Source organism: Chenopodium quinoa, unplaced genomic scaffold (genome assembly GCF_001683475.1).
Source record: "Chenopodium quinoa cultivar QQ74 unplaced genomic scaffold, ASM168347v1, whole genome shotgun sequence".
In the NCBI taxonomy this organism is placed as follows: domain Eukaryota; kingdom Viridiplantae; phylum Streptophyta; class Magnoliopsida; order Caryophyllales; family Amaranthaceae; genus Chenopodium; species Chenopodium quinoa.
In genome coordinates this window covers 1,209,130-1,270,313 of record NW_018743175.1, presented here as the reverse complement: position 1 = coordinate 1,270,313, position 61,184 = coordinate 1,209,130, and the positions used below count along the sequence as shown (strand labels likewise).

Here is a 61,184-nt window from a genome sequence, read left to right as displayed (position 1 = left end):
GTTTGGTTAAAAGGCTAGGTAACAATTACCATTACCTAAGGGTAATAGTTACCTCTCATTTGTTACCTCTAAAAAAACTTAGGGTAACAAATGATAGAGTATAAAAACATAATCTTGGGTCTCAACCATCAGCTTAAGTTTTTGGTTGAGTTGGGCCTTTAACATGGTATCGAAGCCAACGTGACATAGAGGTCACGGGTCCGAATCTCATCCACCCCCCACCTTTAAGTGGAATATTAAGCGCTGGGTGTGAGGAGGGCGCATGATGCATCCACACTTCAAGCCCAACGGGCTCTCGTGTGAGGGGGCGTGATAGAGTATAAAATTATAATCTTAGGCCTCAACCATCAGCTTAAGGTTTTGGTTGAGTTGGTCCTTTAACAACAAATACCCTTACCCTCCTCAAAAACAAACAAAGGGAGTAAAGTTTAACCAATTTCTTTCCATGGTCAAACCAAACAAATGAAAAGGTAATAATTAAATGATTTCTTTCTCCCCTCTTATTTGTTTCCTTTCTATTCTGTTTCCATTATCCGAACCAAATAAACCCTTAGTAGATTGCACAAATGTTTTAGTTGGCTTAAAAATTGGGGACTATTTTGACCAAAGGAATTGAATAGAATAATTTGAAGACATTTAGATTACTCTATCTACTTGGCTTTTGACAGGTAATAATGAAGTTAATTACGACAAAGTGATAATTGTAAGCGTCAAATAGCTTGCAGTTATCACACAAAGTATGTATGTTACAATGTAAATTTGTCAATGTAGAGCTATAATGTACTGTCGTGTATATTTAGAGGACGACAATTTAAACGAGATTTCCTCGATCTAACATCTTGAATATCATTCTCTAATGCTTTAGGGTGTATAATGTTGTCTTTTCCTATTGTATGGGTCGAAATCTAAAGTTAACATCTTAAGGTGATTGTATGCCAAATTACACCTTGAAAAGTTCAACCTATTTTAAAATGAGATTGAATTAGTATATGCGATAACACAAATCATCTACGATCTACCTATATAACAGATTAGCAGTTATACATGTACTGATTGTACTCAAGAGATATGAGTTAGCTATAACTCTCTTAAAGATGTACATTACTTTTTTTTAAATAAGATCACAACATAATTAAGATACTTATATCAAATAATCTAGACAAAATTGAATCTTGATGTATATTACAGCAGCAAACTAGTACTAGTGCTACACTTTATACATCATACACACATTTGCAACAAGCATAATCATGAGTTTGTAAGTGAGATGTTGGACCCAAAAAAGCGATGAATTACTACTTTTGGGTCGTCAAATCATATTATTTGTATGATTATATTAATTTAATACTCCTAGAATGTGATTATACATTACGCTTTATTGATGCATGTTTCCTATTCATTGTTGTTGCAGTAGCAGCTAATCACAAACGTGCAAATGCCAACGAAGTTGTATGCCAATTTACACAACAAAACTCTCGATATTTTAAAACTAAGTTACCTCATTTGGTTCCCTGCTTATCATAAAAATGTCGGTTTGGCTTCATAGTTTATGAGTTAGGACCACCGCCAGTTCGCCACGTTCAATTTTGACCGAGCTTCATTTAGCTTTGTTTTTAAGAATTGTATTTGTTTTAATTAAGGATTTATGAAATTAATGATCTTTCATTTAGTTTGGGTATAGTGCACACGTGAGAAAGGAATAGATGAAATAGCTAGAAAGTGTGTGTGGCGAATATAATTAAGGATAAGAGGTTGGAACAAGATGAAAAAAATTTACATGGATAATATATGGTAAACATATACCAAAAGTTTATAAGATGTACGATCAATGAATAATGATCTTGTAGGTATTTAATTATGATTATAGTTTAGGTTCAAGAACATATACTCGATGATCATGATGTACATACAATTAAGTTGATAGCTTTGTGCATTTACACAAAATCTTGCCAAAGAAAGCCTACACTTGATTAAATTTTTTTTATCATGTTCTTCTGCATGACTTATGCTGTTATGCATAGCTTATCATTTTGTTTTCTCCAATTATCTTTGAACTTTTAATATATGATAAGGAACCTGTCAAAATTTGAACTTAATGGCTCATTTTAAATCTCCTTATAAATCAGTGTAATCCTTATATATCGAGACTAAACTAATAAGTTTTCATGAAAGATAACCAACTAATCTAAAGACCTACTTAAGATTAAGTACACGAAGATGTAAAATCATCCACTAAAAGTAAGATATATTCAATCTTCCCATTTCTCATTTCTCCGCCTTTGTACGACATTACAAACATCCTGTACTCACACAAGTCTCATTAATCCTATTAATATAATGACGATCCGTAAATCAATATAATGCTTCTACGTGGTGATTTACTTATGATTACCATCTACAGTCTGTTAACAAGAGCAATGATAGTTTGGTGAAGATAAATTCCCTACATTTACAATCATCAATCTTGCGTGTAATAAAAATGCAACTTTAGAAAAATAAAAAAGCTTGCAGTAATCATGGAAAATAATTCAAATTTGGGCATTTGGCTTTATAGCAAGGAAAGAATATCAGCTTTATAAAACTTTCTGCACTCAAAACAGTTAATGCTTAAAATGGCTGGAATCATCTTAAGCAGGCTGTAACTCACGTGACAGGAGAGAGAAAAACATACACCTGAGTTCAGATTTAAGACATCCAATTAAAAGTCACTTTTCATGGTCAAATCTGACCTTGACTTTAAAACCTGAATGAAACGACATTAGATTGCTATCGTTTTATTTTTGTAATGTTCTTGGCCCACCATGACGAAGCTTTAGGGTCCAAATTGCATACTTTTGGCTTCTTTTTTTTTTTATTTTTTTTTGTGTTAGTGCTAAAGTAGATTTACACTAAGAAAAAGGTTTGAGTAAGATGTAGTGAAAGGAATCATTTTTTGCTTCATGATCATGAAAATAAATACATGGTAGAAAAGATGCACAAAAAAATTGGAAGAGATAAAGGAGATGGAGGTAATAATTCTTTCTAACCTATCCACTTAGCTCCTTACCGTTCTATTCAATCATTTCACTGCGTTGAACTTATTATCACCGATTAAATTAATGAATTGATCTTTACTCCCTCTATTTCAGATTAAATGCAACAATTTTACTTTTGCACCATTCATTTATCTTATTTTTTATTAAACTTTTTTTGTACATATCTCAATTATTATGACAATTAACGACTACTTTCACAACTATTTTTGCCAAACAGAGCTTTAGTCTAGCCTTCAATCATTCACATGGCTTACAATTTTCCTTATTTGAGATCCGGTAGTTCATTGGATAAAGCTTGTCAGTGACTTTTGAGAATGGTTAGTTCAAATATCGATGCTCTAAAATGGCAACCATGGAGAACTAAGCCGTTGTTTATTAGGGAAGTGGAGGTATATAGAATTAAATGTAGGTTGGATAAATCACAATAGTTCCGAATTTCTTAATGTTTTGCTAGAGAGACTCGAATATGCAAGAAAGATAGGTGAAAGTAACCACTCAGAGTCATACGAAGTACGAAATAGCTGTTAGTATGGAGGAGTTGGACCGTTGAATCACAAGTAGAAAGCTTCTGAAACTACCTCTCCCTGCATTAGTTCTTCTGGAGAAGGTAAATACACTCAAACAGAAGTAAAAAATAAACCAAATTAGAATCAGTTTGAAAAATGGTTGCTCTCAAGAGAGAACTGGTTTGCATTGTCAATCTAGGAAGCAATCTCAAATACTTGTTTGCACAATCAATCAATCGCAGAACTCAGCGTGAAGCTATAAAATTATGCAAGCATACAAAAACTGACTCCCGACAGGCAGACTTGCAACCAAGTGAATTCAATTGGCAATTGACGCTATTCTAATGGACATCTATTCCTCCCCAACTTAGCCATAACATAATTATGGCCCAAAGATTGCACATGGAAGCAAAGGACTCTCGAACTTTTGTGATCGAAGTATCCGCTTTCAATGCTGGAATATACGGATCTGTATGTGCTTACATAAAATCATAATCATCAACAGGATCATAACCAGCAACAGCTAAATCATCATCAGGCTTATCAACAAGAAGCTGCTTCTTCTTTAAGCCTGCAAGACGAACAAATAGATGTTCATAAAAGAAATTCCTGACAGAACATGTAAATTTTCAAAATGTTGAAAAAGCAGTGGACAAGCAATTATATGGATATCTAACTCTCGTAGCAAGGTGAAGAAACCCATTTGAGTAACAAAAAAAAGGTTTACAAAAACATCCATAAGTTGGGCCTTTTCCCCCTAGTTGCTTAGATAATTTGACGACGGAGGGTAACTTTGAGCACTTACAGGTGGATTTTGTTACTTATCTAATATTAAAATTATTATCAGACACACAGTAATGTCCGAGCATATAAAAGAACACAGGAGTCAACTATGCTCAAAAAGCATGTTGTAATTCATGAGCATCCTCAGGATCTAATATCTGGTAATTGGTCCTCAACATTTCACCCCCTCGGTAACACAATGGTGGGCTAGCACGACTTATACATGCATTCAAACCTAAATAAAAGAGCAACACAAAGATGACTACAGAATGTGTATAAAATTATATTGGACCAAAAAAACACCATGATTCAGTATAAAAAACCCTTAGACCACCAGCCAGAAAGCTCACAAGTTCCATTACTCAATTTCACCTCTCATCCAACAGGCATGATGGCTAGTACTTGAACAACAAAAAACCCCTAATAATTGCCAAATAAGCTACAGCAGACTAGTTAAGAGGCAAAATAATGAGAACTTTGGTCACATATCCAAGATTTTTAGCAAGTCTTTTAGTTCTTAACTCAATCTACTAATCTAAGGGAAACTCCTCACGACGTCATCAAGATGGAAAAGAGATGTGATGGTTCAGATAAGCATAGTACACATGTAGATTTTGAAAATATGAAAATACATCAGCTAAAAAAAAAAAAGAAAAGAAAAACCAAAAAAAGTCCCAACTAAAAGGAAAATTTCTGGAGGACTCTCCTTGTGGCAATTGAGTCTATCTACAAGTGGGTTTGGCAGGGTACAACTGTAAAGAAGAAAAGGTTAAAGGCAAGTGAATTGTTGAGCAGCAGAGATTGGTTCTTATTCTAATACATACATGTTGGTAAACCGTTATAAGGAATATGGTTTTTGAAACCATAACCTACTCTTCTATGAACATTTTGTATTATTAAATCCGTTATGAACATTACTGGAACTTCATGTAAGGTCACAAAGAAAGCAGTAGTCCATTACATAATGAATTATTGAACTAATAAACAGGATAATCTGTCTTCAACAAAATACCTAATGAGATCTACCTCAATATTTTATAGTTTCACACTCCTTGCTCATCCAGTCATCACACCAGAAAAATGAGGGTATGTGTATGCCCAACCAAGCTAATTCACCTTAATGAAGGACAAAGCAGAAATTGATGCTTCTCAATTTCAAACTATAAGCACAAAGCAGAAATTGCTTCTCAATTTCAAACTATAAGGACAAGGCAGAAACTGATGCTTCTCAATTTTAACTAAGGTATGAGATTGAAACAATAGGCATGCATGATATGTGATGTTAAGTTCCATAAAGAGGGCATACAAGAGCACAGACAAAAACACGGATACATCACATAGCTTTGGCATGTTCTTTTTCTTGTAGAAAACAGGAAATACATTAAATTATTATAATTATAGACATTTTTCCATAATCAAAGAGGTGATACAATATCATTCCATGACTTCAGTAAGTTTCAAGCTTGTATGAAGTGACTGCTAATGTTAAATATTAAGCTTGAATCAAATCAGAAATTTATTGAAAGACAGTAGAATCAGCACCTCTCTAAGTTTGATGGAATCTACAAATTATCTACTGTTCATAAATAAGAATTTACAAAACTCATCTCATACCACTTGTTCAGAGTGCTCTAATTCAATCAGAAACCAAGATCAACCCCACATTTATAGACAAATGGACTCTTATTGTATTTTCATAACACAGACAGCTAGTCATTCGGTGAATATATGCTGGTTTAAGCTTTCACTTTGCTGACTAATAAGCAACGTAGTAAATGATTAGTACAAGACTTGTTACAAAGGTAGCTAGTCGATGATATAAAAAGATGAAAAACTACTGATAGTAAAGACAGTATTTTCACACGAAGAGTCATCTTTACAATCCTTTCTACTCCCGTACTCCAGGTACAAGGCAGGGAGGGAATGATACTTGTACTAAACATATTACTTGATAGTCAACACAGATATAGGCAGCCAAACTTTATCCCCCCACCCCCCAAAAAAAAAAAGGAAAATTAAACATGTAAAAAGCAATAGGCCGCAAACTTTACCAACACAGATCTTACACAGAAGCATACCTGTTTTCTTTTTACCAGCATTGGCCTCTTTTTCTGCCTTCAGCTTTTCATTTGCAATTGCTGTAACAGAGGAGGCAACTTCCTTTGCATCTGCAGCTTTTAAAGAAGTCGTTGACAGCCTCATCACTGCCTTCAGTAACCCAATATAATGGAAACTTTTCTGCATTGAGAAAGAAATAAACCTTAAGTAAGACATTCCTGCATTGTAATATCTCTCAACGAGAAGATATAACTAAAAAGTACAGAGAAAAGGAAACAAATGGAGCTGATGAGTCCAACCTCATATGGACGAAGCTTATGAGAAATCAGTTCAGCGTATTCTAAAAAGTCACTTTCAGATTTTGGTATGAAATTGTCTAAAGTCTTGTCATCACCCTTTCTAGCAAATAGCTCTGTTGTGGCCTTGTAATCTGCTTCTTCCACAAGCCTGAAACAAAAAACAAAAGACAACTGAAATTACAATCTCAAAAATACAGCGAACTGCATCACTATCTTCAGGTGCAAAGGAGCCTACACATATTATGCAGTCCCAACTACTAGGGCTGTTATGATGCTAAGGAGATATACGTACAGGGGGAGGAAAAGTAGCTATTTTCTATCCCAACATTAATACAAATGGAAGTAAAGAGCTGACAAGGTAAAGAGCACACACATGATAATCTAAATTTTTTATTAAAAAAAAAAAAAAAGCATCATGAAAACCCCGAAGAAATGGATTTCCCATCTTCTAGAACTTCAAAGAGTGGGTAAGAGTGTTGTACCCGTAAGAAGGAAAGGTGATTTACCAGAGTTAACCACACAATTAGGCCTCACTTTTCACTTTTTTCACTCTTTAGGTACTCTTTTTTTTTCACTCTTTGAGTATTCTAACCAATTTTCAGGCCAACTAACTCCCCTTTAACCCACCGTTAACTCAAGGCAATTAAAAATTAATTTTTTTTAATCCAAAAATTAATTGCAGTTAATGTCTTCCCAAGTTTTCAAAAAAAAAAAAAAAAAAAAGAGCAGTTTTTTTTTAAATGAAAAAGAGGAACTAGATTAAATTAAAGATAGTTTGAAGGTGTTTCATGCTCTGAAGAAGGGGATTTTTTAGCCTTCGGATTTTGGGAAAATTATCAAAGACATCCTGCAACTAGCTTCTACTAGCAGCTGCTGCTCCTTCTCGTGGATCAAAAGGTCAGGGAACCAAGTTGCTCATCACTTGGCTCGCCTAAGTAGTACTTACGAGGATTTTCGTGTCTGGCTGGAGGAATACCCTCCTGTAATTCATCCTTTTGTATTGGCTGACTTGAGTTCTTAATTCTATTATGCCGTTTCCGTTAAAAAAAAAAAAAAAAAAAAAAAAAAAAAAAAAAAAAAAAAAAAAAAAACTCTCCTCTTTCTTCTTATTTCTCTAACTCAGCCGCCGCTCAAGTTTTCCTCATTCAATCCGATCTAATTAACTCCAATCAACTTCGATTCAGTTCAAAATTCGTCGAGCAAATCATCAAATATAGTATTTCTCAATCGAAAATCTACACCAAATAGGCACAAATAATCACTTCAATCACGACTCAATAGAATTTGATGAGAAACGCAGCAAAGTATCTCAGATTTTGAACCATGGGGTTCGTATTTTCCCAACAAGAACGTATCATTTTCGACGTCTCATTTTACCACGGGGTTTGTATTTTCCTCACATTTCAAGTGCCTCGATATACATGCTTGGCTGGACATTAGTTAAGTTAACCCAAGGGACTCTCTTTACTTGATGTATTTAATTGATTTGGCCGGAATTGGGATTGAGTACCCAAACGGTGAAAAAAAAAAAAATTGGAGTACTCAAACGATGAAAAAAGTGAAAAGTAAGGGCCTGTTTGTGTGGTTAACTCGATTTATCAGTAATTTAATACCTAAGCTATGTAAGTTATTTAAATTCTCAGGTCCAATTAGCCCAATCAGATATTAGCAATTCAAATGATACACACTAAACTAAAGGTCTTGGCACAATAAATCAACTTGCAAAGTGGAAGATACAACTTTAAGTTCCAGACTATTTACCAGGTAACACCGAGCCATAAAATATTGTGCATTTACATTTAGTAATTTCCCAAAAATTAATAAATAAATGAATTCATTGGAAATTACATTTTTGATAAACAATTCTTGATCAATAAGACTCATGATTCCAATTCTAAGGCAATCATAAATTTAGCCTAACTTAATGAGTAAAAGAGGGAAACCTAATATAGATAGCACTGAGTAATAGAATGCATGAAACAACACATTGGAACTCTTATGTCTTTCTAAACAAAAAATAATCTCTTTTGCATACAAGAACGGATGATCCATTAGAATAAAGAATAAACAAAGTGCCAACCATCAAGTCAAAGTGGTCAACCAAGCAGAGAAATTTAAGCTAATTGATATAAACATACTAATGAATAAGGAATCGATGCTAGCCCCAGTACTTCCTTAATCTAAGGTTTTCTTATTAGAAGGTTATTAAGTGTGTCTACAATGATATAGTTCTGCAAGCAACAAGTGAACAAAACAAACCTACAAGCACAGTAAAAGTTGTTATAAAAAATGAGTTCTGATTAACTATTATGATGGTATGATCCTGAAACTAACCTTTGTTGACGCAATTTCTCTGTGACAGGATCCAATGCTGTTTCTTTAGCTTCTTCCACATCTTTTCCTTTTTTCCCAGTTTCCTTAGAAGCAGCTTTCTTGGCAGGCTTTTCAGGTACTTTAACTGGTGGAGGTGCCTGAGAAACAACACAAAAGAGCGCAGAAAGAAAAGCATGAGTAGAACTTAAGGATGCTAATCAAATGTAATGATTCAAAACATACATTAGACATTGACATGTGAGATTTATTGCTTAAAAACAATCTACTTGTCATTGTCAAATTCTATCAGATAATAATATGAACTAGTAAATCACAGTTGAAAGAGACATGAGGTTCAAAGGTCAGATACCAATACCCATAAGGGCCATAACTAACAAATCTACAAGTAAAGATCATAAGAAAAAATATATATTGTTGAAGACACGGTTCAACATTGGCACAAAATAACTCCATTGTAAACATACCTGTTCTTCCTCCTCCCAGGATTCCTTCACATCATCAACATCAACATCTTCATCATCCCAACTACTTTTCAGAATATCCTTTTTAGCAACTTGTGGTGTGAAGTCCTCATTCTCTAAATCAATAGCAAAGATTTATTACAGGTCAGGAATCCCAAAAAAAAACCATGACCAACAACAGCAAAAGTCATGTGAATCATGTGATCTCTTTGTATAGTATCCAAATTTTGACAATCCTATTTTCTTAAAAAAAAAAAAAAAAAAAAAAATCAATGCAAAAGGATTCTGTCGAACAGAAAGTCTACATGAGAACGATTACTGCCTCACCAAAATAAGGATAAAGAGAAAATGTTACTTGCCAACAATTGTGCCAGCAGGCTTCCCATTAAAAATTCACTTTATGAAATATATACTTGATGCAAGACCGCAACTATATACGTATTTCTCATGTTGTCTTCAAACAAGTTTGCATCTATAATTCAGAATCGAAAAATGACCAATTTCTTAAACTTAAAAGACACAAGCTTTCGATTACTTTCACACATATAGTGAGCTATTAAGTTTTAGGATTAACTTCTATGCCTAAAGATCAGATAATATCAATATCACGCTTATGAATACTATTGCCCTATTCTAGTAAGCCACTTTAGAATACTCAGAATAAATCCTTTTCTCCCAACAGGGTGACGGAATATGTAGCACTACATACCAATTCTGAATAATAATAATTACCCTAAATAATAATAACAATCAAACTTATGAATAATAATCAAAATCTTACCCCAGTCGTCCTCCATGACTGTATGCTTGTTAGATGAAATCAATTAACAATTCAAAAATATCAAATTCACCTCAAACCCTGAACCAAAAAAAAAAATCAATTCAAACGATTTGAGGAATTCCACAGTAAGGCTAAAGAATCAAAAACACATGCAAAAAAATAAAAAAAATCACGCTCAGCCTACCTCGCGAATCTCGTCTGAGTTCGCGCGGTGCAAATCGATGAAATCAACGGTCTGAACTTTGAGTGAAGAGGGGTGTTCTGCAATTGAATTTTGATTTAGTTGAATTAGGGTTTTGAGACCGGAACCCTAGATCTGTGAATTGGTAGAAGAATAGATGATTTGAGGAAAGGAGAAATTGGGGATTTAGTCAGGAAAAAGTTTGCGAGTAGAATGGTGGGATACTAATCGTCAAAGCTGCTACGATTATCGTCTGCGCTCCTTTTGTTCTGGTGTATGCTCGATGCTTTTTTGGGGTTGTGACTAGAGAGAGTGTGGACTATCGCAAGCCCAAGTCTATATAATCCAGCATGGAAATTACCAACCACCACAAATATGGCAGCTTTTATCAACCAATCGCATATATAGTACTCCCTTCGTCTCTATATTTTTTTGTTTTATTAGACTTTTTAGGTTCTCTAATACAAGTTTTAAAACATGTACATCTTTATTTTCACATGTGTGAAAATGCATTGACAAACGCATTAAAAAGAACTCGCCAACTAAAAGAAACAAAGCGTAGTAATTTCTTCAAAGTTTCGATTAAAAAACGTGTACAAATACTAACATTGGATAATTTATTTTTATTATTTTTAAACACTTTTAAAATATTCAGCTTAGTTTTGCAAAAATTGTAACTTCGTCCAAAAAGAAAAGAAGAATGTCAACTTTGACTTCTTATAGTAATTGCTCAAGAAATGTACTTGACAAAATTTAGTAGAATATATAAAACAATTATGAGTTTCAACCATCACCTTAACCTTTTGTCAAATTTAGTCATTTAATATTTTAAGTTTTTAACAAGGTATCAGGAGTTAATTAATTTGATAAGAAGCTCGCGAATTCAAATCTCATCTACCACGGGAATCTCATATGCGAGAGTGTGATAATGTATATACACCAATATTGGGCATTTGGGCTTTAATTAGAGGTGATCAACTATGTTTCGGCCTGATAAAATGGCAGGTTGGAGCAAGTCAAAGAACACCATTTTTAGTTAAAAACCCGAATCGGCCTGGAAAAAGCCCGCTCTGGCCCGACAAGCCCACTGCGGGTTTGAGCATGATATTTGATGTTAAGACCTGACGCAACTCAAATTTATATCACCTCTAGCTTCAACCATGGTTACATGATTTTGAATAGTCTTTTGTAAAGTAGTATTAGCAAGAGACTTTTCATTGCCTGCACGCAATCTTTTATGTGAAGTTACCAAGGACATAGTCTTAATCAACGAGCTTGAAGCACAAGTAATCTTTTAAATAAATTATAAATGTATATACTTTTATTCTTCACATCAATTTTATTTGAATCATCAACCAGAAGCATACTTTGATATAGTATCACATTATATAAACAAAATTGTATTAAGACTAAATTCAATAATTCAAAATTAAAATACTACTAATGAAGAAAGCAGCATCAATATCTACTACATCAGCTGATTCAACACTAATTGAAGCCATTATTGGTAACCAAGACTTAGCAGATGAAATATTACTCAGTTTATCTCCAAAATCTCTAGTGAAGTCCAAATGTATATCCAAGAAATTTCTTTCTATGATCTCAAATCCATATTTCGAACGTCGTTATTCCCTCCTTCACCCCCCTTCTTTCTCTGACCTTTTCTTGGTTCCTAAAATTATCAGTTACTGCCCTGAAATCGAATATCTTTCTCTAAGTCAATATGATCATGATCACCACCCAAATGCACCGTCGATAAGTTTTCTTACCATCCAAGGTTTCAAGATCTTACAATCTTGCAATGGGCTTTTGCTTTGCTCAAGAAATTATGTTGGCAAACAACACATAACAACATATCATGTGTGCAATCCTACAACGCAACAATATGTTGATCTCCCTAGAAATACCTTCATGAAGGTATATCATTTCGAGCTCTCATTAGCTTATGATCCTTTAAGATCGCATGCTTACAACGTTATTTGTGTTCAAATACTTGATGAACATCAAGGCCTATGCCAAATCTCAATTTATGAATCAATAACTGGTATATGGATGCCTCACAATGAACTCTTTGTCGCGCCTGAGGGAATAGATTTTGGTCACACGGTTTATTGCAATGGTAATATTCATTGGATTAAAGGTTCTAAATCTAAGGGATTGTATTTTAATGTCGATACTAAATGCCTCAAATCATTGCCTGAGTTACCAACGAAAGAGCATGATCTTCATCATCAGTATATATACGAGTACTTTGGCCATTCACAAGGCTTTTTACAATATGTTGTTACATCCCCTAGCCTAAGACATTTTGAAATATTTGAGATGAACAAAGATTACTCAAGATGGTTGTTCAAATTTAGGATCGATCTTGGTGCATTGGCGCGCAAATTTCCAAGCATGGCTCGTAGGTCTCTTGGTGGCTATATGGACTCGAGCTATGAGTGTGATGTGTTATCAGTTTTTAGAGGACAAAATAAAAATAGTCATTATAAGGTTTTGCTCTCAATCCCCGGTGAGGTTATTGCCTACAATCACAAGATGAAAACTTCGTGGAAAGTTTGTGACTTGAAGGTTCGTGCTGAAGAGAGGCGCGTATGGTATAGAGTTTACTCTGCCTACGAATATTATGAAACCATTTCTCCTCTTTAAGAATGAGGACCAATTCAAGTGATTGGAATAGGGTGATCGAAGGCATACTCCATGAATCCATGTAGACTTTGTAAATAAGTAGTGTGATTGTGTGAAGGCTTTGTTGTTTGAAATGTATAGACTTTGTATTTAAAGTAGACCTGTCTTTTATTAACATTATCACAGTTTGTAAATAAAGAGGTTACCATCTCCGTGCCATAATTATCTTCGTGTATACTATTTTGAAATTTGACAATTTTTCGGCCCAACTCTTGTTAGCTTTCTTAAAATTCGTGTCAAATTTTTAACAGGAAGATTAATAGGGAGGGGTTTAAGTTAGGAAATAGCAATAAAGCAAAAAAAAAATGAAGATTTGATTTAGAGCAAGGAAGAGGAAATTCACTATGAACTCTGTACAGTAACATTATTTCACATATATATATACAAAAAAATTTCAATTTGTCAGAACATATCAGACAAATAACATAAATCAGTATATACAGTTATACAATTGAAGTAGTCAAGTGTTTAAACTACATATATACAACTAATACAATTAAAATTAAGTTGTTAAAAAAGAAACAGGAGAAATGCTCTCAACAAAGTCATAAACTTGATAAATACCATACCATATTTTCTTCTCTTTTTCACTTTTTCTTGATTTGTATATTTGCCTGGAAGTCTTTTCCTTACAGTTATAGGCTATAACTTCACCAGGAATGGACATAATAATCTCCTCAAATTCCCCATTATGACCGCGGAAAACTGATAGTACGTGACATTGATACAGAAAATGAGGGTTTCGCGAGTTAGTCTTCATGGACATTTTTGGAAACTGCGAGGCTAATACATCGAGCTCAATCTTACATTTAAAATCCCATGCTGAATAATCTTTCTTCATTTCGAAAAGCTCGTAGTAGGGCAAACTTTCCATGGTAAACAAACAACACAAGTACCCTTTAGAGTGGCCAAAGTACTCACAACTATATTGCTCTTGTCTAGGATTCTCTGGCATGTCATTTATCGTCTCCTTCTCTATGTCGAAGTATAAGCCCCTCTTCGTCCTTTTAGTCCAATGGACCGAGCCATTGCAGTATATACCACTCGTGAAGTCTATATCACGAGGAGCAGAAAATTCCGGCGCTTTGGAGGGTGTCCAAAGGTTTGATTCCGATGAATAGATAAAGATCTTGTACATAGAATTATTTCTTGTTTTTGTAAGGCCAATGATCTTGTAGTGTTGTGAAATCAAAGGATCAAACGCGAGGCTGCAATACAAAGGGCTTGTAGGAGAAAAATCACCAAGGCAACTAGGAAGGAGTATCTTTTCTTGGATTGAAGGATTGAAAACATAGTATTTTTCCCCTTTGCAATATAGCAACAATCCATTACTAGACTGTAGTAGTGTGACATTAGTCATGTCTTTAAAGGGAAAAACCGGGGTAACTGATTCATTTTGATCACCAAGGCAGATGTACTCGATTTGATCATTTTCCTTCTTAGTTCGATATTTTGGGACTAATAAGAGGCCAGAAAGTGAGGGCGGATGAAGACGATTGTACCTTGATACAAAACATTTACTCGAGAACAATAAGCGCCATAGAGATGATACCTTTCTAAAGCTGATAAGTGGTTTCACATTCAAGTGGAGTGAAAATTCACCTACTAAATATTCATGGTTTGCAATAGTTTCAGCTGAGTTTGTGGTGTTTGATAGTGTAGTTGAATTGGCATTCACTATTTGAGACATTTCAGAACTCGAAAAAGAAAATCTGCACCCCTGCCTTTTATAAAATCACTGAATCCTTCTTTATCAAGGCAAAAGACTATGTCCACAATGTGAATAATTCATTCTTATCAAATTGGTTGAATGAGCTGATTCATGTTGTTTTCATCTCCAATAGAATTCGTTTAAATAAACAAATTGTATTATTTATGAAGATAACTTACTGTTGTTTTATGATATGATGAAGTCATCAGTATAAGAAGACTATTTTAGGAGTATAAATTATTACAAAGTCCTCCTCTGTCTACTTCAATTCCAAAATAATGGTTGACTGAGTTCAGTGGAGAAGGGGAAGACCACCTCAGTTAATCTATATATAGGACTTTTTGGAGGAAGTCAATGGTTTACATTAGTTTTTCCATCAGAAATAAGCCTTATCACCAATTTTTCCATGTAGTTAGGACTTTTCAAAGGACGTCATATTGTGTGAGGATAGGTCTAAAGACATCAGTGGGGTGCCCCGTTTAGACGAGAATGGTGAAGGTTTGGTGAACGATGGGGTGTGGCCTTGTAGATGGAGATTATATAAAATTAGTACGAGTACCCGCTGTAGGTTGTGAGACGGGGATGAATTTTAGGGTGTACTTGTCCATATCCTCTCCGTAACATATCAACTCACTCTAAATTTTGAAGTATTAACTTCAAATACGGAATACAAGTACATCACTTCTAGTAGTTCTATATACATATAAGAGTCTTACATTTTTTTTTTCTTTAATGAAGCCGAGGGGTAAGCCCCAATATCACATCTGTACATGAAAACCAATAAAGTGTTGGCTCGGTTGGTAAGAAACTTGTGTCTAATCCATAAATACTGAACTAAAATAATCATGAAGGTTGGGATCCTTCTTATCGTAAAACATAAAAATTAAAAAAATTACTCGTAAAAAATTCAAATATATACATAGAAGCTTATAGGAGGCTAGTGTCTAGAACAGTAGAACTCCCCTAATAAGGAGATTAGAACATTCTAGGTTATCAAAGTTTCCAGGCACTTGGCAAAAACTTCTATAAATAGACAAAAATAGACACTGCCCCCTCATTTGTATAGAGCATCTGAGCATTGTAAATAATACACCGTATGTACTATGTATATACAATTATACTTTATCTCAAAGTAATCAAAGCAAACTTTCAAGGCCAAATCGTTTTATTTAAGTTCAAATAAGGAAAATTAGGAAAATAAAATGCGCCTATAATCTTTCGAAGCAACATATTAAAATCGCTAATCAACTCAGGTGATTCAGGTGGTTGTTTATTCTATATTGGCATATAGAATTCAAAAATTGATGAACATTGTGTTTTTTTCTCGAACATAATCCATAAATCGTTACTATGTAACCCTCAAAATTATGAGGGAGGCCCAGTTAATCTGAGGGATTAACAATTTTAGTTTATCTCCTCTCACAACTTTATGCATGGATTTCTGTGCCTCTTTATTATTTTACTTTTATCATTTAAAAAATAAAATAAAATGATTAGATTGTGAGAGGAGATATATTCACAGATTTATCTCAGAGAGAAACTTGAATTTACCCCAAAATTATAGAGCCTGTGTTTTGACATAAGTATATTTTTCGTACTCCAAATACGGAGCAACCATATTGTAAGAGGAGTTGTTGTAAGAGAATTAAATTCTTTTCGCTATGGTAAGTGGTGATGAATTATTCAAATAGAGCGACTGATGAGTGATTTGATATTGATTAAACAAACCTTTTTGCTGATATTTTTCAACGTCAGATTTGGGGTTGGAACCTTACCAAGTTAGCATGAGGTGAAGGTGGGGTTTCTTTACCTTATAGCTGTGTACAATACAGTCGAATCTATTTTATTTTGTTAAAATATAAATACATTGATTCATATGCATTTTGTGAGCAAATTAAAATACTCGTTAATAAAATCTTACATACACTAGTATGTATATTTATTTTTTTCTGGATGAAACTTACCATTATTCTTGTTAAGATATTATTAGGATATTTTAAGATTATTGCTGACTTGGACTAAGTTGGTGGTAAGGTTTTTACACCAAGTTAGTTGGTTAGACATTCTGTTAGAGTTTCTTCTCTCTAAACACGCTGTGTTTTAGGGTGAGGGGAAGGATTGTGGATGTTGAAATGTTGTGTTTTGATGGGTTTTGATTCGAGACTTGTGTTGAGCACAATTCATTCCAAAAAAAAATAAGGAAAATATCGGTTTACAAAATAATATCTAGATACAAAATTATACTTGTAAAGAATTTTTTTTTTTTTTTTTTTTTTTTTTTAAAAAAAAAAATGTTTGATGTTTGTAGGGTTGATAAATTTAGTTAAAACTTATTCGAAAGTAGTATGAATTTTTTCTAGGAAGAAAAGTAATATGATTATTTTCCTATTGTGTTATCATTTTTATCTTTAAATCCTTTTAATTTTTGGAATATTAATGTCATCTAAATTTTAATTTTTGAAATATTAATGTCATCTGAATTGTGAAGTACGGAGTATAATTGTACAATCATTTTTTTTTTTTGTTAGGTTTATATCTTCTTATGCTTAACACTCATCTCATTTTTCAAAGTTTTTATGAGTCTATTCAAAATTATTACTCCCTTCACTTACAGTTATTCGAAAGATGATTAAAAAAATTAATGGTGTTTGATTAACTAAAGATGAATTTTAAAAGATAATGGAAATTTTTTTTTGGTACAAATAAGCTAAACAAGCCATGATTTTTCTAAATTTTTAAAATTATTACGGAGTATTAAACAACTACTTGTATTATATATATACTCGTATTTTATAACTGTGGACGGAGTAATTTTTAATATTTTATATTTTCTAATTTTATTATTATAAAAATGAGGTCATTTGACCAATAAAAAATGTTTATTTTAATTCAGATTTTGGATCGAATACAAACTAATTCGGCTTTGCTATGGATTGGATCCGAGCTAAGGTTAATGTGGCACATGAACACGCTAGACAAGTAGACTCATCAGCTCTGCTAGTTATGTACAAAAAAGTGCAACGATATTGCTGGTAGTCAGCAAAATAATGAAAGCTAAGGATAGACTGCTGGCAAAGGTTGCAGATATGAAATTGTCAATGTTCAAATGTACGTACTAAAACTTTCAATTCTCTGTTACTAATTCATGGTACTCCTATATTTTACAACTTCGTATTTTGTTGGGAAGTATATGTGATTAGTGGAAACAAAGGGGGGCTCCTTACGAGTAAATCGCGTAAAACGTAAAAGATCCGAGGTTGGTGGAAGCATGAGCAAACACACTCAATCATAAATATTATGCAAAAGCTCAACAAATTTGGAATTTGTGATGTCATTTATGTGGAGACTGTTCTACCTCTGTTCACCTTTTCTTTCAATTCAATGCGAAAACAAAGCAAAATCTCACATCTCATGCAACATTTCTGAAGTAAATAGCAACAGGCTTGTACTTCATAAATCAGACATTATAATACATAGAAGGATGATCCAAAGAGATGATCGAGTTGAGAGCACGGCTTAATCGATATGAGGAGGATGCTACTTGATCACCCTACAATTTCCCCTTCTCCCCTACATACAGCCATAATTTAGGCAAGTACATTTTTTAGAATACAAATGTATAATCTCCTAAAGAATTCGAACCCTTAATAATGTACATAGAATTTTTGTGGTGTACTAGATAAATCTATAAGAACGAATAAATATTTCTTCTAATTGCATCCTTGTACACCAATTCCTGTATGATCAAGTCCAAATTCTAATTGCAAAAGACCAGGTCGCGTGCTCATCAATTGCCATGGATTACGATTGCATAGTTATAACTAGAGCTTACCGCGACATAGTAACAACCCACTGCTATATAATAGAATCTGAACAAGATAGGAACTAAAGTTGACAGATAGTACACACTAAACATATTTCTGTGTTTGATATTGAACAAATAATTAAGAGGATAGAAAAGAACAGATAGAAGGGGATATATAAGTACCTGATATAACAAAATGATTTAGAAGTTGGGATATATTTTAGGCATTGCCAATGAATTCGCAGGGTAAGTGACATCCCCTGATATTGTATTAGCCTAAACTATGTTTATATAGATAAAGATATATTATTATATTCTTAATGTTAATGTGTATAATAATTGGGGATGATTATCTCATTAATTATTGTGCAAAGTTTGGAAAACTAAGTGGTAAAGTTAGTTGTGGATCAAGGAGTGGAGGGATGGTTAATCCTTCCATCTCCCCCCGGCGTGACCGGGGTTTAATTCTTACCCCAATACCCTTCCTGTGATAGGAGGGGTATCTTGTATCTTACCGGAAAAAATAAATAAATAAATAAAATAAAATAAAAAATTGGTAAAGTTGGTTGAATCTGCAAAATCTAAGCTAAATTTAAGGAATATGCTTTGCTTGCATAATTATGTGATTGAGCCGTGGGGATAAGGTCAATCTTAATTATTAGGGTACAATAATTTTTTATTATATTATATTCTGGAATCCTAAAAAAGATGCTGCTACAAAGTCTGGAGTTACACATTTCTCATGAACGTTAAATCATTAATAATTATGCTAGTATAGAAAACTTGATCAAGTTTGTTTGAATTTATATTTTTTGTTTACCTATAATCTTTGACTAATAAAGTTCTCTTTCATATTTACAGTTTATGATTCAGACTCAACTCGAACCAAACCAGCTCAGACTCGACTCTAACTAAATTAAATTAATTGATTTCCCAAATATATATTCTATATTAACTCAATTTTATTCTCAACCTAGACTATCAGGGTGTCTCCTTGATCTACTAAAATAATGGTTTGCACCTAATAAAAATAAAAATAAAAATATATAAATGTAACATGCAAGCATATCTTTACAGTTGCGTCACAGTGGATACATCCAAAAAGATAAAAATTTAATTAGTAGGCCAATCTCATTAACTAATTAATTGTTCCTTATCTCATGACAATTTTTTAAGGATTAGACCAATTAATTAATGAGATTAAAAAATTTAGATGGAAAAATCAGCTCAAAGTGCAATTTTGTTCATTGTAGTAATGGTGTCGAAGTAGTTTAGTGGTGCTAATGACAAAAACACGATTTTGTAAGAGGAAGTCTAAAGTCTGAACGTGCATACATACCAATGATGCCATGATACAACATACAAGTTTTCCTTAAAATATTGTCATCTTTGGAGCTAGCCAAATGAGGTCCTTTTGTCCCATTTGAAACATTGCATTTGAAAAGAAAGTTATGATAAAATTCATCACGATGACGTATAGTTTCATTATATATCTCATTTCACCAAATATAATTAGAGGGAATACTGAAATACTAGCGCTTAAAGATAAGTACAATAAAATGTGGAAAAAAAAAATTCAAATGAAAGTTCGAAATTAAGTTCAAATTACACTTCCTCAGTCTCATTTTACTTGTCTCATTTTACTTGTCTCATTTAGTCTCAAAAAAATAGGAGAAGATAATAGCAAAGCACTCTTTTGTTTTGTAGCGCACTTTTTTTTTTTTTTGTAGCGCACAATAAATGTATAAAGTTATACAACTCAAAAAATTTGAATGTCTTATCGAGTTATAAAGCCAACCTATTAAATTTCATTATTTTATTTGAGCCTGCTCGTGAGTTTCTAAAGCCTACCTTACTCATTCAAGTCTGTATTCTAGGTCACACTCAGACCAAGCTTTAACCAAGCTGAGATTAAAGTGGCTCAAGAATACTAGAGTACTAGACTCGTGAACTTTGCTATGTACATACAAAAACTCTAAAACAACAATACCTACTAAGCAGAAGGTTATCAGGTACTGTAAAAGCGCAGCGATTGCTGGTAGTCACCACAAGAATGAAATCTAACCGTAGACTTCGCACATCAATGTTCTAATGTACTAAACCTTTTCTATGACTAGTTGAGAATACAGGGTATATTTTCTGAAGACAGATGCCAATAAAATTACATAAAACAAAAGTTAAACTTCATAGTATACATGATAATTATTCAAGACGAACAAAACCAAGGCAAAACTAAAGGGACACAATCGCACATCCAAAGTAAATCAAGACATATCAATAAAATATGTGTGATAAAAACAAACATATTTTTCTTGATTCTGTCTGTGCTTCAATTCACCCTTCTTTTCTACACTGCAGATTCACGTCTGAGCATGTCAGACGCTAGAAACCAACAACTGTGACTGAAATGTGTGCTCGGTATGATATGACTATGAAGCATGGTTGAGGCTAAGGTACAAAGGGAAGTTCGACTGCAATTCTTCAAAGTACTTGATAGGAAGAATAAACTCTATACCACACTGCTCGTTCATACGGCCTTACCTTTAAGTCACACAGCTTTTTTGCAGATCTCTTCTCGTGATTGTAAGTAATGACTTCACCAGGAATTGAGAGCACAACTTCTAAATCTTCATCATAATGGCCCTGTACAACAGACAACACATCACACTCATAGCGCGGCAAGAAAGGATGAGGGTTGCTAGACCTACGAGCCATAATTGGAAAATCCTTCGCCAAAGCCTTTAAATCAATCAAACTCCTCAGAAACCACCCACTGTAATCTTCCTTCATCTCAAAGAGCTCCAGAAAAGACAACTCTGGTGATGCAACTACATAGTGAAGATGACCTTGAGACTCCCCAAAGTACTCACAGCTAACCAAAGGATACCCTTCCTTCAGTGGAGGCTTAGGCATTTTTGTCAGAATCTCTTCCTCCACATTGAAGTACAGACCTATTGTTGTACGTCTCATCCAATGAATTGCACCATTGCAAAACACCCCATCACTAAAATCTATGTCACCAGGTGCAACAAAAGGCTTACCTGAGACGGCCCAAGTTTGAGTTTCACGGGAATAAATAGATATCTGATGAAGTGGCTTTTGCAGTTCTAGCTTTTGCACACAAATGATCTTATAATAAGGTGAAGTATAAGGGTCAAAAGCTAGGTTAAGAGCAAAATGGTTGGTCGCAGAAACAAAATTAGGAAGTACCTCTGGGTGTTGAGTTGCCAGATTGCAGACATAATATTTTTGGGATGACTGAGAAAGACAAAGGAGCAAACCACTGCAAGATTGTAAAATCTGAAGATTTAGGCTGTTGAGAAACGAAATATCTGGAACCTTGGTCTGACTTTGTATGAGGGAGACATACTCAAATTGAGGTCTTTGTGGTGAATGTTTCGGAATCAACACAAGGCCAGATACACGAGGGTCAAGGGAGTAGAACAGAAGAAAATCATGGTCAGACATGGGAGGACACAAGGGCTCAGTTAGCTCATAATCAAATTCTGGAAGCCATAGATCAGGCAAAGAGAAGTAGAACCCGGCAGCTAATTCATCATCCCCATCAATGAACTCAGCTGGTAAGTCGATATCAAGGCTGCTCTCAGCAGAAAAGTACTCATCATCACCACTCAAGGTCAATGGATCAAAACTGGGGTTGCTACACATCCCTATTTCCATTGCCCCTATTAATTCAGTTGATATATTATCACCAAAAGAGTCCCAACTCAATACACTATCATATCCTAGTAAGAAATTCGATTTTGTCGAAGATATACTACGTGGAGTCCTCTATTCTTTTAGCATGTCTGTTTCATTTCTGCTTCCAATTTTTATAAGAGAATAAAATAATATCAAAAGTACGTCAGCATGAAGACCAGGCAACCAAAGAGCATACAATTAGGCAACAAACATATCATCAAGGAAAGAGCAACTCTTCCAAATATGCCAGGTCAACTGTTTATAAAGAAAAAAATATACTGCGAAAGAGGTTTAACCGGTCCATCTGCCAAAATAAAACAACAATAAAAGGTGAAATCAGAAAAATTAAAAATGTACTGCAATAGCATGTAAGACTATCGATGAGCGATTGCTGCAATAAGCAGCTGTCATGCCTGGAAGGAGTCAAGCTTAAGTTTGTTCATTTGTTTAAGAAAACAACAAATAATATCCAGATCAGAAACATAACCAAGATATTAATTAAGTGTGCATACCTCTCTTTATATCTTCGCTTGTCGATCAGCTAGATTCAATAGTGAAATGTGTAACAAATGATGAATCACTTCACAGCTTAAAATAAACACTAAAATTCAGTATTAAAGTTTCAGACATCATACAACAGCATGATTTTACCTTTCCAATATTCCACAGTTAAGAGAGCATACGCATCAGCAAAAAGGATTCTTGATACTCCAGCTTGCGAGTCAAGCAGCATTATTGATTTATCATCACGGGACATGAAGGAATCAGTAGATGATCAGCACCTGCACAATTGCTCACCTCCCTTCACTGCAAGGTGTAGACAGTTTTAGGCATGCCATTTATACAATCTTACAATATTTTTCTCTCCATTTATCCAACCTTAACAGTATTTTCCATTCATATAATTTCTGGAAGCTGCTTAATTGAGGTCATATATTTATTGCTCTTCATTCTCTACTGTCGTAACAAAAAAGAATCAAATGATCCATTAATCTAGTTGGGTAGTGAAGAGCATCAATTAATAATCAAAATTACAGTAGAAGAATTGGTATGATAGCCAAATGCAGGGTTAGAACTCTTTAATTCAGAACTGATATATAGTTGTACGAAATCAGGGAAGAAAGATGGATGATATATATGTGGAAAAGGGAGATGATTTATAACGAAAGAAGTATATACAACAAATATTCTTTGATAGCAAAGAATGGGATGAAACGGTGCCACAGAAAAACGAATGGGAAAAGAAGGCACCAAAGATAGGCATGCTCTTATATGTTCTTTGATGTTAGAGAAGTCAGTTGTCTGGAATTGGATGGGTAGCAATTGTCACTTCATATATGTTCTATGATAATGTTGAACACTGCATCAAGATTCAACTGCCAGCATATAGAGATATATCCAGAGAAGACCAACAATGATTATACATTATTTCATCAACACCGATAAAAGAAGCTAAATATTTACAAGAAACAGTATCATGAATATAAATTCAGCTTAAGATTGGTCTATCCCAGAAACAAAATGATACAAAAAAATACAAGTATAAACAAAATAAGTACATAGCAAATAAAATCATATAGAGATATCAGGAAAACCGACTTCACAAAGGAGAAACACAGATTTACTGACATACTCTGCATCAAATAACAGATAGCGTCTCAAAATGTTCGTAGACTGAATACATTTTGTACCATATGGTTACATCACAGGCCCCAAAAATTTCATCTTGAATGAATAGGTAATTTTTAATCTTAAGATTCCTAATAACGACATCACCAGGAACTGAAAACACTATTTCCACACCTTCATCCCTTCCTGCAAGATTAACGTACAGCACATCACATTCAAGCAGTGTGAACATAGGATGTCGCAAAAAGTTCCTAGCCATAGCTGGAACTTTAGCAATCATCACAGTGGGGTTAACCTGAATCTTCAAGTCCCATCCAGAATAGTCCTCCTTCATCTGGTAGAACTCATATTCATTTAGCATAGCACGCGAAACAGCATACAGTAGGCACCCTTGGGATTTCCCAAAGTATTTAAATCTGTATTCTGACTCCTCATGCCTTGGAGGCTGTGGCATTTCTTTTAGTATTCCTGTCTTCAAGTCAAGATATGCTCCACTAGAGTTGCTCTTCAGCCAATGAATTGCACCATTGCAAAAGACACCGTCATTAAAGTCTAACTCGTTAGGTGCAACAACAGGCTCTTGAAAGAGACTCCATAGGCGAGTTTCAGATGAATAGATTGCAATTTGGTGAAATAACTGCGGACTACTTAGCTTTTGCACACAAACAACCTTGTAACCAGGTGAACTGAAGGGATCAAAAGCCAAGTCAAGTGTGTAATCTTTTTCCATGTATGGACAGTGAGGAAGGACTCTTAATCTAAATAATGAGGGATTGCACACATAACGTGACAGCCCAAATTGACAAAGCAATAGTCCATTGCAAGACTGTAGGATTTGGAAACCTTTGGAATTAAGAAAGGCAACAAATGGAGTTACCTCAAATGTATTCTTCTTGAATGAAAGAAAATGAATTTCAGGATGTTGAGCAGTTTGTCTAGGGACCAAATACAGCCCAGACAAAGAGGGAGGATAAAGAAGGTTGTGCCTTGAGATAAATTTTTGATTTGAGATGATTGAGAGCCACAATTTTGATACCCGTAGACATGGAGCAAGAGAAGTTGCAGACAGATGATTAAAAATCTCGGTTGCTAAGTCCTCATTTTCTGCAACCTCTTCAGCTGATGTTGGTTCAGACTGAGGGTCAGTAATTGGCTCCTCCATCATTCAAAATATTTGGAACCTGTGGATTTTATCAACTTTCATACAGACAAATCCCAAAGCACCTCCATCAGATTCAATAAACTACTGTTTTTCTACTTAAGATGAGGACACTTTGGAATAATAGGATGAAAAAGCCAAATTCTACAAGCCAAAATCATTTTCATATCTCAAGGATAGTAGTAAGCTTTCATTTTAAAAATTATAATAATAATATAAAATAAATAATAACAAAAAAAAAAAAATTAATAACTTCGTCAATATCAATCTCTTTATCTTTATTCTATTGAGGAGGCGTGGAGAGAACCAAAGAAATTATAAAAAAGTTCAGAAAAACCAAAGGAGCTTGAAAATTAGGTTGCTTTGCTATCTTTATTAACAATTACCTCTAAACCTTCCACTTGTTCATGAAATGTCAAAAGATCTTTCTTTTTCATAAATCTGTCAAGAAATTCAAAACTAGCAAAGATAATGGCCAACAATGATCATGTCAAACAAAAGAGAAAGTCTTAAAATTGAAAATTGTATAGGCTGAACAGATTTTATCACATAAAAGTTTGCTCCCAAAATAGAATATCAACATTAAATCAATCATAGTTTTCCTTTCAAAAACTCAATTAGTATATCTGATCTTTGTAACAGAAATTTGCAGCCAACAGTACAATATTAACTCTACTAACCACTAAATGTGTGAGCGCCATACAATCCCAAACCCTAACTTGATGCAGTGAAGAGTCAAGACTAAGAAAATAGCAATAAGCTAGAGGTTTGTTTCCTCTTTTGGGGGTTTGTCAACATCAATAAGGATCAAGACTAACAAAATAGCAATAGTACACTGTCTTACCTTTTCCAGGAACAACACTATGGTTTGAAATAAGGATCCTACACAAACCTCCAACTCAGAAGTACTTAATGGGCGGCCCATCAAGGAATATTTCATATTACACCTTACTTGCCACACCATGTGTAGTTTTTAGGTTACAAGACAACAGTAAGGCCAAGGCAAGGTAATAGCATTTTCAAAAAGAAATTTTTACGAAATATAGCTGGATGATATGTACAAGAATACGTATCGGTCTGAGAAGGTCAAGATGACTTTAAAGGACCCACAATGAACCTGGAGATTGTGTAACAGAAAAGAAAATACTTCTGCAATAGTATAAACTATAATCTACAGGTATACTTCCTACTTAAGAATAATGATGCGAAGCGGCATATCTATGGAATATTTAACAAGCAGAAAAACATAAGACAACCATTATTCCTACAAAAAAGATACACACGAAGTATGACTTTATTCTCCTTATTCTCAATGAAGATAGCAACTGTAGTAGCAGAAATTATAAAAGGATACAGCACAAATTTTCAGAGCTTCCCTAGGACACCAAGGAAGCATCTATCTAGACCCTCATGAGTCATGACTCTTGACTCATGAGGTTTTTCCACAGACTAAGCTAGCTAATGGCATCCTCTACTTACAATATTTTTGCACGATATAAATCTAAACACCTGATTTCACAAAAAAGGTATACAAGAGTTTATTGATAGTCTGCATCAAACAACTGACAATGTCTCAAAATATTCATAGACTAAATAGGTTTTATACCATATGGTTACATCAGAGGGACGGAATACTTTATCTTGAACTACTGAAAAAAAAATTCTTCTCAAGATTGAAAAATATGACTTCACCTGGCACTGACAACACAATTTCCATGTCTCCATCGGCCCTAGCATGATAAATGCACAACACGTCACATTCCAACTCTGAGAACAAATAAGGATGACGCCCAAAGTTCCTAGCCATAACTGGAAATTTAGCAATTAACACATTGAGACTAACCCGAAACTTCAAATCCCATCCAGAATAATCTTCCTTCATCTGGTATAACTCATAATGGTTAAAAAGAGGGCGTGAGATAACATAAAGCAAGTATCCTTGGGACTTTCCAAAATACTTGAATTTGTATTCTGACTCCTCTTCTCGCCTGGGAGGCAATGGCATTTCTCTAATTATCTCTGTCTTTAAGTCAAGATATGCTCCACTAGATTTGCTTGTTAGCCAATGAAGTGCGCCATTGCAAAAGACACCATCCTTAAATTCTAACTCGTTAGGTGCATAAACAGGCTCTTGAGAGAGACTCCATAGACGAGTTTTGGAGGAAAAGATTGCAATTAGGTAATGAGATGGCTGACTACCTACCTTTTTCACACAAACAATCTTGTAATTTGGTGAAGTGAGAGGATCAAAAGCCAAGTGAAGTGTGTAATCTTTATCCATGTATGAACAGCTGGGAAGGACTCTTAATTGACAAGTTGAGGGGTTGCACACATAATGTGACAGCCCTAATCGACAGAGCAATAGTCCATTGCAAGAATGTAGGATTTGGAAACCTTTGGAATTAAAAAAAGCAACAAATGGAAGACTATGAAATTTACTATGGTTGAGAGAAAGAAAATGAACCTCAGGATGTTGAGCAGTTTGTCCAGGGATCAAGAACAGGCCAGACAAGGAGGGGGGATAAAGAAGGTTATGCCTTGAAATAAACGTGTGATTTGAGATGAATGATAGCCACCACTTCGATACTCGTAGACATGGAGCAATAGAAGTTGCAGATAAATGAATGAAAATTTCTGTTGCTAGATCCTCATTTCCTGCAACTTTTTCAGCTGATGTTGGTTCAAACTCAGGATCAGTAATTGGCTCCTCCATCTTGCAGGGAATTTGAAATGTGTGGAATTTATTTACTTTCATACAAAGAATTCCCAAACCACCTTCAATATTAAACCACTAAAGTCTTGGCCCTTCTACTTAAGATGAGGACAATTTGGAACAGGAAGAAGTCAAATTCTACTAATCAATTTTATATCTCAAGGAGAGTAATATGCTTTCAGTTTATTCTCAATACATCAGCCAAGACCAATTTTTTATTTCTTAACTTGGGTAGTTGGATTGCTTTGATAAACGCTTGAAGTCACTGCTTAATAACATACTATGACAATGTCCTCTGTTAATTACTAAGAAAATTTCTCCAAACCTACCACTTCTTCATGAAATAGTCAATCATCTTCCCATAAACTAATATTTAGTTAATCTCACCTTGCCACCAAAATTTGAGCCAACGGTACAAAGGCAACTATACTAAGAGTGCGAGCACGGCTGCACGGGTAAGGGCAGTCCCAACTCCCAAGCCCAAGCCCAAGCAGAAGAGTAGAACATTGCCTGGCCTATTCAAGGACAACGCTGCAGTTTTGAAGTAGGGGTCCCACACCAAAATCCAACTGAGAGAGATATAGTCAGTTGGCTGCCTATTTAGGAAGACTTCACATTGCTCCATAATCTCAGTAGTAGGTACTAGATAAATCAGAAAAAAGAAGCAGATAGTAACTAGCTGATGCAAAATGAAATTTCCTTCTTGCCAATACTATGAGGAGTGGTCAGCTGGGAGACAACAATAATGACAAGGGAAGGCAAAAGCATCTTCCAAAAAGCTCAATGAAAAAAATGGTAGTTTAATGATCTATACTAGAAGAATGCCCAATAGGCAAGAAATTTAAACTTAAAAGAGCTTGTTTCTAAATTTTCAAGAAGATAACTGCGTAGCTATGTGTATACTAGGAATACTCGACAGATAGGAAAACAAAGGACAGTAGGCAAATACAAAATCAATATGCCCGAGCAAAAATAGATGAGTTTATTTCCTTGTGCCCAATGAAGATGGAAACTGTGGATGTTTGTAGAAACTGGAAAGAGAGATAAGCAAACTGCATTTCTCGGAGCATCCCAAGAACGAGGAAGCAATTAGTTAAACACTTACAAGGGTATTATGCATGCTTAAAAGATCCTAAAATAAAGTGACATCCAATCACTTGCAAATCACCTTCCGGATAAAACTTCACAAAAAGCTCTAGGGCCAATTGGACTGCGGAAATCATAAAATCCAGCCAAAGATTTTGGAAAGAAGATAATCAACAGTAGCTACGCTCTTCTATGAAGCTACATTTTAATCTGTAGGCAAGGGAATCTCACATGATTGACATGATAAGTGCCAATCATTCAAATGTATTTTGGGTAAAGAGACTAAATCAGCAAGTATATTGCAAATAATGATGCCATTGTCATAGCTAGCTAGCTTAGTTGGTGAAGTCTCGCGTATGGTACCAACTACCAAGGATATACATTTACATCAATACCCTTTGTGGTTCTATATACACCAAAAACTATTTTAACTTGTAAGTTCAAGCTCAGCCCCTTGAAACAAGTCTATGGCTCTATGCAATTCTCCTAAAAAAGCATTAGACCCAAGAAAATTACTAAGGGGGGCAAAACTCTCCATTATTTTTCAAATTACAAAAAAAACCCCAAAAATGCTACAATCATGTCATCATTGAAAGATTGTGACAACCACGAAAGGTGATTTAGTTACTCTTTGTAATGACTATTGCAGTATTGCTAATTTGCTACACGGTTTTAGGATGGAACCTCACTCGACTTGTGTTTGGCTACTCGGTTGCTCGCCTGACATCCAACAAATGCATATCCTGATATCCACACATATGAGGCAATCTTACTCATGTCCAACGAACACCAAATGTGAATTTGAATCAACCAAAACTATAAATTAGACTGTATTATCCAACACTTTCATGTACCCAATTTTCCAATCACCATAATTTGCAATTGTGAAATGGAGGGCAGGAAGAAAAAAATCAAAACTTGAAAATATAACCTATTACAAACTCTCTCTCTTCTCCAATTATCTTTTCTTACCCTTCCTAAATTTAGAAAGAACAATTTAGGTTTAGGGATTACTGGGGTTAATAACTAATTAGAATTCATAATAAACTTATAGTGCAATATACTAGAATAATTCTTGATCAATAAATGACAATAATAGTACAATTTAAGCATCTTCTAGTGATGTAGAATAAGAATAGGAATTAACATGGTATAAGAAAATTGCTGCAAATAAAAAATTAAAAAAAATTAAAAAAAAAAAAAAAGAAAAAAAATGGCATGATATAAAGTAATTGAGGACATACAAAGGAAGAAAGGTAGCAAAAGAAGCGCAGACATTTCAACTCTTCCGGATAGCTCTCTGTTGTCGGCATTAATCCGTCGTCTGCAACACTACAATTTTAGAGGTATTATTTTGGCTTCGATTGTTTGATTTTGTATGAGCTAGGAACTTAGGAAGTGAAAACCATCACAATACTGTCGAGTTGACTTGACACTTCACTCAAGTCGAGTGGGAGTGTGGGACATCATCGGGTTTAGCCACACCAGCTATGTATTGTGTCGTATCGAAATTTCGTATGTCTACTTAAATCAGGTTTAAAGTTCAGCCCACTAGCTATATGTGTGTCGCATCGAAATTTTTAAAATAATGGTTCACCAAAGCTGATATGTTAACATAATCTAGCACCCGATATAAATAAATAACCAACTATAAATACAAATATCATTGAGAAATATGACAGAAGTAGATACACACTACAAAGACCAAAATGGTCTACATAGCAAACACATATATCGACACTATAAAATGCTAATATCATTGTGATTGAATCTGTGCTTTTCAAGGAAAAAACACCTATAACGTGTTTTAGAGTTTTGTTAGTCAAAACCATAATGTGTCATCGAAGAGGATCCTAGTGAAATACCTAACATTAGTCCAGCTTATATGTGACTCGAACATAATGATAGCTTGCCAAGCAAAGATGCTAACTTCATAACCGAAAAGATCGAGATGAAACAGTGGGTCCATGGAAGACCTTAAGGCGACGTAATACTAATAGTTTTTCAATATAGCAATGTATACAACCATCAAAACATTCAAAATTATTAAAAACAAATGACTAATCTTAATTGCTCCAACTTAAAGTAGAGGAGAATGTTCAATGATATCAGGAAAGAAGGAAACAAGGGCGGATAAAATAACCGATTAAGAAATTTTTATCATATACATTGCTTTTACTAGCAAATTAGCAAGTTCACACAATAAAAAGACAAGTGCATTACAATTCACCCAATAAGCATAACTTAGGGCATTTCCATGTGTACCCAAAAAAACAAAAACAAAAAAAAAAAAAAAAAGGCCAAATTTTTAGGCATTTTCCACTAAAAAGAGAAAACAAAAGAAAAGGATAATAATAACTTAAGCATAACTTTCAGAGGCTGGAACAGGGGTATATGACTCAATAAAGATGTCACCATATACAAGCCCAGCAAGCCCACCTCCAATAAGTGGGCCGACCCAATAGATCCAGCTTTGAGAAAGGTCACCACTAACAATAGCTGGGCCGAATGATCGGGCTGGGTTCATTGATCCACCACTGAATGGGCCTGCAGCAAGGATGTTGGCCCCAACAATGAATCCAATTGCAATTGGGGCAATTATTCCGATTTGGCCCTTCTTTGGGTCAGCAGCTGTTGCGTAGACGGTGTAAACAAGCGCAAAGGTGATCACAATTTCCATCACAATGCCTTCAATTGCGTTCATTCCTGAGGCTACTCCATGGGCTGGAATGCTCTGTTTTCAAAATTAAGACCACAATATCGAAGTTCGTTACTCCTTTTGTTTCATGAAAATCGTAATACTTTGACTTTTGTACTATTAAGTATACGACATTTGACAATACTCCGTATTTTTTATCATTATTATATTACATAGTAATACAGTACTCCATCTAAAATAATATTAATTTTTCATGATTTATAGTGATTACATACTCCGAAATAAATAAAATATCTCATCTCAACCCGCCAAAAATCAATAGAGGGTTTAAGAAACTAATGTTGTAGGCTTTAGCCTATAGATTTTGTATTTATATCAACAATGATGCAATATATCGATTTTTGTTCAAAAAAAAATGTAATATATCGATTGGTTAAAAAGTTAAGTACTCTAACAACATATGCACGACTCTCAATGTAAATTCTCCGTGTACAATAAGTGACCATAAAACTTTATTGTAGCCTTTTAATAAGGTGGAGCAATAAAACTAGATCTACCAATCTTATTTTACTACAAGTTTAAAATTCTTTATCTATGGCTTTGTTATTTTCTTATCCATACTATTATTTATCCTTGTCTAAATCAAATCAGACTATATCGGTCTAAACTATAAAAGTAAAAAGTAATAAGTCAAAAATTCAAATCAAAACACTTGAATAAGATGAAGAAAACAAAGTCGTATAACTCCCTAGACCCTAGCTAGCTAGTAAAAGGATCGAGAGAGAAAAGAAGCTGACCATGCCATTGGTGGTGAATTGGAGGAGAAGGCAAGCAACAATAGAGCCAAGGACTTGGGCAACCCAGTAAAAGAAGCCAGTAAGAAGGGTGATGTGTCCACCAATAGCCAATCCAAAGGTGACAGCTGGATTCAAATGTCCACCTGAAACATTGGCTGCCATGGCAACACCAACAAATAGGGCAAATGCATGAGCCACTGCTACTGCTACTAACCCTGCTGGGTCTAATGCTCCTCCTTCTGTCACCTTGCCTGCATATTAATCATAAACATAAGATTCAGTCTTAGATTATTACTGACTCCGAAGAATTATGGCTACGTTATGATACATGATTTTGTCGTGAATTTTTACAATTTAACTATTCGCAAGTTTTAAAATTTTAACCTTTAATTCTTTAAATAAGTTTCAAAAAAAAAATGTTTTAATCAGTAAAAATAAGGTGAAGAGAGCAAGTTCTTGTAAATAAAAATACTTCATACGAAGTAGAAGGCTTTTAAACCTAAACATAGTAAAAATTTATTAGTGAAAGAATAGTCTAAGAAAAAGGTTTAAGTAGTAGACTTACTGAATGCAATTGCAGATCCTACACCAGCAAAAACAAAGAGTAGGGTGGCAATAAATTCAGCTAAATAAGCCCTGATTGAAGCAACACTAAAAGAGTCACCAAAGCTACCAAATGCCAACTTCACCATTTTTCCACAAAAATTAAAAAACTCTCTAATTAATTTGAAGGGATTAATTACTTGGTTAATTAGCTCTAAGATGTATATTGTGATGAATAGATGAAATAATTCTACTGTTTATATATGCCCTTGATCCATGTGGCACCGTCCAACGACCCCACGTAATGACCTGGCACTCTTTAATTAGTCGCCGGCCTACCGCCCTTAATTTTGATTATAGAGCATTATGAGGCGCATACTCTTGTATTTTCTCCCTTAAACTAGCTTTGCTTACCTAATCTCAAAAGACATAACAATAGTAGAATATTATGACCTTTAGAACTTTGGTGTATATTTCTAATGTTGGTCCGTTGGAATATCCATGTCTCTAACAAAGAATGTTGTTTAATTTAATCTTAAAAAAGCTGTAACACTTATCCATAATCTTAAATTAAGCTCTAAATTTTGTTGTGGACTTGGCAAATGGCAATAAAAGATGAAGAAGAATCTAATCATATGATGGAGTGGTTTATCTTCAAGTAATTTTTTATGTTGTTATTAGGTGGACTTTGGACATGAAATAACGACTTTCATTATTACTTACTCCTATCATATAGTTAGTGGTGATGAACGTACGTATATATTGTTAATTTGTTGTTCATAGTGATTATGAGAAGGCAGCCTCATGGTAGCTATTCTCATCTCCCTGGCCGGGCTTGTTTCAGGCTCGACCCTCACCAACTACGTGGATGTGATAACATGGTATTAGTAACGAATTTTAGTAAAATGTTGAATGTGGGTCTTAATTCTTATGAAAGGCGCTAGGGTAACCCATGAATATCATATGCCGCATAAAACAATAGTGTCATTTATTGTGTTCATATAGGAAGCATGAGGTAAAGTTGTAAAAATATTGATTGGATTTAAATGAATCATATGAATAATTCAATTCAAACATTATTATCAAATGACTTCAATCAAATATGTTGCAACGTGATTAGATCCAATTCAAAAAATTCACCTATCAAGTTTTCTTACAAAAATTAGGCCACAATTTTGGCAATTATAAATTTGAGATACACCATATGCTACCCCATTAGTTTTCTGTTAGAAAATTAAGAAATGTCCTGTCCAAATCACTAATTTGAATTAAATTTATGTAGTTTGGAATTGTTTAGATAAGATAATTTGCAATATAATATGATGTGATGGTTATGTTGCTCATGTAAGCTTTCGCTAACAAGGTTGTGATGTTGAAATAATTTAGTTAAATGATCATCTTCAAAGAGTTCATTATAGATTTATGCTTTGTTCTTTAATTTTCAACTTAGAGCAATATAATTATTGAACTTGTTAACTCTTGCCTTAAATCACATATATCGACGTACAAATGCTCATTGCACCATCATTTTTTTTTATTATTATTATTATTTTTTTTTTTTTTACTAAAACAAAAAGAATACAACTATTGCTTCAATTGTTTGAAACTGATTTTTTTTTTTAGCATCTCTATATATAACCTTTTTTGTTCTTATATTTGTTATTTGTTTTATTATATAATTGATCCCACTATTTCACTTACTAACACCTACCACCTACACGAAGTTCTCCTTTAGTCCACTATCCCCATTCCCCTCACCAATATTAGTAACATAACAACAACATTTTATTTGGAATAGAAATGTAGGAGCTCTATGAGGCTTAACATATAACAACACACATTTTATTTGGAGTAGAAATGTAGAAGCTCTATGAGGCTTGTGTGGGTTGTCCGAGCGATTTCTATCCAAAAGAAGATATCTTTTTCGTAACTAATTTTCCTTTATATAAATGAGAGTTGTTGAATTAAGGATTATATTCAATTGAACAAGAGTTACATATATATAGCTGGTATCTTTCTCGAGTTGTTTTTTTTTTTAAAAAAAAAAAAAGGTATCTTTCTCAAATTACTTAAGTTTAACCTACAAACTATTTGGATCAAAGGGGGTCTTCCACCCAAGTTTTGCAACAAAAGCTTGGTTAAGACGTTTAAGAAGTTAAGAAAGTTCTCCTTATATTAGCCTTACACTGCCCAAATTTTTTGATTTACAAATTTTATTCTAAGCAATTAGAGGAGTGCCATTCTTGTCTTTTTGCTGACGTTAGAAAAAATTTCATTGCATTTTGCATTGTATCAATTTTTGCTTTGATGCCTAATGGAAGAAGATAATAGATTAGAGGAAAGGGCTTCCAAATTGCTTGAACTAGATTAGATCTCATATCATGCACGGTAATTTAACTATTATGTATAATTCAACACTATATTTTTAAACAAATAAAAATGAAATCTTTTATATACTGCATGTGGAGTTGTGGACAAAATATAACCATAGTATTTATTTTTTTTACGTATATTATGAAATGAAACATGAAATATAATGAAAGAGTGAATTAGACAAATAAGTATTATAAAATTTTAATCTGGTATCATTTTTCAATTTATTAACTAAATAATTAAGTATTTTAAAATTGTATATTAAACACTATCGGTAGGAATATTGACCCCGATTAATTTCTTCAAATCATTAGATTTAAGGTTGTGTGTATTCAAAAGATAAAAATAAGATTGTAACATAAAATATTACTATGTATCTAATACAAATTGGGATAGAAAAACATATATAAATTGTCGTGCTTTTGATACATAAATAACTAAAAATTAAAAAAGAATCAAATAAAATAAATATTATAAAAAAATGCTATTAGTAAGTTGATTAAGAAAAACATTTTGAAATTTCTAAATAGAAAATATAGGAATAACAAATATTTTTATTATAATAATAATAATAATAATATGGAATGAATCAATTATTTCAAAAACACATCTTTTTTTTTTTTTTGTTACAACAGTATTGATTATAAAATATATTGAAGATTTGAAGGAATAAAATACTACACATGAAAGTGTTGTCATATATTTTTTTTTTATTTTTTTTTTTTGAAGGAATGAAGTGTTGTCATATTAAAAGATGAGTATTAAGGAAAAATATTTACTCTGTATAATATACAAAGTAATATACTCCCTCCATTCCTGAAAGTTCGACTTACTTTGCAATTGCGCGGTCTCCAATAAACATATTTGACCATGAATAACTCTGGTTGTGTATAAGTGAAATTTGTAAAAAGTTGATATTTGGATTATTTTTAATAAGGGGAATCTAATATGATTTCACATGCTAATTTATTTATATTGTATAGCTCATAAAATGTGGTCAAAGTTATTTTATTTTGACCACATGAATAGTAAGTGAGTCGAATTTTCAGATGAAGGTAGTATATTAGAATAATATATTATGGAAAATATGTGAACCACAAATATATATATATATATATATATTCTTAGGTAACTGAATAATTAAATAATTTGGTGAATATTTTATTTTAGTATATACTTCGTATATATTACAATAAGTAGCTAATGTCTCCGTGAAAAAAAATTCGAGGGAAAAAACAACACCATAAAGTGACACATGTCAATTTTTAGTGGTTGTAGTTTCTAATGCCTGTTTTAGTATTGCGTTAAAGATGGAATATTATAGATATAAAAAAAATATACAATAAAGGATATGGAAAATATGAGAATCACAATATATATTTTTCTAGGAAAGTGAATCACAATTATATGATTTGGTGAATATATATAAAGTATATTTTACATTAAGTAGTTGATGTTTTTGGGGAATAAAAAACGATTTTGGAGGAAAAATACAGCACCAGGAAATGACACGTGTCATTCCCGATATTTGGTTTAATATTATGTTATTGATTGATTAATGTTGGCATGTCTTAGATAGGAACCTTGCCCCCAATTTTGCATTTGTTGCTCATTTTTTCAAAACGTGCATGTAGTTAGCTTTTTTCGAGTGATGAGAGCCGAAGTAGGCACCTAGGTAGCCAGTGGCGGACTTAGCGTTGTTCACGTTGGGTCACGTGACCCAGAAAATTGAAAAGGTTAAAACAAAAATGAAAGGAAATTTAGTTCATATACATCTCTATGGTTCAGTGGTTGAAGTGACTTCTTAGTTGGCGTGGGATTGCGGGATCAAATCCCATACTTAATGTTTTTATTTAACCTTTTTTACTAGTAACCATTGTTTTATAATTATTTTATTTTACTCTTTTTATATACTAGACTAGTAGCCTCTTTGACTTTTTTTTTTTTTTTTTTTTTAGGGATTCTTTTGTTTCATTTGATTTGTATTATTGTTTCTACTTTTCATTAAAATCAAAGAATATGTATAAATTTTTTTAAAACTCTCATACTTTTTGTTTGACTATTTTCTTTTTACTTGACATTTTACATAGCATATGATTTCTGTAATTTCTTTTTCTTCATTTGATTTTTATTACTGTATATATTATTTTACACAATCATACTTTTATTTTGTACATGTACTTTTATTATATACATCATTTAACTAATTTAAATTATCTTATGCAATGTTTAATAACTCCGAGAGTCCGAACCCCTAAGGGAGAATTTCTGAATCATCCACTGCTGTTATTTATTTAATCCTAGTTATTTAATCCACGATAGTAACCTATATTCATTAAATGAGTATTCTCAATTAATCTAATTGAAATTGTAACTTAATTTTTAGAATGAAAAGGAAAAAAACATGTGATATAACAAGTTTCTTTAATCCCAAAACATAGTTTTGGTGTTATGTTAACTTTATTAGCTAAAGTAAGCTATTTAGCATTTGTAATTTCCTAGAAAAGAATATGGAACACTTAATTTTTTGTATGCGGCTTGCTTACAAAAAATAACGGACCCCCATTTCTAACCTCGTTTTCCGTTATTTTAAAGCAAAAAATAACGGACCCTGTAATACCCCGTATTTTTATACGTATTTTATTAAATAAGTATTTTCTTAAAAGTATTTAAATAATTCGAAATGAATTATTTAGGGTTTTTCATTAATTTAAAAAGAATGATTTTTATTAAAATTGTATTTTTAATTATTTAATAATCTTGAAAATATTTTAATTTATAATTTGGAAATATTGGAGCATATTATTTTATAAAAGATAATTTTTAAAAGTCAAAGTTTTAAAGAAAGTCAAAATCCTAGTTTGATTAGGAATCCTAGTTTGAGTAGGAAATGGATTATTAAGGGTAGTAAGTAGGAGGTTATGAGAGAGGTTATAAATACCCATCATATGCCTAGGGTGGAGTGCACCCAAAGGTAAATTCTCTCTCTCCTCTTATTTTATTTTCCCCTTAATTTTCCCCTTCCCCTTTAATTTAATTATTTATTGTTTAACCACCACCACACACGCCACACACCACCACCAACCTTCACTGGCCGCAGCAGCCACCAGGCGGCGCGGCAGCGGTGGCCTAGGTGGTTGCGTATTGCTTATTCTCCGTTCTTAATTTTTAATCACGTTTAGATTCTAACTCGTTCGATTTTTACAAAAAAAAAACAGTGTTTTTCATGTGTAAACGACGTTTTAAACAAAACTCACTCCCTCAGTGAGCACCACCCTCTCGTGGCCAAATTCAGCCTCTAAATATGTTTTTCGGGCAGTTTTTGATTTTTAACTAAGGATTAATGTTTTAATGTAATTTTCAGATTTAGTTTTTAATCAAAAAGCCCCAAATTGAAAACCCTAGGTTTCTAAATTAATGTTTATTGATGGAATTTGATTGTGGTTTATTAAAACTATTAAAATTAATGTTTTTAAACTAAATTACAGCAATTTTATAAGTTTTAATAATGCCAGAATTTTTATATATAAGCTATAATTATGTTTCTTGAAAGAATTTTTAATTACCCATTAATTGGGAATAAAAGTAAGGGTTTCAAATTAAATTTCAGATTATTTTAGGGGGTTTATGAGTGATTTAAAGAGTGTATATATTGTTGGAAATTTGTGTAATAAAAAAAAATAATTGAGTTTATAAATTTGGTATTGTAGGAGACTTTAAATTGAGTAATTTCTAGCATTGTGGCTAGTTGGAAAGATGATTTAAGGTACGTTCGCGTACTTGGTGATTATTTATTTGTATGGAAGCATGCTAGGCTTTGTTTAATTAATTCCAAGTAGTATCATGATAGGTGTTGATTGGAATTTGTTGATTGGATTGTTGTTGGTGAATGATTTGTGATGTATGAATTATTCATGGTGAATTGGTGATTAAAATTTATTATATTGGCATGTTGGATATGAACCACACTTTTATTATTGTCATGATAGAAATCATGTTTAATTTGGTTTGAAATATGGAAAGAGAATTTTATTATGGTTCATATAATTTTATTGATGCTATACGCATGAGGAATGAGCTATTTAAGTGTCTATGTACACGAGGATTAAATTATATTTTGGTGCCCAAGTGCACTTAAGGTGTTTCTAACACCGAGGGATAGGATTTGTGGCACATTATGCGTTTAATGTGTTTCTAACACTGAGGGAGGATTTGTGGCGCATTATGCGTTTAAGGTGTCTCTGACACTGAGGTAGATTAGCATTGGTTCAACATTAAATTTATGTGGTCACTAATTATTCAAGAATTTAAATTGGTATGTTTGAATGCTTGAATAAATCCTAATGTTTGATTGTGTTGCGTTTTAGAGTCATCACCAGGTCAAATAAATTGTAAATAACGTAAAGTGAAAGAGATTACGCACCAAAACTCTTGGAACGTATATACCTTGAGTATGAACATATGGGGGGAGTTATGCGACTTTATATTTGACCATAGCTTCTACTGGGAGTATCAGACGCTGTATTTTCCTTTTTATTATGCGCAGGAATTCCGCCGCTTACGAGTAGTTCTTTTATACTTTCATGGTTAGCTCCCGTGTTAGTACCCCTTTATTGGGGCAGGTTAGGGGGAAATCCGTTCGATGCGTAATCAAATTAAATGAACATTAGTATTTCTCTAGTTAGGTGTTGGGTGTCTTGTATGCTTGTGAACAGGTGCAACAAGGTAAGTTGTGTGTTGATAGGATGAAAGCATGTTAGTGTGTTTTGTTACGCTTATGTACTCAGCATTGCTGATTGTGTGTTTGCATGTTTGTTTGGCCTTTTCTTTACCTTGGCCCTACAACGACCCATTTCTAATGGCGAGTAGTGGGGACAAGTAGAGAGAAGATTTCAGGTGATGAAGCATATCAAGCATGATGGGTCTGAGTGAAGAGGGTTATATGTTTCTTTGTTTGTTATTTATTGTATTGAATTATTTATGTAGTTTTTGACACTAACATTAGTTAATGTTTATATTTACTTTGGCTTAAAAAGGGCCTTTAATGGTTCCAAGTTATTGTTTTAGTGTAAGTTGGTTTTAAAATTTGAGTTGATTTTATTAAACTTTATTTCATATGGATTTCTAAAAGATAGTCTTCCGCTGTGTGTCTTTGATATTTGCCTTAGCCGTTTTCACGGTGGCGGTAGGGTCTTAGATTTTCCTATTTCGTATTTCAAAAAGGGCAAAACAGGTATTTCAGTAGGGTGTTACAGACCCCCATTTAAAGCCATTTTTTTTTTTTTGGTCTCACACTTCTCGCTCCTCATTGTATTCCCTTTCTCATGCTTTTCTCTCTCCTACCTTCTATGAGGATGATTTCTCTCTCCTACCTTATATGAGGATGATTGGTACAACATACAAACAAATTCATGCAAGAAATTTACACAAAGAGCAAGTAATTTGAAAACCCCCAAATCGATTTTTGGGGTGTTTATGTGCGATTTTGGGCAAAATTCTCAAGCAATTCCGCAACAAAAGTATATAAACGGGGTTATTGGGTTTTTGGATTGATTTGGTGTACTTGGGGTTGTTCGTCGTCGTCGTCGTCTTCTTCGGCGTCATTGGAGTAGCTTCGAAGGAGATCTATTAAAGAAGAAGATGAAGAAAAGGGGTTACTTATATATGGTTTAACTGTCGAGGGGTTACTGATAGTATTGGCTACTTGAAATTTGGGGGTTACTTTTGTTCCAGAAAAAAAAAAAAAAAGGTTACTTATAATATGGGTTACTTGTTTTTGTCTTATGTTCTGAGTATTAGAGGTTACTACTTCAATTTAGTGGTTACTACTTGAAATTATGGGTTACTTGAAATTGGGGTTTACTTATAATATGAATTACTTGAAATTAGGGGTTACTTGAAATTGGGGGTTACTTAAAATTAGGGGTTACTTGAAATTAGGAGTTACTTGAAATTACGCGTGACGATGTGAATGTCAGCATCAAAAAGTTGTTGAAAAAGTATATAATAACTTATATAATTATATAAGCTTTATATGAGTATTTAATTACAATTTAGATATTCGCTAAGCTCTAGTGTTATAGAGTGCAATTCAAGCTAATAAAGATGTTTAATTTCATCGTTTACATACAAGGGTTAAGGGCTCAATTTCCCCCTCTAAGTGTTTCAAAAAGTGTACCAATCCCTCGTATAAGTCCTATACTGAGTAAGTGAGTAACATTATATATAGATGTTATCATATATATACTCCAGTTGTTCCTTAATGTTTGCCTCATATCTTAACTTTCACTTTTTTAGAGTTGTATTAACTTTGTTGACACTCTAATCCATTACTCAAAACCGACTTACGGTATGAAATAGAGTAGACAGAAATTACCTAATGGAGTAACTAAAAAAAAAAACGAGGCAAACTCAAAACCGACTTAAGTTTAATGACGTTTTTCATGCTCAAAGTCTCAAACCATGCTTTAACTTTCACCAGAGTGACCGGGTGATTTTTGCAGTTTTGCCCACACTCTGACACTCCAAAAAAAAAAAATATATTATCAATTTATCATCAATATCATTATCATCTTGTTCATATTTCCGTTTTCAAAGAGAAATCCGCAGAAATATTTCACACGCAGTTGCAGGTGAAAAATTAAATGCTTCTTCAATTTCTTCTCATTAAATGCTCCCAACTTCACACAACTTACCCCAATTCCTTCAATTTATCTGCACTTCTGTTTTGTTCAAATTTTGCTCTTTTGTCCCACTTTTTTTAAGGTAATTCGTGTTGTCTATTTACTGGGTTCTCAACTCTAAATCATTTTTCTTTAAAAAAAACAAATAAATTTAATCAATTTCAAATTTTTACCTCCAACTTTTTTATATTTAATGTGAAAATTGATTGAGTAGTCTTTATCAGTTGTCCTTCAACATTTACTACACTAACTCTACTTCAATTTTGTTAGTTGGAGAACAGTGAATTGGTTTTAATTTGTTCACCTATTTTACCTTTTTTAGTTGTTGGGAATTGGAAATGAGGGTTTTTTTTGGTACAATTTTAACTGTTTAAGAGAAACCCAGGAAAAAAAAAAAATTCAATCTTTTGAGGTTTTTAATGGAGGGTTTGAGCATAGGTAAAGATGATTGTGTTGGTGGGAGGGGTGAGAATGGGGTTTCATTTCACCATAGGCGTTCAAGGAGGTTACAACATTACTTATTATATGCCTACTATTTTATTGTTAATTTTCTTTGGTTATGTTTTAAATAATTTTTTAAAATAATTATAACTGATGAAATCTAGTTAAGTTGATTTGTTTATTTTGTTCAATTGGGTTGTTGAAATATGGTACTTAATTTGTTGTGCACTTATGCATATATTCATGGGCCAGTACTTTAGTCTATATATTTGTGTTTTGTAGTTTTGTGCCAGTTTATACTTACTAGACACTAATATATGGTTTGGCATATGACAATTTGAAGTGAGTCTGAATTATCTTCCCTTTATAGCTGCTAGGATTGTCTGTCAAATTTGTTGACAATGCTTGGCATTAAAATTTTCGGACTTTGTTCTGCTTACCATTGGCTGTGAATTGTTCTTAGATCTTGGTAAATATAAAGCTTTAAAGTTATTATAAATGGTAATCCTGCAATGCAGTAAACTGATGGGTGCTTATTTCAATTTAGCATGGAATAATTTGTGTTGATATGTGATGTACATGATGCTAGTTTGGATGCTATTAAGTAGTAGTACTCCAAATGAGAACATATTGATGTATTAGTAGAGTAGTATACCATATTGGGGTGTATATATCGCTGCCTAAATGTCTCCATTTTTTCTCACTTCAGTGCTTCAGACAAGAAAGCTGATATATCAAGATTTGGAGTTCCTTATTCTATTGACTGCAACCATGATTTATCACTTGTAAGACCACATTCCCTTTTTATTAGTTTTGAATGTAGCTTCACTGTTTGATGGTCGGGCTAAGATGGTTAAAATTGTTACAAATTTATATGTTGAAAATTTGAATCTTGTTATCTGCCTATATGTTTATAGATGATGAGTATGATTTACTTTGACGAGTTACATGTTTGTTTTGGGTTCTTGTTGCTCATAGGACTCACCGTTTTCATCAAGGACCTGTGGCTCTGAAACCCCTCATAATGGGCGATCCATTGATTCGAGTACAAGCTCATCAAATCACCGTGCCTCTTTGGAAAAGGATGTAAGTTACTTTGTTGAATGAATTTAACTATATAATCCTAATGTTGAAAGAATACTAATCTCACTTTAAATAGAAAGGGATAGATGTCTTGTTCTGAAGTATTTGAGTTTACAAATGCGTCTTGGGCAAGGATCACTTGAACTTGTGATACTGTTGCTTATGAAATAGGAATCTCAACTTGTTACATGATTGTTATATAACGTGCTTAACATAATTCTGCATGGTGTAATGCTAATTGCAGGTATATTTGCTACAATCACGTTTGCAGCAAGAGAAGTCTATGCGCATTATGCTGGAGAAAGCAATCGGTCGGGCTTCTAGTGCTTTGTCACCAGGTCATAGGCATCTTGCCTCTCAGGTAAAACAAAGCCTCTAATTCTGTAAACCTACTAATGCTTAATGACTCCCACTTGCAGAAATGTTTGAAATTATATTAGCTTTGATCAATGAGGAAACTTGGAACAAATATCAATACAAATGAACAATATAGATCTTATAATATAGGAATTTAATTAACATGAATTTGTGAGTAATTAGTTGCATTAGGGTCCCCAATAAAACCATGCCTTTATCCACTAGTGGCATAGTTGACTTAGGAGCTTGAATCCTTTTGCTTAATTGTACTTTGTGGAATATTTTTTTATTAAGAAAGTAGAAGGTGCAAGTTAATGGTTATTTTGTCTTTTGGGCGTCTTAATATTGGGAACTACTGTTGTTAACTTATCTGAGTTTTATCAGGCAAAGGAGCTGATTGCCGAGATTGAATTACTTGAAGAGGAGGTTTCCAATAGAGAGCAGCATGTTCTAACTCTTTACAGGAACATCTTTGAGCAGTGTGCCAGTCAGCCATCTTCTGTGCAAACCTCTAGCATGAGTTCTCCTGTTCATACTAAAAATAAACCAAGAAAGCATCCTAGCAAAATTTCAAGCGCAACTTGCTCCTCGAAGAAATTCCCTTTGCGAGGTCTTTCTTTAAAAAGCACTTCTGCAAAGAAAGATGGCAAGATTAAACATGGCTCATTATGTGTAGGAAAAATAGACATCCATAATGAGAAGCCCTGTTCTAACCAGATCAAGGTATTTTCTAGAATCCAAATCATGAATTAGTACCATTTTTTAGAAATAATTTCTATCTAGAGTCCCTATCAAGTCTTGTCTTGGTCAACAAAATGAAAAAAGAAATTGCCAGATTATAATTGATTTCCTTCTTTTGTAGAGATTAGTTAGTGGATGCTAGATATTTGAAATGATGTGATGACCTATTACTTTCACATAAATAGCTATATATGCATTTTTCTGTAACAATCCCCTCATCATGTAGCACAGATATTAATCATTGTCATAAATTACATTTGATGGTAATTGCCAACTCTTTAATTTATAGTCTTCTCTTCATAGCGAGTAATGTTTAAGATGCTTGAAATGATGTTATGAGACTGATGATGTATCACTTTCACATCAATATCTACATATGCATTATAATCAAAGAAACTTTCATCATGTAGCATGCATTAACATTGTCACTTGATGTTCATATGGTATATTAGCTGCAAATGGATACTTTTATTCATGTAGAAAGGGAGGGGGGTATGGCAGGTTTGATATGAATTCTATGAATAATACGAAGTAATACTTAAATTTGGCCTGTTTGTAAAATGGCCCTCAATATCTGTTGATATAAACGTCAGATTTGTTTATTGTACCCCCATCCTCCCACCCTACCCCCGGCCCCCGCTCCACCCCAGCAAATTGAACTCGAGAGTGGAGTCTGTATTCATATGATTGCTTTGATATCAATGTTAGGGAAGCAAGTATTTAACCTTTTTGGGATGTGATAGGCTTATTAAAGCTGAGGCCTGCAAATCTAGCTATATAGATTAGATATACTCAAACTTGGCCACCACACTTTTTTAAGAAGTGAAAACTACAAAGATGAATTCAGGTGATGAAATAGGTGCTTTGGGTTCATATGGGTTGGAGGCAGGGCATTTAGGAAGGATCATGTTAGGAATTCGAGAGTAGCAAAGATGTGTATGTTGAGATGAATGTGCAGGAGAAAACATGGGAGGTGACACGAGGTTCTAGCAGTGTTGGTGAAGAACATAAGAAAAAGATCATAGGGGTGGGGAAAATGAGTAACTTTAGGTAACCTTATATGTATTTGTCTCTATTTCTGTTGAGCAACTAGAATATACAAAGCATGCCAAAAACTCTTATTAGTAAACAATTGGTCAAACAATGTAAAACTGTTTCCGTATCTCATAAGTGTTTGTAAGATTTTGTGGGCAAGAATTTATGTTCCTAATAAATCTTTCTCTAGAATTAGTTTCTAAAAAAAGTGTGTTTCAGAAACAAAAGTTTATTTTCAGATGGCTGAACAGATCCTAACCTCTAAGAAGGTTAGACCTTAGACCAGCATCAACAGAATGCACTTGGGTTGTTTTTGTTGTTATTTTAATCACGTTGCATTGAATTTCCTGCCTTCATGTATGGAGATGAGGAGTTCCTTAGAGTTATTTATCTGTCCTATTGTAATGATGTCATCTACCAAAAGGCTGAATTAAATGTCTGCTATGTTACATGGACTCGGGAACGGGTGTCGGACGCGGACACATGTCCAAGTGTCCGATCCGGCAAGTTCCAAAATTTTAGGACACGGGGACTCTGTCCGATATTTGGACACGGGTACGGGGACACATCAATATGCCACTTAAAATTATATAAATAGATTATATATTACAAAAGTTTTAAGTTTTTCATTACGTCCAACCTTATTTTTATTTTATTTTAATTCTTTCCTCGGTAAATTCTCCTAATAAATGGCTATCTTCTTCTCTCCATCTTCTCTATATCAATGGTGGTCTTCGAATAAGATGTATTTTTCTTTCATGTTTCTCCTCTTTTTTCCTCTCTACTCTTAATGGAAGTGTCCGAGTGGACAGTGAAGGGTCGGACACGTGTCCCGTGTCCGATCAACATAGAATGTCTGAATTAGTCAAAGGCTCTTTCATCTGCCACTGACCGGCTGTCTTCAACTTGCTGTAATTTTTTCTTATTAGGCTGTGCCTGAACCACCCTCCCCCCCCCCCCACCCCTCCTCCCCTTCCTTCCCCTCTAAGTTTGGACTTTGATAATTTTGCTCCTTAGATTTCTTTTTTGTGAATTCCAGGTTCATGGGAAGTCATCAGACATAGTAAAGAATTCTGGTGTTCGAACATTGAAGGATTACCTTCATCAGTGCCCTAGCAAATTGTCTGAGGAAATAGTTAACTGTATGGCTGCAGTTTACTGCTGGTTTTGCAGTGCTACATCAACAAACTCGGACAATTTAGGGAATCATCAATCATCTGGTGTCTCAAAGTTTTGTGGTGATTTTAATCCCCAGCTTGGCAGCCAGAAAAAGCATACTTCGAAATCCATGCTAGAGATATCCTCAATGCCAACTGACAAAAAACAAGTTTCTCGTGCATCTTATGCAATCACCAGCTATAGGTTGGTTCCCTCATTAGTGGCAAACTGGCAATGGCTCCTTACATGTGGTCAAACTCAAAACCGTAATGTGCTGTGTATGAGTTTGTGTTTTACAATCCAATTGCTTTGCAAAAGGGTATTTGGAACTTAGGATAGAGATGCTGTCATTCAGCTGTTTTTTTTTTTTCTCAAATTAAAGGTTTGGATCTTAGATCCATGAATACTTGTAAATTTCAGGTTTACTATATCACTGTTTATTTTCTCTGATCAGTGGTGTAAATGTTTGTTACTTCTGACGTATGGTACACACATGAAACTTCTACAATGTGTGTAAATTTTGAACACAAACCTTTATTTCCGCTTGCAGAGCACTCGTTGAGCAACTTAAAAGGGTTAATGTGAGCCAAATGGAAGTCGAAGCCCAAATTGCATTTTGGATCAACATCTATAATTCACTCATAATGCATGTATGGATTACATTATAATTCACTCATAATTGTATATTAAGTTTGCATGTTATATATATTTATTGTAACTCTTTGATCCTTGTATTTTGCAGGCATATTTAGCGTATGGAATCCCCCATAGCTCTCTGAGAAGACTAGCTCTGTTTCACAAGGTAGTGCAATTACATGATGTTCTTATTGATGTATCAACTCATGCTTTATACCTTTAATGACAAGGGAAATTATTTGGCATTTTAAGCAATGTGCCCCTTGCAAACAAAGTCACTTTAATTTTAAAGAAACTTTTTTTCCTTTCCTGCAATTCCAATGGCATCCTCCTTTCAAGGGTTCTTTTAGATCCTGCTGCTTCAAAGGGAACCAAATAATAAATTGCAACATTTTGTCAACCCAACTAAGCAACTTAAAAGCTGGGTTTGAGATTATTCGCTTGGCTTTTACTTACTATAACTTATTTTACTCATTTTAGTTGTAAATTGAACTTTGGTGACCCATTATGAAAACTATTTAAACTTATTTTTCTAGAACCTGTACTACTCCCTCTATTCTTAAATACTTGCAATACATGTGTTTGCGTGTAGTTTTAGGAAAGCTTGTGGAGTTGTGGCTTAGTATATTGAATTGAATAAACTAATCTACATGTAGAGCCAATGGGGCCTATGAAGGTATTTTTATTTGTTGTGGAAGAGAGAAATAATAAAGAATTAATGCAAGTGGGGTTAGAAAAAGAAACAATAAAATAATTGTGAAGACCGATGCCATAATAAGAATTAGAAACAAACAAAAGAGGCAAGTGTTGCAACACTTGCCTCCTTTAGCCGACCCCATTTATGGGATTAAGGCTTTGATTGATAGATTGATCAAAACCTATTAATCCTTATTTTAATTTATCTCAACTTATATTAACCCTAAAATAAGTGGAAATAAGGTGAACAAAACAAGACCCTTAATCTTGTAAAGGGGTAAGGGTGGCCTTTTATCTTTGTACCTGGAGTGGATGATACCACAAGTCATTTTAATTTTGATAGACTCTCAACAGTTGTCAGGCATGATTCATGATTCAGATACCTTTGTGTTTTTTGCTTTACCTTTGACCAAATTTCTTTTATTTTTAACTTAGTGATAGCTGTAGTAATGTTTCAATCAGCATTATTCTTAAGAAATGCCTTTAAATAATTGTATTGGTGTTTATATCTGGGAGGTTGGCTTCTCAAATAGCTGAAAATACAAAAAAAAAAAAAAAAAAAAAAAAAATCATTAAAGGGTTTGCTAAAGCTCTTATTCTCAATGATACTATTAGTCTCTTAGCTTAATGATTCAATAATAGTTCTGTTTTTTCACAAATTTTTACATCATACAACCTGATGAATTGACAGGTTACTCTGTGTAGTGCAGGCGGGCTACAACATTGGTGGCATAGTTGTCACTGCAAATGCCATAGAACACTCAATCTTCTGCTTTCGTACACCTTGAGTTGGTGGGGTAATTGCTTCTGGCTATTCTCTATTAGTTATATAGCTTACGGATTGTAGTTTCCAGATTGTAACTGGCAAACTGCTTGTGTCCTGATACTTGATCCATGTGCTTTTACCTTAAAATTTTTGTTAATATTCAAAATAATGCTAAAGAATCACTATGTGTTGTTAGCTGTCCTTAAATTGACTTTACTATCCCTAAAATTAATGATGATGTATGTGTATTTTTTTTGTACTTATTCGAACCTTCCTATTTATGCCCTTCTCTCTCTCTTTCGATATCCATACAGAAACTAGGTTTTTTTTTTTTCCTCAAAACTTCTAATATTTCTTTAAACTCAACGCTAACATCAAGAGACATTCTTTTTGGAATTGAGTAATGTACTGCTCTTCATCTATTGATTTCACCTCCTCTATCCTGTTAGACTGATATTTACTCACATCTTTGAAAATAAATATGTGCCTGCCAAATTGCGTTGGAGGGATCTGAATGAGAGAATGGTAAACTGGCATCCTTCCCTTGTAGAAAAGTTTGTACAGGAGCATCTTTCATTTCCTTTTCCTTGTGAAACATGGAAAGAGAAAACAGTGGTGTGAAATCAAACTAAAATTTTAACTGGAAAAGATTAGATAATAGAGTTGTTGCTGAAAGGATTTTTTTTACTGTGATTCTGATTCACCAGCTAGAAGATTACTTGATGTATGTGGTGTTTGAATTTGGTTGCAGGATAATTTCCTATGTCTGCTTGGATGATATTCTTGCATTTTCACAATTTTTAAATTTTTGTTATTGTTTATCAGCATCATCTATGCAATCTTTTTGATTCAGTTGCATAGGAGTCAAAGAAAAACATGCCTTCACTAAGTAGTATTTGTTTGTTCAGTGGGTTGAAACCTTTCTATCGACTGCCTTTAGAAAGAAATCTGGAGATGAGAAGCAACTCCTTAGCTCAAAACTCAGTTTTCCTGATTCACAATCCCTTGTTTGCTTTGCACTCTGCACTGGAGCCTACTCCGATCCTGTGGTAACTTCCTTGCTCTTGGACTACCTCCATTATCTATAATTGTGTTATAAACCATAAACACCAAGTCTCAATCTTTACTGTCGTATAAATGGGACTGACTTGAATGCATTAATCACAATTGATAAGGTGATTAAGGTCTATCATGCGGCTTAGGACAAAATTAGCCAGACATTTATCTGAAACATTTGGGCTTTGATAATTCTAATTAATGTGTTCCTAAACCATGGAAACTTTTTGCATTTATAATTTGCTCTGTCAGTCTGCTTCTGTTTTTCTGATTACCTATGTAGTTTAATCTGCCCCAATTTCCAATTATGTATTATTACTCATGATGTATAAAGTTATGTATCTATGACATCCAGCTGAAGGTCTACACAGCAGCCAATGTCAAAGACGAGTTAGAACAGGCAAAGAGGGAGTTTCTTGTATCCAACATAATTATAAAGAAATCAAAGAAAGTATTTCTGCCAAAGATGCTCGAAAGGTATTCGAGAGAAGCTTCCATGGGATCTGACGAACTTCTCAAATGGGTTTGCAAGAATGTTGATAAGAAGCTCCAAGACACAATTCAGCGATGCCTTGATTCAAAGTACTGCAAGAAAGCATCTCAGGTAATAGAGTGGTTACCATACAGCTCTAAATTTAGATATGTATTCTCAGAAGGACTAGCTACAAAACCTTGGTGGGTTTGATAGCTTTTGATTTTCTACTGCCTGTATGATGAGAACATATCGAGCGCGTTCCATGATCACATGTTAGAAGTTCAATTTTCCCAGGAAAATGTATTAGGATGCTGCATACCTAGACTTTTACTAATCTTCTGCCTAGTTACTTTGTACAGGAGTTTTCTAGGTCCTTTTTAGTTCATGAATCCACATGCTTTCAGTTACAATCTATCCCTAAAATCCAAACTCTGTGTCTTACAAAGACGGTTTTCTGGCCGTCATAACGTCGTGATGGTTATTGGGCCGTCATTGAATATTATTTGTGACTGTTAGAATATCGTCGCGGACATTCCAAAACACCGTCGTAAAAATCTATTTTTATGACTATGCGTACTACGGCACTCAAATTACGACTGAAGGCTGTCATAGACATTTTAGACTGTAGTTTGTTTGCGAATTAATCCATCTATTTTTATTTGATTATAATCTTAATAACTTTTTTTTAACATCATATAATGTGTGACAAACCCTAATATACAAATACAATTAAAGTAAAATTACAAGAATTGAATTCGCAAGGGGTGTGAAAAATGATTAGGGAGAAATTATAGGAAAGAGGAATAGTCAAATTAGAGAGGGCGTGGATTGGGGAAGAAGACAGAAAATTAAGGAATGATTTCAGAGATTAATATGGCCGAGTTAGTTAAGGAATATTCCCACTAAACAATGTCACAGATATTGAGTACTCAGCAAGAAAACTGAGGGTTTTTTTTTTACACAAGTATAATTAATTTTCAACTTAAATACAGTAAATACAGCAGTAAATTATATGGACTTAAATAGTGCTGCTTGCCTGCTTATGCTAATGAAGGTTTTTTTTTTTTAATTATGCTAATGAAGTTTTTAAATCTTGTTAATTACTTCATAAATTAATTAAACTATCGTATAATTGAGAATTAACCCTTATTGTATTATCCATCGGATAGATGTACTCCGTAGCATTCTTTGCTTTTTAAACTCGGGTTACTTTTATTTACACCAACTTTTATTATTATTGACGGATATAAAAATTAAAGTGGTACTTGTACTATAATATTTATGACAAATGTATGTATTATATTCTAAAATTAAACATTTAAGTTATGGTTAACCAATTAATACAATTTTATTTTTATTTTTGAGGAAAATTAAGCAATAAATACAATTTTTTTTTTTTAAATGCCATAAAGATGATAATTACTTTCCAAATATTCACTTCATATAGGAGTATTTTTTATTTGTTGAATGTAAAATGGGCTCAAATCTATCAAGTATACAAGTATTTTTAAAAAAAAAAAATCATCAAGTAGCTTACTTTATTGTATGGGCATAAATCTAAAATGATATTGGACCGGCTTTAAGTATAATCTGTAGCTCATGAGTCATGATCCATGCCTTTTGAAGCCCTTACATTATCATTCAAATAAAAGTGAGTTGTTATATAACTAGTCCAAGTGTCCAACAAAAAAACAAAGAAAACCCAATAATAAAGGTAGGAAAAACTAGTACAAAATTCAATTGAGCAATTAGAATTTACAAAAACTTAACCCAATAATTAGAAGAACTGAAGAAGACTTTATTAAAATGTATTCTATATTAGATTACATTATTATTTACATGAGGCGGCCCATCTATTAAAATATGGTAGACATACTATGTTGGATTTTAACATGAATTTCACTTTAGTTGTTAGAATTAAAATTAAAGATTTTAGCCTATGTTGTATGGGACATAGAATTCTAGCAATATAAGCCCGTTATCCAAACCTTTTCTAATGAACCAAATAAAAGTTGAATTGTTTAATTTATGAAAAACTCTATTCAAAAACACAAATATTTTAATTAAGAATTGCGTAAGGCTACATATAAACATTTAATATATTTTCTAAGTACTCCATATTAGTTTTATAATGCACGACAAAATAACGCATCAAACAATTTATAGAGTAATTAGAGTTTAATTTAATTTTTACATTTTTAGCTTTAATATGTAGTCCTTTTTCATTTTCCTATACTATGTCATTAATCTTTGAATTAAGATCATCATTGTCAAAAAAAAATAAATTAAGATCATCGGATTTTTTAAGATAAATAGATAATTACACATTATAATTTTGCATTAGCCCCAACCTCTAAAAAATAATTAAAAAAAATATATGTTATATACTCCCTGAAAACCCTAACTGCTCAAACCTCGGATCCTCCAAAAGTATAGTGACAGTTATTCTCCCACTTCTCACTCTCTCTTTCTCTCTCCTCTTCCTCTCTTTCTCTCTCTAGCAGTTTATAGCAGTTATTATTCTTTCTCCTCTCATTCTCTCTACTCTACTCTGTACTTAGTCTTTGCTCAGTCTTCTTTCTCTCTTAAATCCCCTGTTTTACCTCAGCTTAGACAACAAATCTTAACACCAGCTAACCATAATTATGGCTTTAGATTGGCAAAATCCTAACTACTTCCTTAACCAATCTTACCCTTTTCACCAACTTCATTTCCAAGATCCTAACAACATTCTTTCACCACCTAATGAAACAGAGCTCCTCTGTTTTGATCCTCTGCCTCCTTCACTTTTCGACTTCGATGAACCCCTGTTTGATCCTCTCCCTTTACAACAGCTTGAATTTAACTACGATTGCAACATTCAGAACTGCAATAACAACTCCTCCCCTTTCTCGTATGTCGATTTCCAACCTCCCGTGATCGTTCCGGCCGAGGAAATTCTCTCATTTGAGGATGATTATTACTCCTCTCAATTCACCCCTTTTTACAGGAAACAGAGGGTTGCAGCTCAACTCCCCTGTTTTAATGAGCCCTACATTCCTGAAGCTTTCACGGTTCCCGAGTTTGGTATGGATTATGTGAATGATAATTTTAACAAAACTCACAATTATGGTTATTGTTGTAGTGGTAATGAGGGTGGAGCTAATTTTAATGAAGGGTATGGGAGTAATGGAAATAAGGCGAAGGCGATATCGGCCCAGAGTAAGGCAGCTAGAGAAAGGAGGAGGAAGATTACTGAGAAGACTCAGGAATTAGGGAAGTTGATTCCTGGAGGTAATAAGATGAATACTGCTGAAATGCTTCAAGCTGCTGCTAAATATGTCCAGTTCATGCAAGCTCAAATGGGAATTCTTCAGTCTATCAAAACATTACAAGAGGTAATTTTTATTTAGTTGTTACTCATTTTAATAATTTCAGCTATTTTATTTCCAATTTTTTCAGCTGTTTTTTTTTTTTTTTTTTTAATAGATAGTCATGATTTAGTATTAATTAGAATTGCATTATTGCACATTGTTGTTTATATAAAAGCAATACAGTATCTAATATTGTTCTTAGACAAGATTTAGAGGTGACAAACAAATCGTTCGAATTGAGTCATTAGTATAAAGTATTACGTTATTTTTTTCGGATTGAGTCAAGCTGAGTTCTCTTGATGCGTCGCGCATTGATTGAGCTCCAACAATGATTGAGTCAAATATTGATTGCAATAGTACAATAATGAGAGTGACTCACTATATACTTGTATATAATAGTCATGCTATCATATCTTATCAAAACATGTTGAATTGCTCCCCTATTTTTCCTTTCAAAAGTTGCTCTCTTGTAACAATTAATGAAACAATATTTGTACTAACATGACAGTTTCTTTTGGAACATTATCGATTTAGTAGTTGATTTTGCAAACATTTGTTATCCTTATTTCATTTATTGTCTGTGTTTTTAGAGATAGATTATTATTATCAGAGAGTTATTAAATTGATTTTGCATTTCAGCTTTTTTTTTTTTTTTTTCTTACTAATTTTGTTAGTGCTTTGACTGCTATGGCAGTTATTAGACAAGCTTGTGACCAAAGTAAAAATTTGTTATGAATTATTCAGCTGTCAAAATTAAAACCACTATTTTAGGCATAACAATAGGAAAACAGTTACCATTTGGCTAACTTCTTTATTTTTTTTGTCACTTTCGAGGTATTATTTTCACCATTTTTTTTTTATTTATACACATGTTATAATATGGTTTGTAATTGTTATTGTGAACTAGAACTACAATACGTAATATTCTAATCAATGTTGATGAAGATAAATTAATGGTCAAAACACGACCCCTAATACAAGTTTATTGAATTTAAATTTGTTCGCTAGTGTACACTATGAATTCGTAATCTGACTTGACTATATATTTGGATTTGTCTATTTTTGCAGGATAATGACCAAAAAGCCAAATTAAGCAACCTTCCAATTTTGTCATCAAGTTTTGTTCAAGAGAAGCTCTATGCAAAGGAGCAGTGCTTAGTTCCCTTGGAACTTCTTTCAATAATTGAAGAGCAGTATGAAGATTATGAGGCAGATCCATCAATTAAACAGCAAATCAAGGATCTTCTCCACTAACAATGTTGTTAATTATACGATGTTGTTTTAGAAGTCCAACATATGTTGCATATATGCCAATTCTAATTTTAGTTACTAATCACCAAATAGGCTAATATGTATTCTTTGCATATTGATTCCCTAGATTAGTTTTTGTTTATATGCTAATTCTTTGTTGGTCGTCACACGGGGTGTATTTTTACTACTCCGTCTGTTTTTTGTTTAACTAGGGTTGTTTTAGGTTTAACCGTCAAAATTAGGAGTTGTTGTTTTACAATTTGTTATCTCATATTTGTGGTTGTAGTTTTATTAAATAAAATGGTAATTGAATTTTCTATTCTTTATATAATCTCATCTTGTGGTTGTACTAAATAGGGGTGGTATAGTGAAAACTATAAAAGTGTTTTTTTCTTAATATTTTTTTTTTTGTTGTTGATTACTGTGTTATCTAGCAGAACAATGTAAACCACTACATGAAATTTATATTAGTCATGAGTTTATTTTTACATGTAATAATATTTCCAAAAGGAGCTCTCTTTACACAATATTCTCTCTCCTCTTAAGCCTTAACCTTTTATTTGAGCCCCCTCCATTTGAGAAGTTTGCACAAACTATCTGCTAAGTTAGTCATTTTTAAGACAAAAGCCATAACTATTTTAATATTGTACAAGATATTGATGGTTGAGATGGATAAATTTAAAGTTAAAATATAACCTTTTTGTGTTGTTTAGAACAAATTTTTTTTATTTTTTTTCATATATCTTTAATTAAGCAACGTAGCTATATTTACCCCTAATTAGGCCACAACAATTACTCATTATATACGTAGTAAGTAAGTAAAATTTATGAATCAAGAACAACTTAGGAGGAATATGTTGCTTTTATTAATGTAATATCATACAAGAAATTGATGGTTGATCAGATGGATAAATTAAAAGTTACAATATAATATTTTTGTGTTCTTTAGAACAAGTCAACAAGTTTTTTTTTTTTTTTTTTCTTTTCTCCGTATCTTTAATTAATTAAGTAGCGTAGTTATTTTTACCCCTAATTAGGCCATAACAAATACTCAGATACGTAGTAATTAACTAACTAAAATTTATGAATGACGAACAGCTTAGGAGCTAGGAATATGTTGCTTTTATCAATGTAATAATGTTCTATATATATTTAGATTATTAAAAAATAAATCTTTATATAATCGATCCCAAAATAAATTCAATTCAATCATGATTCTAGTTAAGTGTACAACTATTTTCTATTATATTATCTTGTTAATAAGGAAATGATCTTGAATGATTCTTATGTATCTAATGGGATCGTCCTATTGTCTTAAAAAAAAAAAAATGGGATCGTCCTATTCATCTTATTTTCACTCCGAAAAAAAAAATAATAAATAAGATAAATTCAGTAAATATGAGTTTGGATAAGGATAAAATTGGATTACTCATATTCAAATTACAACTAAAAGTTTTGATAAGTTGTGGATCAAGTAAATAGAATACACCCCAATAAATTTTTATTTTGTTTGCTTTATTAATTGTATATATTTGTAGTTATACTCCTAGAATGTTTGCACATCAATACATCATATATTCGCTTATATCACACAACTCAACTGCGGAATTATTTTACTTTAAAATAGATAAAAAAAAAAAAACACAAGATATTGATTTTAATTTCTGATTTTGAGACCATTTTTTTTGGGGGGGGGGGAGACTTTTGAGAACATATTATGGATAGGGAGAAATATCATTTTCTTTATTTAGTTGTCAATTACCCATTAAAAGATAATAAATTAAGTTTAAATACATGTAATGGTGTGTGTATATTTTATTTTAATGTATAATTATTGTGTTTTGATATATTACCTTATCTAAGTTTATCCTTTTTTTATTGCAAATACCTAATATATAATGATGCATATGATAGATAAAAAGGAATAAAGATATGTAATTTATGAAATAAAAATACTTTAGTTCAACGTACATGTAATTAACATATTAGCCAAACATGAAGAAAACTATTGCAATGTATTGAATAATGCTTTCTACGAATAATTGGCAAAGGAAAAAAAAATTGAAATAACTTATTTTAGTTCAATGTATACATAAATATATTAGCCAAATAGGAAGAAAGTTATTGTAATGGATTGAACGATTTATACTAATAATTGGCAAAGGGAAATAAGAAGAGAAAATTTTGAAATAATATATTTTAGTTCAACGTATCAATCAATCAATCAATAATATATATTATATTATATAAATAAAGTAGGCATTTTTGGAGAGCATTCGGAGCGTCACATAAGAAATATACTTATTTCGACCAATGAGAAGAAAGATTTGTATTTTATTTTTGAATTAAAAAATTATGTCGCCACCTAGATAAAAGTAACGAATTAGATTTGATATATCTAAAATTTTAATGCCACGTAGATAAAATCCACGAATTAAATTATATAAACGAAAAAAAATAAAATAAAAATATAGGAAAAGATAAATTTATTAATTCAATACTACGAGTATAAGAAATCCAAAAAAATATATTAAGAAATATTTAAATGATAAACGCTTATAATAAAGTTTGATACCTATCATTATAAGATAAATTTTGATAGTATTTATGATAAGAAATACAAATTGTTCGTTAAGATAAATTGACACATCATACGATACAAACAAAATTTCGTATCAATAAAAAACCCCATCGAGCAAATTTTGTGTTAGTAATTTTGTGTTAATTTTTGGTCATCAATGGCCGGGTAATTTTTAGCTTAATTTTTAAAATCCTATGTTTAAATTAGTATTTCTATGTTTACCAATATTTTTAAAACAATGAATAGTATTTCTATTTAACCATAGGATTTTAATTTATATCAAACGAGGTTGGTGATTCTATCGAAACAAAAGATATGGTAAAGCAATGAATAGTGATTTAGGATTTAAATTATTAAAAATTTATCATTTCACGTTAAAGATTTTATATAACGGAAAAAATATCATATTTACAATTTATTTATATTTTATAAATTCATTATAAATTATAGTAAAAAAAAATATTAAACTTTTGTAATTTTGTCTGAAATTATTAAATACAATAAATCAAATAATTAAAAATCTAAAATTTGATACCTATCATTATAAGACATATTTTGATAGTGTTTATGATAAGAAATACGATTTGTTCGTTAATTATAATTAAATTAAAATTTGTGATACCTACCATTATAAATTGACACATCATACGACACAAACAAAATTTCGTACCAATAAAAAACCCTATCAAGCGAATTTTGTGTTAATTTTTTGTCATCAATGGCCGGGTAATTTTTAGCTTAATTTTTAAAATCCTGTGTTTAAATTATTATTTCTAATTATTACTTATATTGTATTAATTTGGGATACTCAACAATTATATGTTTATGTTTTATTTACTAAATGTTTTTTTACATGCAAACCTAACACATCATACGACACAAATAAAATTTCATATCAATACAAAACCCCATCAAGCGAATTTTGTGTTAGTAATTTTCTGTTAGTTTTAGGTCATCAATGTTAGGGTAATTTTTAAAATCGTATGTTTAAATTTATATTTGTAATTATTAGTTACATTGTATTTATTTAGGATACTTAACGATTATTTGTTTATGTAATGACATACGATTATATGTTGTATACTTAATATATGGATGACTTTGCTTATTTTTGGAGATGATGAAAAAATTTCAATGCATAGATTTGATTTTATATCGCAACAATTTTTCATTTATTGGTAAATATATTGATTTATTTTATATAAATGTAAAGATTTAATTTTATATCAATTTCAGTTTAGCTAACATTTCACGGTTCAATTTATCCATTGATGTAGTAGGTTGGTTGTGGACGAGGTTGGTGATTCTATCGAAATAAAAGATATGGTAAAACAATGAATAATGATTTAGGATTTAAATAATTAAAAATTTATCATTTCACATTAAAGATTTTATATAACGGAAAAAATATCATATTTACAATTTATTTATATTTAATAAATTCATTATAAATTATAGTAAAGAAAAAATAAATATTAAACTTTTGTAATTTTGTCTGAAATTATTAAATATAGTAAATCAAATAATTAAAAATCTTAGATGAAAAAACCGTGCATAAGCTAATAACTATATACTAAAAGACACACCAAAAATGCCACGTGTCATTTTTTGGTGTGTCCTTTAGTTTTTTTTTTTTTTTTTGAAAAAAATCTATTCAGGAACACTTTTGATCCTATACATAAATAAAAGAATAAAAAAAGATTTAACGTATTCTTCCACAATATATATTGATACCATATACTTAAGTAAGAAAAAAAAGTCAAATTTTTAACCTAATTTGTGACATACATACTATTATCTTATTATGTACTACTCTACCATTATTACAACACATATTTTTTTATTTTTTATTTTTGTATTTAATTATATATGAAAAGCTTGCCAAGAAAGATATGAAAAAATATTGTAAGTCGGTTGATTGTTAAAAAAAACAGGAAAATTTTCAACGGTGACCCTAACTAAGAAATTTATCTCACATATAACATTAATGAGTGTTATTTATTTAAGAAAAAAAAAAACTAACTATGGTTAACTTTGAAAAAAAAAATAAAAAAAAAAAACCACCCACCCAGCCACCACCTTCACCCTCATCCCCACCAGATTTAGCAAGCACCACCTCCACCCTCACCGGAGCCACCTGACCCCCTAATCTGGAACGCCGATCTCCCACCCAAACCGTCGAACCATCGCCTTCACCCTTTCCACCGCCTAGACTCGAACCCTAATCTCACAACTCTCTCTCCTCTGACCATTCCTTCTTTAACCTTCGATTCTCGCCGCTTCTCCGTGGGGTTGGTTTTGGTTGAGGAGGGATGGTGAGTTTAGGTTTGCGTTTTCGATTCCAGGCAGGGATTGAAGATGGCAGAAGATAAAGAGAGAGAGAGTGGAGGAGATGGCAGAGAAGAAAGAGAGAGATATCGGTAGTTTGATGGTTTGGGGGTGGTCGTGGTTTGGGTTCGGCGGTGTCGGGGTTCTGGGTTTGGCGATCTAGTGGTGGTGACGGCGAGAAAGAGGAGAGGGAGGGAGGGTTGTGGGCGGGGATTTGGGAATCTGGCTTGGCGGTGGTCGAGGTGGAGTTGGTGCAGCGTCACCGACAGTCGGGGGGAGCCTGGGTAGTGTAATCCCCTGTATATTTAAATATTTTATAAATGAAATTTTATTTTATTTATAATATTTATTTGTATTTTTTCTAGAATTTAATTTTAAAAGTTTCAAATTATTAATTGGGTCAAAAATTATTTTAGGCTAAATTATTTTTTGAACCTATATCCTACAACCCATTATCATAAAAACAAAGCCTAACCCATTTATTTATATAATTGGCCCATTATTTTCATGAGGCCCAATTCCTTCATTGTTTTGATAATTATTTTTATGAAATTGTTAATTGATTTTAATGGTTTAATCATGTGATAATTTATCTTAAAGTAAGAGTTTTATGAATCTTATTATACACTTTAAAATTTCAGAAATTTTGTTCATAAAATTAGGGCTTAACAATGTTATTTTTCATGTTTTGGGGTTTTAAACTGTGTTCTACAAGTTATTTAATTAAAGCATGATTATATTGTAATTATACTATGATCATGATGATGTTTAATTCAAAAACAAATTTTCAGTTTTCCGTAATCAACTTCTGATCTCCGTTCTTATTTTTTTTTAATCACATTTAGATTCTAACTCGTCCGATTTTTACAATAAAATAGTGTTTTTCGTGTGTAAACGACGTTTTAATCAAAATTACTACCTTTGGTGGTGAGTACCACCCTCACGTGGCCAAATTCAACCTCTAAATATGGTTTTCGTGCAGTTTTTGATTTTTAACGAAGGTTTAATGTTTAAAATAAATTTTCGGATTATTAAAGTTTTAATCTTGGGTTTAAATTGTATTGATTTCATGTGTTTCAAGTTTCTAATTTATTTAAACAAAGGTTGTGGTTATTTTATGATTATAAAGTTTGGAACTTTAAAGTTTAATTGCAAGAATAAATTTTTAGATTTTTGGTTATTGTTTTTGGAGTCTTTAATTACATTGAATTGAGGAATTTTTGGGTTTAAAGTCTACTAAC

General features: G+C 32.8%; 9 protein-coding genes and 1 long non-coding RNA gene across 15 annotated transcripts; 3 read left to right on the top strand and 7 right to left on the bottom strand.

Annotated features, from left to right (window-relative positions):
- Positions 1 to 3,659: 3,659 nt before the first annotated feature.
- LOC110732348 (eukaryotic translation initiation factor 3 subunit J-A-like) lies at positions 3,660 to 10,771 on the bottom strand. Its single transcript, XM_021912280.1, has 7 exons — positions 10,442 to 10,771; positions 10,258 to 10,335; positions 9,480 to 9,592; positions 9,016 to 9,152; positions 6,682 to 6,829; positions 6,403 to 6,562; positions 3,660 to 4,112 (listed from the first exon to the last, which is right to left on the bottom strand). The coding sequence occupies exons 2-7, from the start codon at positions 10,271 to 10,273 to the stop codon at positions 4,021 to 4,023; spliced, it is 666 nt and encodes a 221-aa protein (XP_021767972.1). The 5' UTR covers positions 10,274 to 10,335; positions 10,442 to 10,771; the 3' UTR covers positions 3,660 to 4,020.
- A 1,110-nt stretch (positions 10,772 to 11,881) lies between these two features.
- On the top strand, positions 11,882 to 13,087 carry LOC110732817 (F-box protein At5g07610-like). Its single transcript, XM_021912821.1, has one exon. The coding sequence runs from the start codon at positions 11,882 to 11,884 to the stop codon at positions 13,085 to 13,087; it is 1,206 nt and encodes a 401-aa protein (XP_021768513.1).
- Positions 13,088 to 13,628: 541 nt separating this feature from the next.
- On the bottom strand, positions 13,629 to 14,816 carry LOC110732816 (F-box protein At5g07610-like). The gene has a single exon (XM_021912820.1). It carries the CDS (start codon positions 14,814 to 14,816, stop codon positions 13,629 to 13,631), a length of 1,188 nt encoding a protein of 395 aa, XP_021768512.1.
- Positions 14,817 to 18,246: 3,430 nt separating this feature from the next.
- Positions 18,247 to 19,360, bottom strand: LOC110732347. The gene is made up of 2 exons (XR_002513475.1): positions 18,826 to 19,360; positions 18,247 to 18,706 (listed from the first exon to the last, which is right to left on the bottom strand). It is a non-coding gene; the product is annotated as an uncharacterized LOC110732347 (long non-coding RNA).
- Positions 19,361 to 20,805: 1,445 nt separating this feature from the next.
- On the bottom strand, positions 20,806 to 30,555 carry LOC110732345 (F-box protein At5g07610-like). The gene is made up of 2 exons (XM_021912278.1): positions 30,176 to 30,555; positions 20,806 to 23,151 (listed from the first exon to the last, which is right to left on the bottom strand). Exon 2 carries the CDS (start codon positions 22,321 to 22,323, stop codon positions 21,124 to 21,126), a length of 1,200 nt encoding a protein of 399 aa, XP_021767970.1. The 5' UTR covers positions 22,324 to 23,151; positions 30,176 to 30,555; the 3' UTR covers positions 20,806 to 21,123.
- Positions 23,804 to 25,148, bottom strand: LOC110732346 (F-box protein At5g07610-like). Its single transcript, XM_021912279.1, has one exon. The coding sequence runs from the start codon at positions 25,136 to 25,138 to the stop codon at positions 23,984 to 23,986; it is 1,155 nt and encodes a 384-aa protein (XP_021767971.1). The 5' UTR covers positions 25,139 to 25,148; the 3' UTR covers positions 23,804 to 23,983.
- Positions 26,351 to 27,845, bottom strand: LOC110732815 (F-box protein At5g07610-like). Its single transcript, XM_021912819.1, has 2 exons — positions 26,825 to 27,845; positions 26,351 to 26,457 (listed from the first exon to the last, which is right to left on the bottom strand). The coding sequence occupies exons 1-2, from the start codon at positions 27,843 to 27,845 to the stop codon at positions 26,351 to 26,353; spliced, it is 1,128 nt and encodes a 375-aa protein (XP_021768511.1).
- A 493-nt stretch (positions 30,556 to 31,048) lies between the features above and the next one.
- Positions 31,049 to 33,172, bottom strand: LOC110732344 (probable aquaporin TIP-type). The gene is made up of 3 exons (XM_021912277.1): positions 32,953 to 33,172; positions 32,388 to 32,638; positions 31,049 to 31,665 (listed from the first exon to the last, which is right to left on the bottom strand). The coding sequence occupies exons 1-3, from the start codon at positions 33,077 to 33,079 to the stop codon at positions 31,291 to 31,293; spliced, it is 753 nt and encodes a 250-aa protein (XP_021767969.1). The 5' UTR covers positions 33,080 to 33,172; the 3' UTR covers positions 31,049 to 31,290.
- Positions 33,173 to 41,625: 8,453 nt separating this feature from the next.
- On the top strand, positions 41,626 to 50,948 carry LOC110732342. Of its 6 annotated transcripts, none has more exons than XR_002513471.1 (11): positions 41,627 to 42,068; positions 43,137 to 43,212; positions 43,406 to 43,513; positions 43,755 to 43,871; positions 44,252 to 44,590; positions 46,683 to 47,005; positions 47,352 to 47,451; positions 47,544 to 47,603; positions 48,825 to 48,930; positions 49,808 to 49,948; positions 50,311 to 50,410. XR_002513471.1 is itself a non-coding variant. In XM_021912275.1 (10 exons), exons 1-10 carry the CDS (start codon positions 41,974 to 41,976, stop codon positions 50,460 to 50,462), a joined length of 1,476 nt encoding a protein of 491 aa, XP_021767967.1. In that variant the 5' UTR covers positions 41,626 to 41,973; the 3' UTR covers positions 50,463 to 50,948. The 6 variants fall into 6 exon arrangements, 2 of the variants coding, with proteins under 2 accessions (XP_021767967.1, XP_021767968.1); XR_002513472.1 differs by having other exon boundaries at positions 41,628 to 42,068; positions 48,844 to 48,930; XR_002513473.1 differs by having other exon boundaries at positions 41,628 to 42,068; positions 48,839 to 48,930.
- A 2,127-nt stretch (positions 50,949 to 53,075) lies between these two features.
- On the top strand, positions 53,076 to 55,037 carry LOC110732814 (transcription factor bHLH53-like). Its single transcript, XM_021912818.1, has 2 exons — positions 53,076 to 53,807; positions 54,852 to 55,037. The coding sequence occupies exons 1-2, from the start codon at positions 53,076 to 53,078 to the stop codon at positions 55,035 to 55,037; spliced, it is 918 nt and encodes a 305-aa protein (XP_021768510.1).
- The last annotated feature ends 6,147 nt before the right edge of the window (positions 55,038 to 61,184 follow it).

Coding starts and splice junctions, on each gene's coding strand:
- LOC110732348 (XM_021912280.1), bottom strand. Junction 6,563..6,681: donor ATAAGCTTCGTCCATATGAG/GTTGGACTCATC, acceptor TTCTCAATGCAG/AAAAGTTTCCATTATATTGG. Junction 4,113..6,402: donor TGCTGGTAAAAAGAAAACAG/GTATGCTTCTGT, acceptor TTCGTCTTGCAG/GCTTAAAGAAGAAGCAGCTT.
- LOC110732817 (XM_021912821.1), top strand. CDS start 11,882: ATGAAGAAAGCAGCATCAATATCTACTACATCAGCTGATTCAACACTA.
- LOC110732816 (XM_021912820.1), bottom strand. CDS start 14,816: ATGTCTCAAATAGTGAATGCCAATTCAACTACACTATCAAACACCACA.
- LOC110732345 (XM_021912278.1), bottom strand. CDS start 22,323: ATGGAAATAGGGATGTGTAGCAACCCCAGTTTTGATCCATTGACCTTG.
- LOC110732346 (XM_021912279.1), bottom strand. CDS start 25,138: ATGATGGAGGAGCCAATTACTGACCCTCAGTCTGAACCAACATCAGCT.
- LOC110732815 (XM_021912819.1), bottom strand. CDS start 27,845: ATGGAGGAGCCAATTACTGATCCTGAGTTTGAACCAACATCAGCTGAA. Junction 26,458..26,824: donor AATTGTGTTGTCAGTGCCAG/GTGAAGTCATAT, acceptor CTGCTACTACAG/TTGCTATCTTCATTGAGAAT.
- LOC110732344 (XM_021912277.1), bottom strand. CDS start 33,079: ATGGTGAAGTTGGCATTTGGTAGCTTTGGTGACTCTTTTAGTGTTGCT. Junction 32,639..32,952: donor AGGATCTGCAATTGCATTCA/GTAAGTCTACTA, acceptor ATTAATATGCAG/GCAAGGTGACAGAAGGAGGA. Junction 31,666..32,387: donor AATTCACCACCAATGGCATG/GTCAGCTTCTTT, acceptor TTTTGAAAACAG/AGCATTCCAGCCCATGGAGT.
- LOC110732342 (XM_021912275.1), top strand. CDS start 41,974: ATGCTCCCAACTTCACACAACTTACCCCAATTCCTTCAATTTATCTGC. Junction 42,069..43,136: donor TTTGTCCCACTTTTTTTAAG/GTAATTCGTGTT, acceptor TTCTCACTTCAG/TGCTTCAGACAAGAAAGCTG. Junction 43,872..44,251: donor ATAGGCATCTTGCCTCTCAG/GTAAAACAAAGC, acceptor GAGTTTTATCAG/GCAAAGGAGCTGATTGCCGA.
- LOC110732814 (XM_021912818.1), top strand. CDS start 53,076: ATGGCTTTAGATTGGCAAAATCCTAACTACTTCCTTAACCAATCTTAC. Junction 53,808..54,851: donor CTATCAAAACATTACAAGAG/GTAATTTTTATT, acceptor CTATTTTTGCAG/GATAATGACCAAAAAGCCAA.